This window comes from Cetorhinus maximus, chromosome 17 (genome assembly GCF_964194155.1).
Source record: "Cetorhinus maximus chromosome 17, sCetMax3.hap1.1, whole genome shotgun sequence".
In the NCBI taxonomy this organism is placed as follows: domain Eukaryota; kingdom Metazoa; phylum Chordata; class Chondrichthyes; order Lamniformes; family Cetorhinidae; genus Cetorhinus; species Cetorhinus maximus.
In genome coordinates, this window is record NC_135895.1 from 97,643,718 (window position 1) to 97,703,337 (window position 59,620).

General features: G+C 42.0%; 2 protein-coding genes across 2 annotated transcripts; both read right to left on the reverse strand.

Moving 5' to 3' along the window:
* Positions 1-15,312: 15,312 nt before the first annotated feature.
* Positions 15,313-30,040, reverse strand: LOC144692706 (fibronectin type III domain-containing protein 7-like). The gene is made up of 8 exons (XM_078561795.1): positions 29,839-30,040; positions 28,496-28,774; positions 25,639-25,899; positions 21,908-22,168; positions 20,282-20,542; positions 18,389-18,649; positions 16,825-17,085; positions 15,313-15,680 (listed from the first exon to the last, which is right to left on the reverse strand). The coding sequence occupies exons 1-8, from the start codon at positions 30,038-30,040 to the stop codon at positions 15,313-15,315; spliced, it is 2,154 nt and encodes a 717-aa protein (XP_078417921.1).
* Positions 30,041-31,933: 1,893 nt separating this feature from the next.
* Positions 31,934-37,951, reverse strand: LOC144692707 (fibronectin type III domain-containing protein 7-like). The gene is made up of 5 exons (XM_078561796.1): positions 37,903-37,951; positions 37,105-37,365; positions 35,395-35,658; positions 32,853-33,113; positions 31,934-32,305 (listed from the first exon to the last, which is right to left on the reverse strand). The coding sequence occupies exons 1-5, from the start codon at positions 37,949-37,951 to the stop codon at positions 31,998-32,000; spliced, it is 1,143 nt and encodes a 380-aa protein (XP_078417922.1). The 3' UTR covers positions 31,934-31,997.
* Positions 37,952-59,620: the final 21,669 nt, after the last annotated feature.

Genomic DNA, 59,620 nt, shown 5'->3' on the forward strand with positions numbered 1-59,620 from the left:
TTCTATTATGGACTATTTTAATCACTGAAAGGAGGTAATCAATCACAAGTAGAACTCCCAGGGAAGATAAATCTCAGTAAAGTTTATTTTTGGTAGCAGTCTAGTTGTTCTCTTTTTTTTATTATTTCTTTCAGGGCATCACTGGCAAGGCCAGTATTCTGTTGCCCAATCCTAATTGTCTCTGAACTGTTTGGCTTGCTAGGCCATTATCAGAGGGCAGTTAACAGTCAACCAGGTTGCTGTGGGGCTGGAGTCACATGTAGGCCAGACTAGGTAAGGACAGCAGAATCCCTAATGGCACCAGTGAACCAGGTGGGTTTTTAATGATCACTATTACTGAGACTAGCTTTATATCCCAGATTTATTACTGGATTTTAAATTCCATCAGCTGCTGTGGTGAGATTTGAACCCATGAACATTAGCTTGGTCCTCTGGCCTACTAACCCAGTGACATCGCCACTACATCACCATCTCCCCCTGTTCATTATCTGCATTCCACTGATCATATTTCTTAGCAGCATAGGAGTTAATAGTTCTGTGAAGTATTTGATCACCGATTTATATCCCGAAAGTGGCGAATCCTAACTTTATCAAGATATTATTCCGATCTTGGCAAAGGATTTATTCACTAGAGCGTTAATTTGCACATACACAGAAACTGAAAAGTACCTGTGGTGATATCAAAGCTGCGGCTTGGTGTACTGTCACAAGAATAGGCTTGTGCAATTACAACTATAGTATATGTCTGTCCACAAGTTAAGTCAGACATTTCACAGCTCCTATTTGTCGTTCTGCATGATTTTCTGTGGCCATTGTTTCCTTCTGCAGTTGCAATGTACAGCGCTGCTCCACTGCTCTGATTCCACGAAACCCACACAATACCCGCCGCACAGCTCAGATCAGCTTCAACATCCAACGGCGCACACGGTGCTGAGAAGTACCAAAGAAGAAAATCAGATCACATTTTATGCACCAAAAATAAAAACGTCTTTGTGTACCCAATCAGCTGCAAAATAAAATATTATTTATAAATCAGTGAGGTTTAAGGCTTGAATTGTGAAAGCAGCCATCGAAAGTGTGCTGCTGCATCTTGATGTTACTGTTATGAATGCTCCAATTTTGTTTTGTAGAGGGAATGTGTGTCTGAACAATAGCGGTCAGAAGGTCCTATCGTTGATTGTTATGCTGAGCTAGCCAACCTCAACTAATTACAATGGGAGTGTTCTTACAGGTGAAGCACCTGCCAACATTCAATGCCACGGCTCACAGATTAGAGAACGCTCACCTGGGTCAGGTGAGAAAAGGTACCAGAACCTATGAAACCATACCTGAGCAGCAGTCAACATGTTTAGGAGAGGTGCCTAAACCTTTGTGCCTCCTCTCTCCCTGTCCTCCTTTCATACCCTGTTTAAAATCCACCTCATTAACCAAGCTGTGTCGCACTTCCAAATGCCTGTATCTTTGGTTCAGCATCCATTATTTTGCTGATGTATCTGTGAAGCACTTTAGGTCTCTTTTTTACATGAAAGGCACTATATAAATGCAAGTTGCTATTGTTGTTCTTTAAAAGGTCCAAATGCATTAAGATGGATTGTCCATCTTTTATAGAGTCCTCCTGATTTTCTTTCACTGATTTCAACAGGGCAGAAATCAATGGATTCTACAATGGGCGGGTGATCTGTTCGGATAGTTTCCTGCCTCATCAGCAAAGTTGGAAATTGCTCCCGCTTTCTACACATCTGGCTCTTGGTCCATGTTACTTTCAAATGTGTGATCTTACCACTGGTCACCTTGAGTGGATAAAGTGTTCCAATGTCCAGCACTGACATCTTTCACCTTCATGAGGTCAAAATCAACAACATTGTTAAAAAGACCTTTTAAGTAATTCAGATGTGCACTCCATTCATTATACTAAACTGTTGAGAAATCTGATTATAAAACATAAAGTATCACTATATATCAAATAAAACTGGTGTGAGCACTCCTATGACCTCCTTGGCAGATGCCATATGGGATACTCCTGAACAAATACCATAGAATTTATTTTGCAAAAGAACATGACCTTCTGTCTCACCAGCCCAAAATGGCTTTACAATCCATCAGACTAATTGATATGCATCTTTATGTCATCCCAAGTAAGCATGTGTGAAACAGAAATCTTTTAAATATCTGCACTCAACAACTATGAAACAATGTTACTGCAGTAATGGTGTTGAATCTGTTATATTTTGAGTACTTTATATTGACTGTCCAATCTATTGGATTATTTTCCAACTATAACAACCTTTGGCAAATCCATGTACAAGTGGTGTATATTTTCGTTACATTTTAATAAATAATTTAAAAGTATTTTTGTTACCTGATTGGATTTCAAAAGGATCACTTTGTGCGCTGTTACATTTTCCATCCAGTGCTTTTACAGTTATATTGTATGTGTGACCACAATGCAGTTGTCTAATTTCACAATGTGTGCTTGATGCATTGCACCAGTAAACGTCGCCATCTTGATTTGTTGCTGTTGCAATATATGACACAGCACCCTCACTCTTTCCCCAGGATATTGTGGCAGAACTGATATTGCAATGCATAGCTGCTGTGACATTGTTGGGGAGACATGGTGCTACACATTGGAAAACATAAATACAGAAGTAAGGTTTTAAATGGCAAGCTAAGCACAGTAAATAAAGTACAGTCTCTAATTTCACAAATAAAATAACAAGACCTGTAATATATTAAAAATTTTATATCTTCACAGAACTTTTCTCAACTTTTCCCATTATAAATTCCTATGTCTGCGTTTATTATGAGAATTGCCTATGTAAACTTGTCACTGTAACTATACCTTCTTGCTGTAACACCTCTTTTTCCATCCCCTAGCTCTTTAGCTCCAGGTACAGAGAAACCCCTGTCTGCAACCAACTCTACCATTCTGTTTTCCAAATTACCCTGTTTTGCTATTTAATAAAATGTCAAATCAAAAGCATATAAAATAAGGACAAAATGTGTGACTTTGGGCAGGAAATGGGCAGGAAATCTGTTAATCTTTTCTGTCCCAGTTATGGGTACTAATGGTACTAGAACCCAATTTCACCTAAAAATTGCTCTCGGGCTGGAATTTTCCTGTCCCCAGTCAGACAGGAATGAACGGGGCACGGCAAACAAAATGGCTGGAGGTCCCGCCTCCCTTTCTGTCCTGCGTCATTTTCCCGAGGTCAAGAGAGGGAGGGGGCCCCGAACAGTTCCGCTCCCATTAAAAAGCTCTTTCACATCATGGCATGCTCATTAAAGAGTGTCTTTGGAAGGTTTTATGATTTTCAGTGAGGCAAACAGGGTTCAGCAGCTGTTGGCCCCCAGAAGGGAAAAAGCAGTAAAAACTGGGAAATAAGAATACTGATCTGAACTGGTCTTGTATACCTTAAAATGGAACGCCAGTAAAAACTGGGAAATAAGAATACTGATCCGAATTGTTTTTTCCTTCTGGGAGGTTTTACACCAGCTGCAAGAAGGCAGGAACCATGAGATGGAGGTAGGAAGAGTTTATAAAAGGTAAACTAAATGGTTTAGCCTTCTTCACAGTTAATTACGGGTATTGTGTCATGATTTGCTATAATCGGTTCATTAAGGTGAGTCATGACAGTGCTGTGAATAGAAGATTTAACTACCCATTAAGCAATGTGTTTTCCAAATTTTTACTTGACATTATCAACAACTTGTAGGAAACACTAGCTTTCTGTGTGATGAGGAGAGCAATGAACTGCTAGCAATGAACAGCAACCTGGTTGCTCAAGACACCTCTTTATGGACAGCAGCGTGGTGATACCTGCGTGGTTACTTACCCATCCTCTGGAGAGATATGAATAGCAGCAGTCTAACTTACAAAATGGGAGTTTTTTTCTCATAAGAGAAGTGAACATTAAACCAGGTTCTTGCTGTTAATTATCCTGGGCCTGAATTTCACGCTTGGTGTGTGTGCCAGGTTGGCAGGGGTGGAAGCGGATGTGGAGTCCGCTCCTGGCCATGGTTGCGTTGCAAACGCGTTTTCACGCTGGATGGTCAACTAAGGTCCGCCTAGCATGAAACGCACCCTCTCAATGGTTGGGAAGGGCCAGACAGGGGGTGGGAGACTGTCGGGCGCCGGGTCCAATGGCGACCAGGCGGGCACTTTAAAACCAGCAGAGGCAGCTCCCTGAAGGCTGCCAGGAGACTGGAACAATGGCCTTATCAGCGGTTAGAAACGCCAGGCGGGAGGGCAAGTCGGGTGGGCACTCGGCCCCCCACCGTTTCTTGGACAAATGCCTCGCAGTCCTCATGGAGGCGGTCAGTGTCAGGCGGGACACTCTCGTACCCAGGGATGGCAGGAAGAGGCCACTGCACCTGACCAAAAAAGCCTGGGAGGAGGTGGCAGCTGAGGTCAGTGGCCATGATGTTGTGTGGCACACAAGGGGTCAGCGTCACAAAAGGTTCAATGATCTGCTGTGCTCGGCAAGAGTGAGTACTGTGTTGGCAAGGATCAGTGTGGTGAAGTGTTAAGGGCTGTCTGTCCCCCCATGGAGCGCAGGGATGTTGGAGTCTGAGTGCAAATTGTCACTGATACCAGAGACGACCAAGGGCATAAGCCCTAGCTGCTTGGACTGAGTGACTTGTGGCTCGAGAGCCATGACTTGGATGTGCCCTGTGAGGTGTTCCTCAGCTGGGGTTGGCCAGGCTGCAATGCCGCTGCAGGTAGAGAGTGAACTAATCAATGCTCCTCTGTCCTTTCAGAAGAGAAGCCATAACACCATTGAGAGGTCAAGGACAGGTGGAGGTCCCCCAAACCTCCTCATTCTGACGAAGTACAAGATGGATGTCTTGGAGCTGGAGAGCCACCACCCACCTTGTTCAGCCGCTCATGGAGAGGCAGGGTCTCTGATGAAGGTAAGAGACCTTACTTTCGCACACAGAGGTGAGTGAAACAAAAACAAAAATACCTGGAAAAACTCAGCAGGTCTGACAGCATCTGTGGAGAGAGATACAGTTAATGTTTCGAGTCCGTATGACCCTTCAACAGAACTAAGGAAAAATAGAAGAGAGGTGAAATATAGGCTGGTTTAAGGGGGAGTGGGACAGGTAGAGCTGGATAGAGGGCCAGTGATAGTTGGAGATAACCAAAAGATGTCACAGACAAAAGGACAAAAAGGTGTTGACGGTGGTGATATTAGCTAAGAAATGTGCTAATAGGGACATTAAGGATGGAAAGCAGGATGAGCAAGGGACAGATAACTCTAGTGGGGATGGGGTGGGGGGAAGGGATCGAAGTAGGCTAAAAGGTAGAGATAAAACAATGGATGGAAATACATTTAAAAATAATGGAAATAGGTGGGAAAAGAAAAATCTATATAAATTATTGGAAAAAGGGGGATCGGAAAGGGGGTGGGAAAGGAGGAGAGAGTTCATGATCTAAAGTTGTTGAACTCAATATTCAGTCCGGAAGGCTGTAAAGTGCCTATAGGATGGAGTCCTTACAGGAAGCGGGGTGTGAGGAGCTGTAGCTGAAGTAGCTGTGGGAGTCGGTCGGCTTGTAATGAATATTGGTGGACAGTCTATCACCAGAAATTGAGACTGAGAGGTTAAGGAAGGGAAGGGAAGTGTCAGTGATGGACCATGTGAAAAAGATGGAGGGGTGGAAATTGGAAGCAAAATTAATAAATTTTTCCAGATCCAGACGAGAGCATGAAGCAGCACCGAAGTTTACAGAGGTGAGTGTGTTGGATTGTGCAACCACTCTTGTGTAGTCTCATCATTAATGAGAGCTTCAAACCTGGAGTCCCCATTGATCATTGAAAGACGAGGGCACCATGATGCAGATCTCCATTGTCTCACCAGGGTGCCTGGCATGCACAGTGACAGTGTGATGACTTAAACTAATGACATGTCCTTGTTCTCCCCAGAACCACTAGCTCGCATGCGAATGCAGGACCCCAAAAAGTCACCCTTGATGCCAGAGGGCCACTGAGCTTTAAAAGCACCTGTGTTACACCCCCTCTCTCAACCAGGCACCAACGCAGATACGAGCATCTTGGTGGGCATTAGATCGTCAGCTAGAATGCCACACAGTGGTGAGGGCACTTCACACTCGCTTGAGGAGCAGGCGGAGGCAGAGAGCGCCCAGGGCGCTGGCAGTCAGAGGACTGCTAGAGACCAGGTGATGCTGAACTGAAGGCAGGTAACAAGCCCCTGGAGTCATCCATTAGGCGGCAGATGCTGGACGTCCAGCGGGATGTGCGGGAGGATCTGGCAGAGATCCCTGAGGGTATGTGTGCCATGGTCTCTGTTGTGGAGGAGTCCATGTGCAGCACGAGCACTGCGTTGACCCTCATGGCCGAGCGCGCTGCCTCCTCCATTGAGAGAGTGGCGACTCTCATGGAGAGGCTGCTCCAGGGACAGAATGAGGAGTTCTTGGGGTTGCGCTCGGACCTGCAAACCCTCACACAGGTACTGAGCTCAGGTGGTCAGTGCCAGTGTGGGAGATGGATGAGGCACCCAGTATCCCAGCTAGGTGCCCGTCCATCAATGGTGAACAGGGAGGTCCAGAGCAACCTTATGTTGGCATGAGCTGCTTGTCATCTATGCAGGCTCCTCTCAGGGCACTCTGGATGACGGCAGCAGCTCCTCTGCCCCTCTGCCAGTGACCATGGCATCTGATGAGGCTGCAATGATCGGGGAGATGCCAGCCATGGCACTGGCCACCCCCTCCCAGGCGGGGCCAGCACAGGCTCCACTGGCCAGAGGACGACCACCAAGGTCATCAAGGCCAACAGGACAGCAGAGTCAGCAGGCTGTCAGGGGGGCAACAAGATGCAGCACTCGCGCACCATGAGCACAAGAGGGACTGTTCACGGGTGACCTTCTATTCTGTCATTTTTTGTTAATGTGTTTACTGGTGTGGCTATTAACACCATATATTGTTATGTTCATTTGATGTGAGTGCCAACATGATATAAATTTTACTTTTGGCTTAATGGCCTGAGTATACTTCACTTGTTTTGTAGGTGCAGGGTACGCCAGTATCTAATGCTGGACATGAGTGGCTCTAAACTTTATTGCACAGGCACTGAGTGGACTTTGGGTTCAAATGAAAGGGTCATTTCAGACACCCTGTTTGGAGGTAGCCCTGGCATGAGGTGGGAGCAGATCTTTGGCAGCCTAGCTGAAGGAGCGTTGGATCAAGGCATCCCTGGTGTCCCTACCTTCCTGAAAGATACAGAGGTCTGCCTCCACGCCCTCAGCGTTCTCCTCACCGCGCTCCTCTTCTGACTCACCACTGGATTCATCCTCTGTGGCCTGTGCAGGTGTGTTAAGTTCCTCTTCCTCCAGTGGGTCCCCCTTGCCAGCGCCAAATTGTGGAGAACGCAGCATGCAGCCAATATCAGTGATACCCACACTGAGGGGGTATTGTAGTGCACCCCCTGAACAATCCAGGCATTGGAAGCGCATCTTCAGAAGACCTATGGTCCTCTCTATCACTGCCCTTGTGGAGGAATGACTCCTATTATAACGCTGCTGTGCCTCTGTTCTTGGGCGGCAGAGAGGTGTCAGAAGCCACCTTTTCAACGGATAGCCCTTGTCACCCAGCAGCCATCCATCCAGTCGGGCTGGAGCATTGAAGAGCCTTGGCACCTGGGAGTGTCTGAGGATGTAAGCGTCATGGGAGCTGCCTGGGTACCTTGTACACGTTTGCAGAATCTGCGTTTTGTGGTCACACATTATCTGGATGTCCATCAAGTGGAATCCCTTCCTGTTGACGAAGACACCCGCCTGACCCGCTGGCGCCTTGATGGCCACATGTGTGCAGTCGATTGCACCCTGGACACGGGGGAAACCCAGCAATTGCTGCAAACCCTCTGGCTCGCTCAGCCTGGCTGGCCTCGTCCGTATGGAAATGAATAAATGTCAGTACCCACCTGAACAGAGCTTCTGTCACCAGCTTGACACAACTGTAGACAGGTGTTTGGGACACTCCACTGACCCCTGGAAAGAGCCAGAGGCATAGAAGTTGAGGACAACCGTGACTTTCAGAGCATGGGGTGTCCACCCACACAGTTGGAGGTGATCTCAGGCCCAATCATCTGACAAATGGAGGTCACAGTCTCCCTGGAGAGGCGGAGCCTCCTTCAGCATTGCACCTCGGACATATTAAGATAGCTGCATCGCTGCCTGTAAACCCTGGCAGCAAGATTGTGGCACCTTCTGTGGCCCCTTCCACCTTGGGCTACCTGCTGGCCCTGTGCCCCTAGTGCCTGCACCTCTCCTCCCACAGGTCCCTCCCCTGGAAGCTGCATTGGGACAACTGGCCTCCTCTCCCTTCTGTCCCTCTCTTCCTCCTCAGAGGAGGTGCCTCCAGTGGAGACCACAATCCTAATTACCAGGGTTACAGAAGGCTGTCTGATACCTGGAAGGGTCCACATGGTCAAAATCATCCAGGGGCCTTGGAGACACCAAAGAGTCCTGAAATGAAGCCTAGAAATGCTAAGAATGAAGCCCCCAAACAGAGATGAATCTGTCAAGTTCAAATAAGCAACCAGCTACAAACTAACTTCTAAACTCCTCAGTACTCACAATGGCAATGCTGCTGACCCTTTTTATCCCACCCTTGGATGTGGCTTTGTTAAAAGTGGGCTGCCCACCTGCCCATTTTGCCCATTTAACAAGCCCGAAATCACGCGTGAAACATTAAATCGAGTGCAATTGGCTTTTTAATGGCCTTAAGTGGCACTTTAATTGTTGGTAGGCACAGCTCGGACACCCGCGTGCACCCGCCCATCTGAAGATTTCTCACATGCGAGATGATGTCGGGACACTCGCCCAACGTCATCTCGCACTATTTCACATCTGTTTGGGTCAGGCACGCGCCCACCCGTGAGATGTAAAATTCTGGCCCTAAATTCTGCCAACCGGTAAGCTGTCAAGTAAAAAATCAACATTGTAAATGTGGAAAAGTCTTGAAATGAATTTTTTAGAAGTACATGAAATAAATGCTGAATTGCATTTTACAGTATCATAAGTGTAGCCATGTAAAATAAGTAACAATTTCTAATTTTTTAAGTACTTTTGATTGTTTTGATGTTTTCAATTTAGATAGCTCCTGAGATTAACAGTTCTGAAGTCAAATTGTTGATTTGGAGGATTTAGAGGCTCTTGGGTGTATTCTAGCTTTTATAATAGGATGTGAGTTCATTTGTTTATAAAGTGAATAAGGGATGGGTGGAGGGTAGGTGGGGCTGGTTGGGGATGAATGGAGGGTGAGGTGGAGGGTGGGTGAGGGGTATGGGGATATATACAGTCCATCTAAATCTTAAAATACTTTTAAATACATTTTGAAGCCTTCGTTCACTGCTAATTCCATCAGAAGATCTGGGCTGATGTATTTGGGAATGGACGGGAGAGGAGGCGGGCCTTTTAACCTGCCTGTTCCAGAGTCGGCCCGCTTCCACTCCTTATGCGGGTCTCCCGGAAAGCAACAGACCCACCTCCAGGCCAATTAAGGCCTCAACCCTGGGAAATCCCACTTTCTGGCAGGCTGGCAACTCCGGCAGGATTGGCTTGGTTTGGCTCTGCCAACTGATTCCCACCTCCATTGGGAAAATATGGCCCTTAGTCTTTACTTCGTAGGGATGAAAGTCAACTTCAATGGGTGCAAAAACGGGTGGAAATGAATTGGCTGTTCATTTAATGGGGTATGGTCGTGTGTTTATGTTACTGGTGTGGTAACCCAGAGGCCTGGACTAATAATCCAGAAAAAGTGAATTGAAAGACCATTGTGGCAGTTTGAGAGTTTGAATTCAGTTTTAAAAACCAATCTAGAAATAAAAGAACTCTGGTGTGTGAGAGTGTAGTTATCTGAAATGTAATATACCTTTAAGACAAGTATTGTAATGTAAGGTCACATGATCTTATTGTCCAATAGCAAAGTAGCGCAGGCTACCTCTCTGTGAGAGAGTCTTGAGTTAGTCACTGATGAGTGAAGACAGAGTTGTATGTTGTGAGCACACAAGTGTAGTTGTAGCGTTAAGTTTGTAAATAAACAGCATGTGTTTATTCTAACGATGATCTCCTAATGTTCTCTGTCGCTGTACCAACTCGGTCAGCCCAAAGCAAGTGTGCAACCCAATCCTTTAGCCCCAACAAACCAAGGGCACTGGGTCTAACAGACTGGCAATGAGAGTAAAAGCACGAAAAATCAGGGGGAAAAGCAAGGTAAAAAGCAGGAAAAAAATGAAGGAATCCAGAAGAATCGAAACAGGGCTGTACCTCGCATGGTAGTCAAAATTTCACCTCTCTTCTATTTTTACTTAGATCTGTTAAAGGGTCATTCGGACTCGAAACGTTAACTGTGTTCCTCTCCGCTGATGCTGCCAGACCTGCTGAGTTTTTCCAGGTATTTTTGTTTTTGTTTTGGATTTCCAGCATCCGCAGTTTTTTGCTTTTATCTTAGTCAAAATTTCCTTCTGAGCATTGAAGTGATCCCCTCAGAGCGTGCCGCAATTTGGAAGAGTGGAGCCTTTTGATCCAACCTCAGATGACTGGTCTCACTACGTTGAACGCCTCATGTTCATCTTCCAGACAAACGACATTGAGGGAGAGGAGAAGAGGCGCGCGATCCTTCTGTCCACATGCGGGAGTAAGACATACGGACTAATTCGGAATCTGTCGGCGTCCAGTGCCCCAGACTCGAACAGTTTTGATGATTTAGTGAACCTTGTAAAAAATCATTACCAGCCCAAGCCATTGGTGACGATGCAACAGTTTAAATTTAACTCAAGAATCAGAGCTGTGGGGGAGACAGTTGCTTTTTATGTAGCGAGTCTGAAGCAATTAACTGAATACTGCAAGTTCGGTACTTCAGTCAATGATATGGTTCGAGATCGGTTGGTGTGCTGTATAAACAAAAACGCGATTCAGAAGTGGTTGTTGGCTGAATCAAATTTCGATTTTCAGAAGGCGTTAGAAATTGCTCTTGCAATGGAAGGTACAGCACAAAATGGCGCCATCCTCCATGTTGGGTGGGGAGCCTCAACCATAAAGAGCGCGAAAGTGCAGAGCTTTGTTCTGAAGCAGGAAGCAGCCACCGCTAGCAGACAAACTAAAAAGGAAAACTTTTCAGCATAAACATGGCATAATAGTGACAGAGGTGAAAGCAGACAGCCCTGTAATGAAAAACAGTTTAAAAAGATTGAATGTGTTTTTCTGCCATTGAAATGGACACTTCATGAGAAATTGTAAAGAGTGAATCAGGCAGACTTTCAGACAAAAGCAGAAACGCAATGAGATAAACAGTGTTGAAAAGCCTGAAGTAATAGATGCTGATCTATATAATTTGAAGGTAGGAGAAACAGACCCTATCTGTGTAACCACAACAGTGAATGAGAGGCTTCTCAGAAAGGAAGTGGATACCTGAGCAGACACCACGGTGATTGGTGAGCACACATTCAAATACCTGAATCATGGAGAATGTAAGTTGAATTTAGAAATAACTGATGAAAAATTAAAAACTTACATAGGAGAAGACATACAGGTCAAGATCATATGTAAAGTCACAGTAAACGATGAAGGTCAAACAGTGAGATTACCTTGATGGTAGTAGCAAGCGAGGGACCTAGTCTCCTTGGATGAAACTGGCTGAAAGGAATTAAATTGGAATGGACTGAAATCTTCCAATTGAGAACTAATAGGTTAGCACAGCTACTGCAAAAAAATGCATCAGTTTTCAAGGAAGAGCATGGAAAAATTGAAGGGCTACAAGCAAAAATTCATGTAGATCCAGAGGCAACACCAAGATTCATGAAGGCCAGACCAGTACCTTACGCAATGCGGGATAAGGTAGACGCCGAACTGGACAGATTAGAAAAGCTTGGGAATGATACAATCAGTACAATTTTCAGAGTGGGCAGCTCCAATTGTACCTGTTCTCAAACCTGACCGAAGTATTAGAATATGTGGGGACTATAAATTAACAGTTAAAGTGGCAAAATTGGAAAGACACCCCATACCTAAAATAGAAGATTTATATGTGAAACTGGCATGTGGGAAGGTCTACATGGAGTTAGATATGAGTCATTCCTACCAGCAATTGGAATTAGAGAAGGCATCCCTGAGGTTTGTCACCATAACTATACATAAGAGATTGTACCAATACACCTGTTTACCATTTGGCGTATCTTCAGCTTGCGCCATATTCCAAAGAACCATGGAAAGTTTACTACAGGGATTGCCCAAGTTGTAGTTTATTTGGATGAAGTTCTCGTCACTGGACTCACTGAAAAGGAACATTTGGTGAACTTGGAAGAAGTTCTGAAACGTTTATCACAGGTTGGAGTGAGACTGAAAAAGGAAAAGTGCATATTCCAGGCAAAAGAGGTAATTTACCTAGGTCACAAGGCAGGTTCACAAGGCCTACATCCAACTGAAGAAAAAGTGAAAGCCATTAAAGAAGCCCCAGAACCAAGGAATACATCCGAACTGAAATCATTCATGGGGATGATCAATTACTATGGCCGTTTTTTGCCTAATTTGTCGACAGTACTGGCACCACTGTATAACTTGCTCAAGAAAAACCAGAGATGGTCATGGCAAACAGCACAAGAAGAAGCTTTCACAAAAGTGAAAAAGTTGCTACAATCTTCTACATTGCTAGTACATTTTGACCCAAAGAAAGAGTTGATATTAACGTGTGACACATCACCTTATGGAGTGGGAGCAGTGCTTTGCCAGCAAATGGATGATAGATCAGAATGACCTGTAGGATATGTGTCGAGAACACTTGGTACTGCAAGAGAAAAAGTACTCACAAATTGAAACTGAAGGCCTGACAATTATTTACAGTGTTAAAAAGTTTCATCAATATGTACATAGTCATCATTTTACTATTATAACGGGCCACAAACCATTATTAGGACTATTCGGTGAAGATAAGGCTATACCCCCCCTATAGCTTCAGCAAGAGTACAAAGATGGGCGTTGATCTTGGCAGCGTCTGAGTATACTTTTATTCACAGACCCGGAAGCCAAATTGCAAATGCAGATGCAAGTACATGGATGTTCCAATTCCTCAGGAAAACATCTCGTTATTAAACTTCCTGGACTCATCACTGATATTTGCTAAACAAATTAAAGATTGGATGAATCGAGACCCAGTCTTATCCAAAGTGAGGAATCAAGCTCTTTATGGTTGGTTACAAACACAAGAGTCTGATGAAATGAAACCGTATTTCCAGAGAAGATACGAGATAACCAGCCAGGAAGGTATTTTATTGTGGGGAGCTCGAATGATTGTTCCTCCAAAATGATGAAAGACATTGTTATCTGAGCTTCACAGTACACATCCTGGAATTTCCAAAATGAAGGCAATAGCACGTAGCTGTATGTGGTGGCCGGGAATGGATGGAGAAATAGAAAACCTAATGAGAGGTTGTATGCAGTGTCAACAAGTGCAAAAATTACCTGCAACAGCCCCATTACACCGCTGGGAGTGGCCAGGAAGACCAAGGGTACGAGTACACATCGACTAAGTGGGACCTTTTATGGGAACAATGTTTCTCCTTATCATAGAATCTCATTCAAAATGGATGGATGTATATGAAGCGAGGTCACCCACATCTTCAGCGACAATAGACAAGCTACGGCAAAGCTTCACTATAAATGGATTACCTGAAGTGCGAGTATCAGATAATGAAACGGTATTCACAAATGCTAAATTTAACCGATTTACAACCCTCAATGGTATTGTTTATGTGAAAACATCTCCATACCACCCTTCTTCAAACATACTCACCGAGAGAGGAGTTCAGACATTCAAATCTGGTATGAAGAAATTATCTGGAAATTTGATTACGACTAACTTAGTACGATTTCTTTTCCATTATAGAATCACCCCTCATTCGACAACAGGTGTCACACCTGCTGAATTGTTGATGAAGCGCCTTCTCCATTCAAAACTGAGCCTAATTATGCCAATAATTTGGGGGTGTGGTAGAGAGAAAGCAGGAAAGTCAGAAAATGGGACATGATTGTCACAGTCAGGACAGAACATTTAATGTAGGAGAGAAGGTATTTGTGGAAAATTTTAGAGAAGGACCAGCACGGTTGTTCAGTGAAATAAGTGCTGTAATGGGACCTCTTTCCTACTATGTGAAAGTCGAAGGTCGAATAATAAGAAGACATGTGGATCACATACAAAGTGGAGAAGCCAAATATCCGGAAGTGATTCCACTGGTGTTCGAGACTGAATCAACATTTCCTGTTGAAAACTGAATCAAGTACAAATGTATTTGAAGGGCCGACTGTACCTGAAAGAGTCAAAGAAACAAATTTACAGGTACCTGTGGTAGAACCTGAAGCTCACACAACTTCAGTAAGGGAGACTCCAAAGCAAACTTCAGAAGCTGTAGAGCTGAGACGTTCTACATGCATAAGGAAACCCCCAGAGAGACTGACTTTGTAAATAATTGATCTGTGTAAATAACTTGATATACTGAAAAATTGTAAAATGTATTTTTCAGTAAAAGTGGAGGGATGTAGTAATGAGATGCAATATACCTTTAAGACAAGTAAGGTCACATGATCCTAATATCCAATAGCAGAGTAGCACGGGCTACCTCTATGTGAGTTAGTCACTGATGAGTGAAGACAGAGTTTTATGTTGTGAGTACACAAGTGTAGCTGCAGAGTTTAGTTTGTAACTAAACAGCATGTGTTTATTCTAACAATGATCTCTGGATGTTCTCTGTCTCTGTGCCAACTCAATCAGCGCGAAACAAATGTGCAACCTGGATCGTTTAGCCCCAGCAAACCAAGGCCACTGGATCCAACAGAAAGTGACCATGAAGTTGGCAGATTGTTGTAAAATCCCCAACTGGCTTGTTAACGCCCCTTAAGGGAGGAAACTTGTTGTCGTAACCCAGTCTGGCCTGTATGTGACTCCAGTCCGACATCAATGTGGCTGACTGTTATACTATCCTCTGAATTGGTCCAGAAAGTCATTATTATCAGTTGTACCAAACCGCCACTGTTAAAGCCTATCACCATCTTCTCAGGGAAACTAGGGACAGCAATAAATGCCAGCGATGCCCATTTCCTAAGAATGAATGGAAATCAGACAGGGTGTGTACCGAGTAGCTAGTCCATGGCCACTCAATTTGCACCCGTGACTATGATGGATTTCACTCCATCCCTTGGCCATGGGAGATTGACTAGATTATTAAAAAATACATTATGAAGCTAACAGTAGAGAATACATTATAAAGTGTAAAATTCATATTCTAAATCATTCTTCTGTTTTTATCTTAAGCTGAAGAAAAACGTTGTACCAATATTACACATCTGTTGGCTATGTCGAATAGGTGCAACACGGCAGTTTACAGTGTTACTGACAATGAAAGTATTACCTGTATGAATTCTGAAACCAGAATTCGCTGTACTCTCACACATCTCATTAGCAGCTTTGACACTGAAGCTGTATTCTTGGCCACAGTGGAGCCCTTGGACTTCACAGACTGTGTCACTTGTATTGCATATAACATTATGTCCATTGTCTCCTTCTGCAATTGCAATGTATGACTGTGCCCCATCAGTGTGTCCCCAGTGAACCGATGCACTGTTTTTGTCACAGGCCACAGAGACGTCAACGTGCTGTGGAACGCATGGCGCTAGTTACATGAGGAAAAGAAAAAAATTGCAGACATTGAAAATTACAGACAATGAGGTTGATTTATATTAGTGAGAGATGTCAACTCATCAACAATGTCCACCACTGCTGATTCAAGGCGGTGATAGATTCTTAGTAACATAGAGGCAGAGCTATTGTACTTACCTGCAAGTGCTCTGTCTATTTGTGTATCGTTTAAAACACACACCCATCAACTGTAAATAGTGATGTCCACTGATTGTGAAGTTTCAAAATCTAGCTCAGCTTGTTTTCAGTGACATTTTATGGTGAGGCAAATTCTAATGCTATAATGTAAAATGATGCTTAATAAAAAGGTACCAAATTGAAATACCAGAAATTAAATATGCTACCTCATCCTCATAGATAATGCTTAGGTTTTCTTATTTAATTGTTTAGTTAATGCATACATTGTAATTTGTTCAATGTATATTATGCAAATCATTTCTTAAAATGGTAATTTTTGTCCAAAGGCTTGTTTGGGGTGTCAGTGTTACAGGCCAGTAATTATCTCTCTGGAAGGGAAATTGTATTTTATTTCGCCTCATTTTAAAAAGGTATATATAGCACATTAATTTGATGTAATGCATGGCCTAACTAATAATAATAGTAGAAAACAGTAAAATATATCACATTTGCCATGTACATTGTGCATTCTTTAATTGGGAATCTCCATTCTGTGACACAGTCACGTCTGTCACTGCATACCTTTACCATAAGATGGAGCTTCATAAACTGCAGCTCTCCATACTCACCCTTTCAACGTCACTAAAGTCACTTGCAGGGAAATTTGTTTGTTTTGATATTTCACAGGCAAAGCCATGGAAAATCCTTTGATAATGGGAACATGCCCTCCCCGACTGTTGGTTAGCATATATTGCACCTTTTAATAATTGCAAATATTTGACTGAGTAACTCCTTTATGTGATTCCATATTTTTGTTACTGAATTTATCAAACATAGGTGCATTTTGTAGAGGTTGAAAGCCTCCTATACTTCAACTCTGTTTGAACACACATGCACATTTTCATTCCCGAGATATATTGCTGCAAACAGAACATTTGCCCTTCTATTGGACTTATATAGTGAATGGAATGCATCCAATCCTTTCAGAAAGTCATCCCCACCTGTTTGAAGTTGAATGTTGTGGCTACTATTACTCCCGCAGGTCTCAGACAGTGCTTTTACTGTTACTTCATATGTCTGCCCACACCACATCTCGGGCAGGTCACAGTGCGTTTCCGTTGTGTTACACCAGGTCGTGTGTCCGTTGTCCGTTTGCGCTTTTGCAACATACAGTTCTGCCCCATCGCTCTGTTCCCAAGTCACGAATGCTGTATCACTTCCACACTGCAGAACAGCTTCCACAACCCCTGGAGCACAAGGTGCTTCAGAAACAAAAACATCACCATAATAATTCATAACAAGGCCCACTTCACAACGGCTCTGTAATTTCATCTTACATGTAAGTCTCCTTTTTAAATTACAGCCACTAATAATGCTTGATCGGGAAGACAGCTGTAAAATGTGCCAGTGAAGACATACACTGGCAAGAGGAAGGAACAATTTATTTCAAATGTGTTAGACATTAATGGGTTTTCTCCGGTTTCATTATATTCACATTTCCAATTACATTCCTTTCCTATCTGTTTTGCTCTCCTATAGCCTTCCAAGTTTAACCATGAAAATCCCAGCTTCTGTTCTTTATAATCTGCAAGTTTTGACATGGTCTATCCAATTATATTTATATATTAATATATTATACAAATAAAGTGTAGAAACTGTATGGGTAAATGATTCAAAACAGTGTTATATGGACCACATTGATTCACCAGAGAGTTGCCAGCTGCCACCTGCATGGTCCACGAAGGTTTCCTTATTGATATCATTGAAGAAACCTGCAAAAGTCATGCAGGTAACAGCCGGCGACGCTGGCTGCCTCGGGGGAATCAATGTAATCTACATAACACCGCTTTGAAGCTACGCAAGCTCATTCCTAGCTCCGTGCGTCAACAAAGCAACACTTTTATGAAAATGTTATATATAAAAATGGAGGGAAAAAAACGGCAAATATTGGAAATACCCAGCAGCTCGTCAGAAGGGTTACCACTGAAACATAAACTTTTCCCACTATGGATGCTGACTGCCTGTTCTCAGCATTCCCTGTTTCTGTTTCACTGAAATGTGCCCAATTTGCCATCTCCATGTAGAGATCCAGATGGCAGGGATATTGCTGCTGAGTCTACTTCTGTCCTCATGCTACTTCTAACACTGGCTAATGATCAAGAATGGAATCTAAGCTATGCTTTCCCCTTTCCTAGCCTATGCTGAAGTCGATGGTGATATTCTTAGTACTACGCAGGCTGAGATCAGCTAATGCAGAATAGACCAAGGCAGGACATCTTGGTCTGGATGGCCAAGTATCTTAGCAAGTAGTGTATTTACTCTCTGCATCAAAATGGAAGCAACAAAACACTTTCTCATGAAGATTACACTCATTTAATTAATAATTTAGGACTACATACTTCTCAGCAAAGGCTTTCATTTAATTTCAGTGTTTTACGTTAGATTGAAAAGTTTGAAATTGAACCATAAATATTTAATATTTAATTTTTTTCATTTAAAAATGCTTTTCTTTATTGTTAGGTAATATTTGAAAGCGTGAGACTGTTATTAGAGCCAGACTATTACCTGTCCCCATCTGCTGGCTGTAACTTCCAGAGATGTTACACATGTCGTTGAGTGCTAGGACAGTGACAGTGTAATTGTGACCACATTGCACAGACACTAATTCACAGTTGGTGCCTGTTGTCATACAAGAATCCATGTGACCATCATTTGCTTCTGCTGTTGCGATGTATGTCAGTGCACCATGACTGAGATCCCATGACACTATTGCAGTTCTTGTCTCACAGTCAACATAAGCTGTGACATTCTGGAGATCACATGGTGCTGAAATGTGAACAGGAAACATCATTTCTACTAGACACAAAGAAAACTATAGAAAATGGATATTTTATTACCTTCTTGCACCAGATGTAGCTTGTTGAAAGACAGTTTCAAAATAATGTGATTTTACTTGCGTGTATGCCATTCAGTGTCATAAGTTTCATAAAATTGGATTGGAAATAATTTGAAGTGGTTATTTGTTATATTTACCTATAAGCTGGACAATGGGATTGACATTAATGCTATATATAACTAAAATAGAACAGTAAGCCCAAATGGCCCCAGGGGTAGTGCCTTACTTTGAATCTCTCTCAAGTTCTTGCTAAATTCTGCTGTCTGTCTGTCTCACCCTCTCTCTCTCTCACACTTATTCTCTTTTCTTTAACTCACACTCATTTGATGTACACAAACACACTGGGCCTGACTGATTGAGTTAAATTCTTGCTCATTGTCTTTAGAAACACTTTTTATCCCTTCAGGTTGACAGCAGATCGCATCAGTTGGCAATGAACCAGCCAACTGGCTTAGCAGATGCAGGCTTAACAAAGGGCAATGGTTTAACATTTTATAGCTTTGTTAATGCAAAGAATTTAGTTAAAATCATACGAGAATCTAATTTGTGTCATGTTGTCAATCTATAATTATACAAATTAATCCAATCAGTATGCCAAAGATATGATTCAGCTAAACAATCACAAAAATATATTCCCAATCCCAATCATGTTTCTATGTACTTTATCGAAACAGAGGAAGTAAGAATCTTGGACATTGTTCTGCCCCTTTTCCCCAAGACTCACATCTGTTGGTAACTAAACAAACTTTTCCGTTTGCATGCTGTTTTTCCTGTACTCCCTTTCACAAAATTGGTGAGGATTTGGTTGGGGGGTGGGGGGAGGATGGGGATGGTGGGGAGACCAGGGGCTGGAAAAAGAGAATCTGAACCATCTTCTGAGATGACTATTTATTTTCCCAAAAATATCCTCTTTGGATGTTCACCTTGGTCTTTCGACACCAGATCAGTGCTTATGTTGGCATTTTTACGATTTTGCTAGTTTGGGTTGTTAGTTATAGCAGTTCATTGTTAAGAGATGAGTAAATCTCACTACATCAAATTTTGGTGATATACGAGCTAAATAATGCAGGTTTCAATTTTGCATCTGATCAAGATTCAGTGCAAAGCTTTGGATTCTGACAAACTCAAATTTCAGTTCTCAATTTATACTCTGACTTAATTTACATACAGGTCTTGTCAGGTTTGTACAGAATTAAATACAATTTTACAGGACAGAAACAGGTCAGTCAACCTTACTGGTCTATGCCAGCGCTTTTAGGCTTCACCCATCCCTCTTCATCTAACCCCATCAACATATCCTATTCCTTTTCTCTCATGCACTTATCTAAATTTCTCTTAAATATATCTATACTATTTTCCTAAACTGGTTCTTGTGGAGTCCCACTGTCTGGGTAACAAAGTTTATCCTAAATTCCCTATTGGATTTATTGTTGAATATCTTACAATTCTGATTTTATAATGTACCCAAAGATTATGAAAAGTAACATATATTAGACAAAAAAGCTGTTTTTATTTATATATCATTTGTTTAGTAATGCAAGTTGAATGTAAAGTAATTTTACCTGTTTCAATCTCAAAATGTGAACTCTGGGTACTGTTGCATGTTTCATCCATGGCTAATACACTGATATTGTAATACTGGCCACATGCCAGATCTGTAATGGTGCAATTGAGATCAGTGGTGCTACATGACGCTGTGTGCCCATTCCTTCCCTCTGCAGTTGCAACATATGATATTGCGCCATTACTGTGCTCCCAAAATAGGAATACTGTATTATCGTGACAGTCTACAGACGTATCCCCTATCTGCGGAACACATGGCTCTAGAGTGGAAAGAAAACACAATTTATGTAATTCATATTTTTCTAGTGACTCAGAGGTTTCTCCTTCTTTTGTTTTGTTCCTCTACCATGCATTTGTAGAGAGTTCAGTTGAAGCACTTCAGCCATCCTGTAACATTACTTGGAAACTGGCTACAAGGTGATGGAAGAGAATTCTCTGGAGGTGTCTCAACCTCCTATTTTCCCTGTCGAGGAATGGCTAAAATTGGGAATTTATGGGAGATCAAAAGTGTAAACCTGTGCCTATCACTTTGCTCCACATACAGCTGTGGTATTTACATTAAGCTCGAGAGAGGGTTTGGGGGTTGAGCTATTGGCCCCAGTGGAACCCAAGCAGTGTAGAAAAAATAAAATTGGGCCTATTGACTTTAAGGAGAATTTGACCAATTTATTCCACTTAGTCAACCCATCTCCCAGTAAAGAGGTGGGGATGCAACTTCATCACAGGTTGCCAGTCAAGTTCTTTTATTATTGTTGCCAGAATATACTATCTGCTTGCTCTTTCACTCCCTATTGAGGAAGCTCCTTCTCCACTGCTTAGTGTGTACCTTAATGGATCAACTCATTTACTAAAATGAAGACTTAAAGTTTGTCAATGCACCTAGACTTTGGGTCACCAGCCCACCAAAAGCTATTTTTATTTACAGAGTGATCTTAATTATTACAATGTATATTTCTGTGAAAGGAAATGGTTATCCAAATAGCAAATTGGCTGATCTGAAGGGGAACAACGTGCATGAAAAAGTGTTTCAAAAAATACTTTTCTTTACCAACACAATATAGTAGTGTGAAAAGGAAAAGAATAAAGCTGCAAATGGTGGGAATGTGGAATGAAAAGAACTGCGGGAAATACTCAAGGTGTAAGGTAGCATCTGAAAAGATACAATAAAAAATAAGTTGGAAGATAACTCAAAGGCCATCTCAGTCAGGTTGTGAGAAGGCATTAGAAAGACAAAAGGAGAGTTACAAGGTTTTTCGTTTTGGAGTGCTGACATTTAGCATATTTGGCCCGTGACATTTATCCTTTGTTCTAATTACTCTTCAAGTTCTAAGAAAAGGGACTCTATTTAAATATTAACTTTCCTCTCCTTTTTTCAGATGCTGATGAAGCTATTCTGTTTCCCCAGCTTTTCCTACGTTTATTCAGTATTGCCTGTTTTATTGAAATGTATGATATCATTCGGTCAAAAATGACACGTCTGTTTCAGCTCTTCTCTTTCCATAAATAAACAAAAAAACACCTGAAGATCTTTTCATAAAAAGTGTTGGTTTGGTCTCTGTTGATTTTCTACATCAACTTTATTTATTTGCCTCAAACACATTTGGAATGAACAAGAAGTTAAATACCTGTATTAAGCTGCAGGCTAGAGGATTGTGAGCTAACACAGTTGTCATTTGCTGCTTTCACTGTTATTGAATATGTGCGGCCACAAAGTAGCTGTGTGAATTCACACTCAGTGTCTCTGGTGTTGCAGGAGGCTGTGTGCCCATCACTCGTTTCTGCTACTGTGAGGTAGGATGTTGCTCCACCACTTTGCGCCCATGATACTGACAGACTGTTAAAGTGGCACTTTGGATAGGCAGAGATAACCTGTGGGGCACATGGTGCTAGCAATTCAAGGGAAAAAGAGAACATAAGTTTTGATGGCTAAATCCTAAAGTTATATTGGTATCTCTTAATAAGTTTGAATATGTCAACAGTAAAGATAAAAAATTTTTTAAAAATGAGCATTGTTTGCACAAGTAATAAATAGTGCTGTAATATATCATTGCCTTGGACCTGAATTTTTGCACTGATGGACGAGCTCTTAGTGAAAATGGAGGCAGAGGCACAAATCCAGAAGTCCCGCCCACCCAAAACACAGCCCCCACAATTGGGGGAGGTGAATGGGGCAGGTTCTAAATTGCATATCTGTGATTCACGGATATAACTGCACATGTCAAAGTGCAGCTGCCTCAGTCAAATCTGATTTCGGCTTGTGCATGTCCAAAACGTGACTTGTGCACTTTATACCTGGTAGGAGAAGGTCTAAAGCTGCCAGAGTTCTTTGGGGAGGTAGGGTATCCTTTTGCATATGGTCCCAGGACATCTTTGGATGAGGTCAGGTGCTCTTTTGGGTTGTTAAAAGTAGACATGAATGCACATCAAAAGTGCACAAACTTTTTGGAACTGTCAAGCTCATTGGAACTGTCAAGAGAAAACTCAAGGGAATTGTCAAGGGAACTGTCAAGGGAACCATCAAGTGGTCAAGAGATTTAAATCTCCTGCTCTTTAAAGATTTGAAAAATCTATCTGCAGTGCTTAAAAAAGTGCTTGCTATTTCACTCTGTTGAAATTAGCCAGAATGCCATCATTACAGGATTATTATTGCATGACTGATTTCACAACATGTCTGTATCACAGTCGTGTGCCTGTCAGTTCACAGTTTGACAGCTCCAAGTGATTACAAACTCTTTGAAGTGGGACTGGGAATCCCATTTTTATAAGGGATTAAGGGAAGTTAAATGCAGTGAATGGGTTTTTTTTATCAATCAGAGTTTTTTTGAAATAGTGAATTAATCAATAGACACTTAAGAATTTTATTTAATCTCAGCGTCGGTCCTGAGGTCTACCCATGATGGAAACTGGGTGAGTTGGCATAGTAGGTGTAAGGGTAGTGGGTATAGGTTGGCATGAGGTGGAACTAAGTTGGCATAGGGGCTATAAGGGGCCAGTGGAGGGTTGGGGGGCATAGGTTGCCATAAAGGATATGAGGGGCCATGGTGGGTGGATGGGGGCCATAGGTTGGAATGGAGCGTATGAGGGACCATGGGCATGTGTGGGGGAAGATCTGAGGGGTGAGGGCTGCAGGGCACTTCTGTTTTATTATTTTTTTCATATCTTTGCAGCACCAAAGCGGGCCTTTAGCCCAGCCTGCCTTTGCACCCAGCAGACTCCGAACTCTTTACTGTGAACACTTGCCCAATGACTCCCCCTTTCACCAACACATTCCCCCCCCACCCCGCCTCCTGCACCACCACCACCCCCCACCCCCCACCCACTCCCTGGACTGAAAATCTCAATTTCTGGGGCACTTTTTCCCTGGTCAGGTTTGCGGAGCCAGGAAATGCCTTGACTCAGCGCTCCGAGCCCGGGAGTGAAACTCAGGCCCAGGTTTCTTTCTCTCTACCATGCTACATATATTAAAAATCAGATTTGCTCGAAGAAAATGTCACAACTTGTTTTGATACAACCACCCCAGAGTATGGACAGAGTGTTGGGTCATGTGTCTGAGGGATGGCCTGAGAGTTTTAGTTAAGCCTTTAACCACTGTAATAAATATACAGTGTGATTGTTTTTATTCACTTAATTACTCCATTTTTGATAAATCTGTTTGCAAGTTTACAGCCTAAGCCAGAGTCTGGTGAAGTGTTTAAAAAGGGGATTTCCGTTTAAATCTTAGGGTCACGCATTATCTAGACATGGGACTGGTAACCATGCACTTCATGTCATAAATGGTAGGACCTGGTCTGAGCTGCTGGCCTGAGAAAAATATTGGGATATGAAATGTAACTGTTGAGTGAGGCAAAGGAGGAGATAGCAGGGGCACTGGCAATATTTTCAATACCTCTCTGGCCACAGGAGAGGTGCCAGAGGATTGGAGGACAGCCAATGTGGTACCGTTATTCAAGAAGGGAAGAAGGGATAAACCAGGGAACTACAGGCCAGTCAGTCTAACCTCCGTGGTGGGGAAACTATTGGAAGCAATTCTGAGGGACAGAATTAATCTAAACTTGGAGAGGCAGGGATTAATCAAAGTCAGTCAGCATGGTTTTGTTAAGAGGAGGTAATGTCTGACCAATCTGATTGAGCTTTTCGAAGAGGTGACCAGGTGTGTAGATGAGGACAATGCATTTGAAATAGTCGACTTGGACATCAGCAAGGCTTTTGATAAGGTCCCACATGGGAGACCGATAACGAAGGTAAGAGCCCATGGGATCCAAGGCAATTTGGCAAATTGGATCCAGAATTGGCTGAGTGGCAGGAAGCAGAGGGTGATGGTCGAGGGGTGTTTTTGTGACTGGATGCTTATGTCCAGTGGGGTTCCACAGGGATCGGTGTTGGGTCCCTTGCTGTTTGTGGTATATATAAACGATTTAGACTTGAATGTAGGAGGGTTGATCAGTAAGTTTGCGGATGACACGAAAATTGTTTGGGTGGTAAATAGTGAGGATGATAACCTTAGATTGCAGGAGGATATAGACGGGCTGATCAGTGGCAAATGGAATTTAATCTGGATAAGTGTGAGGTGATGCACTTGGGCAGGACAAACAAGGCAGAGGAATACACGATGAATGGTAGGACCCTGGGAAGTACTAAGGATCAGAGGGACCTTGGTGTGCGTGTCCACCAGCCCCTTAAGGTAGCGGGACAGGTAGATAAGGTGGTTAAGAAGGCATATGGGATTCTTGCCTTTATTAGCCGAGGCATAGAATATAAGAGCAGGGAGGTTATGCTGGAACTCTATAAAACGCTGGTTAGGCCACAGCTTACAGTGCAGTTCTGGAATCCACATTATAGGAAGGATATTTACCAGGATGTTGCCTGGGCTGGAGAGTTTTAGTTATGAGGAGAGATTGAATAGACTGGGGTTATTTTCCCTGGAGCAGAGGAGATTGAGGGTGGGGCATGATTGAGGTGTATAAAATTATGAGGAGCATAGATAGGGTAGACAGGGAGGAACTTTTCCCCTTGGTGGAGGGATCAACAACCACGGGGCATTGATTTAAGGTAAGGGGCAGGAGGTTTAGAGGGGATGTGAAGAAGAATCTTTTCACCCAGAGGGTGGTGGGAATCTGGAACTCACTGTCTGAAAGGGTGGTAGAGGCAGAAATCTTCATAACATTTAAGAAGTATTTGGATGAGCACTTGCGATGCCATGGCATACAAGATTATGGACCTAGTGCTGGAAAATGGGATTAGAATAGTTAGGTGCTTGTTTGACTGGCGCAGACTCGATGGGCTGAAGGGCCTTTTTCTGTAGACCTCTATGACTCTATGACTAACTAATCTCACAACAGAGTGTACAGTGCAATACCTCTTTCGAGATTGACAACAGAACTTTGGTTGCTGCGACACTTTTCATTGACAGCGGTCACTGTTATTGAGTACTCCTGACCACACAGTAAATCTTTGATCTCACAGTTAGCTTGTTGTGTGTGACATGAGCGTATCAGCCCATTGCTTCCTACAGCTGTTGCTATGTATGACACTACCCCAGTGCTGGAATCCCATGACACTGAAGCAGCATTTGTAGTACAGTCCAGGTAAGCATTCACTGTCTGTGGAACGCAGGGAGCTGCAAGGACAGAGAGAAAGATGGAAGGAAAAAGACACAATTAAAACATGCAAATTACAATTTGCAACGTATTTAAATATATAAGTTTGGTATAAGTTCAGCTCTGCAAATTTGATGTTAATTTACTTATTTACAATCAGACAATCCATAACTACTTTCAATCAGAGGAGAGTAAGAAATAAGAGGAGTAGACCATAGGGCCCCTCGAGCCTTGTCCACCATTCAACACAATCATTGCTGATCTTCTGTCTCAACTACACTTTCCTGCCCATTGCCCACGACTTGATTTGCTTCACTTTGGATCTGCTCAAAATCCTTCTCTACTGTATCATTGTATTCAACACAGTATGGTTTTGTAGAATTGCATTCTTGCTGCTGTGTGCGGACCAGACTGGCAGGTCTGTCAAAGAAGCACATTACACAGACAAACACCTCCCAACTGATGGAGAACGTTTGGAGTGAGAAAGTTGGGAAAAAATGCAAAATACAAAAGAAGAGCTGGGGAGTAATTGGCATCAGAGTTTCTTTTCAAATTTGGAACCAACAGCGATGAGAGAGGGCGGGGCTGCAGATCCCACAAGGGCTTACTGGGTAAATGCACTGTGGCAATGAGCTACTCAGACCACAATGTTCTGATTCACAATGTTTACAAAAACAAGTCCAGTCTCTGCCTTGACTATCATTTCCATGCCTTGATCATTCTTTGTGTGAAAACTGAACAGGCTGGGCTTTTTTTCCCTCCACAAAAGGGAAGGTTGAGGTATGACCCAATAGAGGTCTTTAAAATTATGAAAGGGTTCAATCTGTAAGATGTTTGGAGATGTTTCCATGTGGAGGAATCCAAAATTAGGAGTCATAAATATAAGATTGTCGCTGATAATTCCAATGAGGAATTCAAGAGGTTGAAGAGAGTTGACATTGTGGAATTTGCTACCAGATGGCACAGTTGAAGAAGATGGCATAAATGTACTTGAGGGAAGCTAGACTCATGATCTCATGATTGGGAAAGGAGTAGAGAGATATGTTGATAGGATGAGATGAAGAGGATGGAAGGAGAATCATTTGGAACATAAACCCTGACACAGACCAGTTGGACTGTTTCTGTGCTGTACATGCTATGTAATTCTACACAGGTACATCCTGACATCCGTTCTCAACTTATCTTTTACCAGTTTCTAATTAAGTATTTTAACCACATATTATGTTAAACTAGCGTTCCAATTTACCTTTTATACTTTTCCCAGTAACTCACAGATCTACCTACTCTTCTATCAAACTTATTTTGGTTCTTTTCAAATTGAAGCATTTTGAGTTGGTGCAGACATGATGGCCCAAATGGCCTCCTTCTGTGCCATTAAGATTCTGTGATTCTGTGAGTTCTAGTATTTTCTTACAATTCAGCTTGCTGACAATAGGTGTTAGCCTCATGGTCCTTCTTAGTTCCATCTCCAGAATTTGGATGCTTCTCTTGTGACTGTTGGAGTATTTGAACTGGGGTCTGACCAGACCACTATACAATTTCAGTGTGATGGACTTGCACACTACTGATTTGTAAAAAATGCTCAGCATTCTCTTAGCTTCATTGACCCACCGATGGCTTGCTAAACTCAGCCAGCACAACAGCATAGCAGTTGCAGATCTGCAACTGGTCTCAAGGAAAGGGAAAAAGAATCATCCAGGGACCCCACTCCTAATAGCACTCTAATAACCTGTGCTGTGCAGTAAGATGCTAAATGAAAAGAGGATTATGGCCAACTGTAATTCTCTGTAATGGTTTTAAGAGCCTGCTGACATACACTGCCAAGGGGTTCTGGTAGTCTGATGGAGTCATTAGCTAAAGAGATTCAATCCCTTGTCAGGAGAAAAATACTTGGGGAGGGGATCAATGACCAAAAGAGCGGTGTTGGCAGAAGAATTTACTACAATTACCAGAGTCTCACAGCTTGTGTTCAACCAGAGCACTGATTATATACAAAAAACTACTGCGGATGCTGGAAATCCAAAACAAAAACAGAATTACCTGGAAAAACTCAGCAGGTCTGGCAGCATTTATTTATGCTGCCAGACCTGCTGAGTTTTTCCAGGTAATTCTGTTTTTGCACTGATTATATGTTTGGCAAGGTAAGTTTTGTATTATCAAAGCCAACTATTATAGAACATTATTAGTACCTGTCTTAGTCCAAAAATGTGAGCCCATGGAATCTCTGCATTTATCACTGGCCGCTTTTATAATTATTTTATACATCTGGCCACATTGCAGGTTTGTGATTTGCCAGCTTGTTCCTGTGGTACTGAATGAAGTGTAATATCCATTACTTCCTTCTGCAGAAACGTGGTGTGATCCTGCTATGTGGCTGGCTGTCCAGGTGACTACGACAGCATTATTCTCACAGCTCAAATGACCAGTAACGTTCTGCGGATGGCATTCTGATTTAATTCAACATGTGGGGGAAAAATGGTGCAAATAAATTCAACGAGTAATTACAATACAAAATGTGATGACTTTCCAAGCAGTAAAAACATATATTTTTCCACCACAATACATTTGAAGATTGCCTAAAGTAAATCAGCGGTACACTTTGGTCAAGCACTTTACCTAAATTCACAGCTGGGTTTATAATCTGTATGTGGCCCACATTTTGGCTACTCTCACAGGTTTCACCGAGCGCTCGCACAGTTACGGAGTACTCCTGATCACACAGTAAATCTTTGATCTCGCAGTTAGCTTGCCGTGTGTTACACAAGCGGGTCAGTCCATTGCTTCCGTTGACTGTTGCTAAGTATGCCGCCGCCCCAGCACTTGAATCCCATGACACTGAAGCAGTGGCTGTGGCACAGTCCAAGGTGCCATTCACATTCTGTGGAATGCAGGGAGCTATAAGAAGAGACAATAAAATTAAATATCCATTTTAATTCCAAATAAGCTAAAAATCTTGAATCAGGTTTCCAATAAAAACAACATGCATTTATATAGCATTTTTAACATAGTAAAATGCCCCAATATGCTTCACAGGAGCATTATCAAATAAAATTTAATACCAAGCCACATAAGGAGATATTAGAACAGGAAAAAAACATATTTTTAATGTTTTAAGGAGCATCTTAAAGGGGGAGAGAGTGATAGCCAGGTGCAGAGATTTGGGGAATGAATTCATAAACTTAGGACCTAGTCATCTGAAGGTACAGTTGCCAATGGTGGGTGAAAGAAATCAAGGATGCACAAATTGGCAGAATTGGAGGGACGCAGAATGCTTGGTGACTTTTAGGGCTGGAGAAAGTTGGGAAAATTGTGTGTGTGGTGGTTGGGATGGGGAGGGGTGTAGGGTGGGGTAGGCAATGGAGGGATTTGAACATAGAAATGTGAATTTTAAATATCAGTTGTGACATACTCCCTCTCCTTTAACCCAAGCCAGTAATGACAGCCTGGTGATGCAGAGCTCTTGATTCATCCCATGAATGGCACCCCTTCTCCTCTCTTCACTCTACAATATAAAGCAGAGCTAACCTCTCCTATGCATGAAGTGGTCCCTAGAGCTTGCACTGTCTTGCATATAATCACCTACACGTACAAGGTACCAATTAAAAGAATCAACACTGAAACAAAAGAGCTTTCAGGTCTCTGACATAATCTGGAGTGGCAAACCATTGAGTGACCACAGTTATTCATTGTCATCGTAAATTTCTTGGCCTTTAGAGTACAAACCACTAGGCTTCTCTATGGATGCTTTCAGAGCTAATGTAGGATAACTTCTTGTTAGAATGCTTCTCTATTGTCATAGTCAGAATAATCTGGGCAAAGAAGATCACAATAAAAAAGAATGGTTTTGGGACGCTGTGTGGATTAGCAAATCTGTGGAATTTCAGGTAAGGTATCAGTGAAATCCATGGAATGACTAAATAAAGAATTTTGATTTTCTAATAAGAGTGCAAATAGCTTACCAGAATTAAATTGAATTTCTGCTGTTTTGGAATGGTTGCATATGTCATTTTTGGCTACCACTGAGAAATTATAGATGAGGCCACATTTTATCTCTGAGATTTCACAGTTGTTATCGGTTGCATCACATGAAAAGTTGGATCTGTCGCTTCCCTCCAGTGTTGCCGTATAGGCGAGTGCACCTTGGCTCTTGTGCCATGTCATCAAGGCAGAATTGCTGTTGCAGTTAACATGAGCACTGATGTTCTGGGGGATGCATGGACCTAGCAAATCACAACATCGCATATTTTATACATTAAAGTTTCATTGCAGAGGATATATACACTGTAAATAATTTAAGTTCTATCAGAGTTGGCAATCAGGTTAGTCTACATTAAATGCTGTCATGTATCCAAGGTGCAATGGAGAGCCATTATAAATGAATGATTAACGTTGACGTAGATTAGCATTTTAAATAGATTTCATAGATTAGTTCCCTCAGAACTGAGAATGTGACCTCAAAACTTCCCAAAGTACAAAAACACAGAAACTGTTGCATTCTCTGATGGAACTGCCTCAGGGTTAAACTTTTAAGTGTGGTGGAGGGTATTCAACATGCAACTCTTGCTTATTTCAAAGCTTGCGTTGGGGGAACCTTGTCAGAGTTCTTGCATCATTTGTCAAAAGTCAGCTTTGATTCAAAAGGCATAGGCTTCCTGGTTGAAAGGATGACCTCTACATAAGACTTGCGGAGATGCTGTGGTTTTAAAAGTACCTTTCACCTAGGATGGTTTACAGGATATCATGCTGAATTGGACAAAAACAATTGATAAGTAGGAATTGCCCTTGTAGCAAGCGCCCTCTGTGAATTATACTCTATGTTATCTTTGAATAATTTACTTTGTGATTATACTACATACACATGTAACTTTGTACAATAAAAAGCTTTTCTATTATGAAAGGAAACACTTTTTGATGGAGCTTGGATAAAAGTCCAGCCTATACGTATTAAATGATGGTTTTATGTTTAATTTGTGGTCGTTAAAGATTCCATGCTAAATGGCTAGATAATGTTAAACATTTCCCAATGGATTTTCCTCTATGGCACACCACCATCACCCCTGGCATTAGTTAATGCAAACAATGAATAGTTTTGATAATATTCCAGATCTCAACCAGTGAGTTAGAGGAGGAATTTTAACTCCCAAAATGGGTGGGTTTGAGTCAAGTGGGAAGTAAAATATTTTAAACCCAAATCTAACCTGCCTCAGGTTTTAATGGAGATGAGACAGAGGGCAGGTGACCAACCCACTTCCAGGAGGTGAATCGTATGCTTAAGCATTTCAATGAGGCCGCATGCCCTAGATTCCTTTCTCTGAGGATTTTAATGTTGGCCGGTTGGGTTTCCTGGGCCTTAGTAAACCTGGCAGACAGAGGGAGAAGGGGATTGAATAATGGAACAGGGGCTTTCCCAACGCTGCTTCTGGGTCAGAAGGAGCATGAGTGGCTCCCCCGACCCCTCGGACAAACCTGTTAAACATCCCAGTGATCCCATCCTCTTCCCCTATAACCCAATGTCCTCCTGATGTTTTGCATGGCCCTCGATCTTCTTCCCTTCTCCCCGATATCTCTGGGGACGCCCCACCACACAAACCCCACCCCCCAACCACCTCACTCGGGCCCAATCTCTCCCTCGCTCCTCGCGACTCCTTATTTGGGGCCTGCTCCTTCAGGTCTAGCCACCTCACACTTGACCAGTCACTCAGTCTGGCTGGTTGTGGCCAAAAAACAGATGGCGAAAATGATAATCAGGTTCTGCTCTTACATTCAGCAGAACCTGAGGGAAACCCATTCTCCCCAGTAAATATTGGGACCAGAATTTCTAAAAGAAAAGAAACATGGTGATGTTTTGCAATTTCAAGCAAATAAAATCAACGCTATTCATAAATCCTCCGTATAAGGGAACTTGTTTAAAGTTAGACACGTATTTAGGTCTCAGAATTCCAAGTATTCTTTTTGGAAAAGTTGCTAATAAGCTGGTCTCTGATCACAAAACAACAACAACAACAAGCTACAGTTATATAGCACTTTTATAATGTAATTAAATATCCCAAGGTGTTTCATGCATAGATGGAATTTCTAACAGAACTTATAATTTGAAAGGTTCCAGATTCCTCAGTGCTTACGTACTCTCAATCTTTATCTTATCCATTACAATACAAACATTACCTGTCTTAATATAAACAGGAGAGCTCTGGGAACTGTTACATTTGTAATTTGATGCACTGACAGTTGCAACATATACTTGGCCACACTTCAGGTCTGGCAGCCAGCAGCTTGTATCTGTTGATGTGCACAGATGCTGTGTCCCATCACTCCCATTAACAGAGACCACATGGCTGATTGCACCTTCAAACTTGCTCCATATTACAACGGCCGTGTTCGTTTCACAATCCACCCGAGTGTAAACATTCTGTGGTTGGCAGGGCGCTGGATAGAAGGACAATTATTTATTTAGAATCAGTTTATTGAAGCTTTTCTCTGGACTGTTACACTGCAATGTTAGATAATGACTTCTGAATTTAATCTTTGTATATCACAACCTCTTCTGAATGTAATGTTTCTGCTAAACATATTGATCTATTATTGTATCTACTAAACGTAATTGTATATCATGATCTCTTCTAAATGCAATAATCATATAAGTAAACATTGAAAAGCTTGTATAATCATAGCCATTCCTGTCATCACAAATCAAAACCATCTCTGCTGGATAGGTTCTAAGACACCACTGAACATTGTCCTAGTCATGTGTATTGAAGGAGATGTATTGCCAGAAACGCTTGGTTTACAGCCTAGATATTCTGCTGTTCAATTATCACCACTTGTGCTGATGCTAAACTACCAGCTCTCTTGCTTTCATAACATTCAGGGAGATTAGCAGGTAGCCCCTTTAAGGCATCAAATTGCAATTGCTGAAAATAAGCTACTACTACTACTAAATGCAAATAAAGGTAATTAAGGTCACACATTCTACCTGTTTCTGTAATGTCATAGTAAGATCTGCCACTGTCACATTGATTGTCGAAAGCAATAACAAATACTATGAAACCTATCCCACATGGGAGCCCAGAGATGGCACAGCTGGTTGTAGAAGAGCTGCAGTTATATTTGTTTCCATTTGTTCCCACTACTTCTGTCTCATATGACAGGGCTCCTAATGCCATTTTCCATGAAATTGTTAAAACGTCAGAGGGACAATCAGTGGAGGCTTTCACATCCTGTGGAATGCAAGGGGCTGCAAAAATATAAAATCATCGGGTCCATTACTGTGCTGGTAAAAAAAAAACAGAATACAATTCTAATAATCTCTCACTTCCTGCTCTATAATTTCCCTCTCCTTCCTCTTCCTCAACATTTTCCTTCTTTTCTTGAAGGTGCTGGGTCACACTGGGCATGATTCCACAGTGGCCATCTGCTCTCCACCCATGAGACCAGTCATGTGTGGTTGTGGACAGCAAGTTTTCTTTTTGATCCATTTAGTGGTGGGTTTACCGAGTCGCTCAGGATCATGAACCTTTAGCTGATATTACCCATCTTTAGCCTGAGGTTAATCCAGAGTGCTCAGACAGCCAGTTGAGAAACGGGAATTCAGCAAAAGACCCTGGATGGAACCCGAGACCTTTCTCATTGGTCGCGTTCAGTCCCGCACCATAAGGTGCAATTATCCACTTGGTTACTGCTACAAATCTAACTTAATCCCTTCTTTGTACATCCATCAGGCTAACTTACATGACATGACAGAACACTAAGACTCTCGATATGCTTTGTAATAATCCACAATAAGACTGAATATAAAGCACAATCTAAACAAATCAATTTGATTTTAAATAAACCCTTCTTATAAGGGACAATTTTCTAACTTCACACCTCTGCCAGGGGACCACATCAGGAACTTGGGTGTTCACTGTGCATGACTTTCTCACCATTCATTTAAATCATCTGAAAATCATGCTTTGTGCAAGCCCAAAATTCCAATATGTCTTTTTGGCAGAGGAAGCTACCCATAGTCAGCCCAAAATTGGAAAGAAGTATATACACAAAACCCAGAATACGATATACACAGAACATGCTGTAGACAAAACAGAGAATGAACAGAGAATATCCACTTTATTTCATGGTGAAGATTATCTGCGTAATTTGCACAATTTCACTTTGTCACTTGCAAATAACAAGGCTATTTTCTTACTAGAAGACTAAATAGTTATTTCCCACTGTAAAAGCGCACAGTCACGGTGGTTAGATGATTGTGTAATGTGGGTCACAGCTCACTTCACAGCTCTCCCTATTTTCATTTCCATTGAAGCCCATTCAGGTGTAAAAGGAGGTGCCGATGTGCTATCAGCTGTTCTAGTCAATTGCATAGTGAAGATCAAGCCCAAATGGTCACTTTTATACTCACCTTTCCCACTTATCAAAATAACATTAGTTCACTGAACCTCAACCCCATTGGCCCCAAAGGAGGGAAGTAACTGGCTGTGTTTAGCCTTTTTAAGCTGCAGGCATCGGATATATGGCTTAGAAATAAAAATCTCACATCAGTCCAATGTTGTTAGCATTGATAGTAACTGTTTCAAATACATAATGGACACTGGGTCATTCTAATCAGAGGTCAGATTGTGCTGAACTTCAAAATATAATTGATGTGAGATTAACTGGGTTTGCAGGTTTAAATCACTAATGACTACATCACTATTAATGGTAGAATTTCTAGTATTTGGAGCTAATGTTTGCCCTGCCTGTATTTACCTAGTAACCTGCATATCAAGTAATTCCTAGCAGACACAAGGGCATTTACTGTTAACTGATTTAAGGCTTTTATGAATTGTATCATCGCTACATTATCTGAGAGCCCAACGCTAAAAGAACTGAGTGCTTGTAAACAGGAAAAAGGTTTGGACAGCAAACTTAAGTTGAATCTCCTAACTTAATGAATAAGATATAGGTTGGGATGCTGATATTCAAAGTGGCAGGAGAGAATTGAAGCCAGCAAAAATTGCCAGTCTTGTTGTTTATATTTATTCCAAACATTCATTCTGAAGTGTTATTAACCTATTACAGACCTTATCAGTAATGGGAGAATTTTAACCTAACCCACCTGTTGGGAAATTGATGGGGTCGGGTACAACGCACTCATTTACTCTCCATTGAAGTCAATGGACAGCAAAATTGGGCCAGGTATGAACTCAGTATTGCATTTAATTCTGTGGGCTTCTGACCCAGTGAGTTAGGTTAAAATTACCCCCACTATGGACAGAATTTTATGTTCCACGGGTGGGCGCGTGCCCGACCCGAACGGGCGTAAAATTGTGCGAGATGACGTCGGGCGAGCCCATTACATCAGATAGAGGAGAGGAGCAGAGAGAATATCAACCCCTCATGAAAAAAAGATTGCTAGTTAATATTGTACATAGCACTGTTAACAAACTATGATATCCCAGCCAAATAGGAAATAAGTTTCTATAACAAAAACATCTGAGCTTTGTTGGAGCTGCTTTTGATTATATTGGTTCATGTACCTGTACGTATTGTAGTGGGGTCACTAATGTTGCTTTTGCATTGGTTTTTTGATATTGACACAACTCTCAGTTCATACTCCAGGCCACAGTCAAAAAATGTGAAGAGACAGGAGGTTCCCCTGGTGTTGCATTCATCATTTGTCCCATCAGATGCCTGGGCTGTTACTTTGTACAAGAAAGCACCTCTGCTGGCATCCCAGGAGGCCCACACACTGCTACTATGGCAGTCACGAGATACTTGAAAGTTCTGAGGAGTGCAGGGTTCTACAAGTATTCAAAAAGAAAATATCATTCAATAAGATATAATAAACATGTTAAATTAAATTGTGGATGCTGATGACAATTAAATTTTCCTGTGACTTATGTCAGAAAACATTGATGATCAGCTCGACACAAATGTATTTTGCTTAAACCATTAAGATCTCAAATCTTCTTGGGCAGTGCAAAATTGAGGACAGTTGCTGTTAAGAGAAGCCTGATGAAGCAGACAGTGTAAGTGGTTGATTTGGCTTTTAATTCTGTGAAGGCTCCAAATTTCCAGGGATGTATAATGTATTATATACAATTGTGAGCAGAAAAATATTCCACACTTAAGAGTTACACTTTGCCAAATTCTTGGAACACACTACGACTGGCCTGGTACTTTTTAATAATTACTCATAAATAATGTTCTGTTGTTTTTAGCACTCAAATGTAGATTTTATAATTTATTCACTTTTATAATTGCTAACTTGTAACCATTCTAATTTCTGTTGAACACTTGATTATATTTTGTTTTATTCCTCGTGCTTATCTAGCTTCCTTGCTTAACCATTTAGGTTTAATTATATTGTTGATGGTATTACTTTACTCTTCCCCGCTTTCATCAATTTACTACCTGGTTAACATCTAGATTATAACAGATTCTATTTTATGCTTTGTGATTCTCGGTTCAGTTTTATTTCTATATGGACCTTTACAATCTATCTCTCGTTGCTTTGAAGTACCTCTTTTGAAATTCAGTACATTAATTTTGTCATCTAGTTCATGATAAACTTAATGATATTGGGAATGCTGACACCCAATGGCTTCAACTGCCTCCCAGGATATAAATGTTCTACCATCTCACACTTACCATTAGACCAGGTATATGCTCCTCCTTTTTTACTTTTAAGACTGAGGGAGATAGTTTCAAAGGGTGTGAAGCAAAGAGGGGTAAGTGAAGCTGAGGGACAGAAAAAGCCAAGATGGAATTCATTGGCAGTAAGGCTCGAGGGGCTGAATGGTCTACTCCTGTTCTTTTTTTTAAAACATGTATCCTCTTTAAGATGAAGAGCCAAGAAGCAAACCTGCTCTAACTTCAGGAATGTGGCTGTAGCTTTTGGAGCTCCCTTCCACCATTACACTGAATTTCGGTGGTACCATTGGAAATTTCCATTATCCGCACGGTGGGCAGAGTGACTAATCTCTGAGGTTAGAGGTGTGACTAATCTCTGCTCACACTTTCGGTCTGTCGCACACAATTGAGCAGATTTACGGGACTTCACAGAGATGAAAATCAGGCCCATAATGAAAACAAATGAAAAGTTTATTAGGAGCAATAAACTTTCAATTTAAACATAGCGCAGGGTCAACTGTAAAATCTAAATAAAATGTGGGCTTTTACAACTTAGTGCCTTTCACAGCAATGTAAGAATTCAACATATAATTTTCTGGCTAATGTTCACGTACTAGTTTCAAAAGTAGCAGCTAAACTTTCACTGCTGTTGCACTTGTCAGCCTGTGCTACAACTGTTACAGAGTAGTGTTCGCTGCATTGCAATTCAGGTATTTGGCAAGTTACTGTTGATGCAGTGCAGTACTGAATCACACCACCAGAGCTTCTAGCGACTGCTCTATAGATCGTGGCACCAGGGCTGCTGTTCCATGACACTTCCACTGAATCTGCAGCGCAGTTGTAGAGTACCTTCACATTTTGTACTGGTTTTATCCCTGTGGAGAGGAAATTTACAGAGTATTAATTTCATCCGAAATGGACAACTCAGTGACAGGAAATGAAGCTAACCAATCTAAAATATTGACCTTCTGATTAAGAAATCCAAGTCTCAGTTTATCAGTCTATTAATCTGCATTCAAATATAGCTGGCGCTTTTTCAGTGTCAATCGGCTGTCTGGTGAGGTACCTGTATAAGGATACCAGCTGACGGCAAGGTCAGGCTGAGCTCTGTACTCAACTCACCATTGTAAAGATTCTGGGTCACACGTGACCCGTGAAGGGGGCGAAACAAGACGATGGGAGGGAAAGCAGAGCTTTCAGATTCAAACACATCTCTTAGACATCAACATATGATTGAAACCAGTTTGGATTCTTCTATTCTTACTTGATTCTGGTAGTTGGGGGACTCTCCAGAAGGCAAGGATTAGGAAACTCTATCCTGGGGATCCTAAAGGGACCATAAACTCTAAAAAATGGTGAAATATATGAATGAAAAATAAAATGCCAATTTAGTAAGTCCTCTATTTGCCAACCTTTATTCTTCAATTGTTTCACTTGAATAGTCTGTACAAACTGCTTCATATGCCTTACTTACCCTCAGTTGTATAATATATCAAAGTGCTTTCCCCACGCAGGTTAAAATCATTCAATGACCTTAAGGTGATGGTATAATCAGCACATATTGCAAGATGGTTTACTACTATGAAATTAGAAAATGTTCTTGTAGTTGTTAGATCAGGCCTTTCCATGGAATTCGCATGCACAGTTATCTCATATTTGAAAGCTTTAGCCAATAGATTCCAATCTAATCGGATTGCACTTTGATTGAGAGCTGTGACTTTGATATCAGATGGAGGCTGTACCACTGTAATGGAACATAAAAGAAAACGTAAGTTTAACTCTCAAGGTATGTTAATGTATAGCAGCTTCTATCTGAGATGGTGGTAACTGGACTAGTAACTCAGAGGCCCAGGCTAATAATTCTCTGGGGACCTGGGCTCAAATCCACAAAGGCAGCTGGTGGCATTTTAATTCAATTCTAAAAATCAGGAATTGAAAGCTAGTCTCAGTAATGGTGACCGTGAAACTATCATTTTCAGACGAAGCAGCGATTCACTTGCACTTCTTTCAATTTAGTCTACTGCATTTGCCGCTCACCATGCGGTCACCGCTACATCTTCACTCAGTCCACAAGCTTGACCCCAACTTTCCTGTCGCTTGCTGTTTCAATTTACCATCTTGCTGTCATGCTCACATTTTTGTCCTTGGCCTGCTACAGCGTGCCAGCAAAGCCCAACGCAAACTAGAGGAACAGCACCTCATCTTCCAATTAGGCACTTTACAACCTTCTTGACTTAACATTGTGTTTAACAATTTCAGACCATGAACTCTGTCCTCCATTTTGATATATTTTTTCCCCAAACCCTCCCCCCACAAGGGCCAGTCTGTAACTTGTTCTCATGTTCTGCTTTCAGAGAGTGTTGACCCTTCTTCTGCTGGTAACACATTCTGCTAACTGACCCTTATGCCACAATTAACACCTGCTTTAGTCTTTAACAATATCATTTCCACTCCCTTTGTCTTATGTCCAAGACATCTTTTGTCAAATTTCTCCTGAGCTCCTACCTACCCCTGACCTATTTTGCCTTATCTGCTCCACTCCCTCTCTTCAACAGTATAAAGCCCAACACATTTCTACCTCTCTTCAGCTCTGAAGAGTCATATGGACTTGAGGCATTAACTCTGTTTCTCTCTCCACAGATGCTGCCAGACCTGCTGAGTTTTTCCAGCATTTTTTTGTTTTTATTTCAGATTTGCAGCCTCTGCGGGTCTTTTGCTTTTGTGAATTTAGCATTGATTGTTGTAAAACAAATCTGGGTCACTAGAAATCTGCTGTCCTTACCTGGTCTGGTCTACATGTGACTCCAGACTCACAGCAATGTAGTTGACTCTTAACTGCTCTCAAGGGTACTTAAGAATGGGCAATAAATGCTGGCTTTGCAGCAACGTCCACATTGCATGAACAAATAAAAACAAAATACAATTGCTAGTAAAATGAAGCCCAAAACAACAAAGAAAGACTTTCATTTATATAGCTTCTCTCACAACTTCAGGATGCCTTAATCCCACTACAGCCAATTAAATACTTTGAAGTGTAATGTGAGAAGCATTACAGACAATTTACACAGGGAAAGATCCACAAACAGCAATGTGATACTGACAAGATAGCCTCTTAGTGATGTTGGTTGAGGGGGTAAATATTGGCCTGGGAACTGAGGAGAACGCTCCTCCTCTTCTTCAAATTAGTAGCTTGTGATCTTTTACAATCATCAGATGGGGCAGATGGGGCTTTGTTTTAATGTTTCATTCGAAAGACTGCAGTTCTGACAATGCAGCAGTCCCTCAGCACTGTACAGGAGTGTCAGTCGATCATACATTCAAATCCTAATATCATTAAGGAGCAATTGTATTTTACTAAAAATGAGAAATGAATCACTATTGCTGTCAACCATGACAACTACTCCCAAGAATACAGAAAATGCAGAATTGTAAATGATAATTTAAATAGGTACAACATGTCACAATATTTGTATATTACTAGCAGATCTCTTGTGGCATTACTCATGGGTTGGTAGCAAGGAGGCAGGTTAGAGTAGAGCTTCACTACCACCTAGTGGTTGCAGCCTATAATTCCAGCGTCACACTTACCTGGGGAATCCAGTTACAATTGATGACATAGGCATTTTCCAGCAAAGTAAAATAACAAACAGCAACGGGCAAACAGCAGGAAATTCAAATTTCTTTGCAAAAGACCTCATTTTCATATAAAATTCTCTCATCTCTGACTCCCAGCCCCTTGCTGTTTTTTTTCTTTCTCTCTTCCTCAGCCCTGACATCTGGGGCAGAATTTTCTCACCTTAGTTCCTGCTGAAACCGCAGGATTATTAATGGCTCAGGAACCTGTTGAACTCTTCAAGGGGGTTTTGCTGACGCTGTCTAACTGAACCACAGCAGCGATGGGTGGCATCCTGCCTCCGGGTTCCCCGGCCAATAGGATGTTGCGGGGGGTGGGGGAGGGGGTGATGCATCCATTCTGTCAAAGGAAGGATTTCTAATTAAAGGGACCATGCCTTGGGTTACAAGGACTCACAGCACTTGGAACTTTGAGACTGCAGCAAGCAGAGGAATGGCGAGGGTATCTGAGAAGGCTGTTCCCAGGTCTCTCACTCTTACCTAGCGATCCTGTTGTGGGATTTGGGGATCTGCGGTGAGGTGATCTTTCCCAAGGATAGGAGGAAGAGGACTTCCTCTCCAACCAAGCAGGTGCGGATGGAAGTGACCGAGGAATTCAGGAGCAGAAGTGTGGTCTCTCCAACCTGGAGACAGTGCACCCAGAGGATCCAGTGCCTCAAGAGAGCAGAAAGCTGAGTGGCATAGCAATTTCATGTGCCAAATCCTACATTCTGAATTGCCCAGCATTCTCCTACACAACACTCCTCAGATCAACACCTTGCAGCTGCACTCAATGCTCTCTGTGCAGGCACCACACATCCCTATCTGAACAGCCAACACTCAGACTTGTCCTCACTGGCTGCCCTCTCCCACTCATGCTTTAGTGACCCTTCAGAGAAGTTGTCCTTCCCTGCTACCCACACAAGCCATCACGGACACTCGGATCTCTGCTTTAGCTCCTTCCAAGAGAAGAGGGCACACAACCTCGCGAAGAGACAGAGACCTAGGGGGCAGCCCTCCAGAGAACGACAACTGGATGGCCACCGACAATGCTCCACTGGGAAGGAGGAGGCTGCAGACGTTAGGAACAGCCTGCTTATAAATTTAGACAGCTGATCCTCTGCCTGTAGATCCTGTGTTGGGGGTATTTTTGTTTTAATTTATTCACTCATGGGATGTGAGTGTCGCTGGACAGGCCAGAATTGGTTGCCCATCCCTAACTGGCCTTGAGAAGGTGGTGATCTCACCTCCTTGGAGCTGGATCTCGGTGTCCATCCCCTCTGCCCACTGTAGACGAACGTGGCGGAGGAGAAGGCAGCTGGTGCCCGCGTTGCTTCTGTTGCTGCTCATGCTGTTGGTGTTCGTATTACTGCTGCTCTTCTTCTTCGTCAGAGCTGCCAAGGCGGCACTGCATAAGCTGTACCCATGCCCCATAGTGATAGCTGGCAGCAGGCAGGTGCAGCTGAAGGCGAGTGAAGTGCAAGACAGGCGAAGTGACTTCCAAGAAGTTGTCACTCACTTGTCCAGCACTGAAAGCACTTCCCGCTGTGAGTAGCAGCCTCTCGCCTGGTCAGTCTCACTGATGAAAGGCTTCTCAGCCTGTCAGTTTAACTGAAGAAGTACTCCCTGCTGTGCACAGGCCTCAGCGTTCCTGGTAAGATGCTGACAGCTCAGGAAATAGGCCTTCTGACTGTTAAAGCCAGAATTCTTGGTTAAAACAGAACTTAACAACTCATTTGAATATTTAAACATCTGACTTGACAGTTTCAAGGGGGCTAAAGGCAAAATACCACAGATGCTGGAAATCTGAAACAAAACCAAAAAATGCTGGAAAATCTCAGCAGCTCTGACAGCATCTGCGGAACGAAAGACAGAGTTAACGTTTCGAGTCTGTATGACTCTTCTTAAGAGCTGAAGGAGAGACATAAGGACTCGAAACGTTAACTCTGTCTTTCTGGCCACAGATGCTGTCAGGCCTGCTGAGATTTTACAGCATTTTTTGTTTTAGTTTCAAGGGGGTTCTCTGCTTGCCTTCAAACTTGCCCAAATTTAACCCAGAAAAGGGCGGGGTGATGTTGGGATTCTGAGCTGACACCATTTTTAGGGAGTTAACTCACAGCCCTCACCCCAAACTACCTCCCACTTGCCTGGAAATACTTCTGTGCAACCAGCCCAGCCCCTTATGTACCACCTCTGCCCTGCCTCATTCTCTTTCTCTCTGCTTCTTCCTCTATCTGTCTTTTGTTTTCCTCCTGGAGATTCTCTCTCGCACTCTCACTTCTAGTCTTCCTATCCTCTCTCTTCTCACAGTCTCCTGTTCTTCAACTGTGTTGATGAGAAACAAAAGCAATGCTTTGAAAAATAATGACCTATATTAAATTATATCCTCTTTACAGAACTGCAATGTGTACCGGAGCGAGCCCATAGAGGGCAAGGGGAAAGCAGGATCAGAGGGAAGAAGAACAGGAACGGAAAGGCAGAAGATAGGAAGAAACTGAAAGTAGACTGAAAACAAAGAGACAGTGTGAACAGGGAGAAAGCAAGGCAAGACTAGAATCAGAGATAGGGAAGGTGTGAAGGGATAGCTATTAGAGAAAGTGGGGTGTAACGCAAAACTGGGAGCAGAAGGATAAGAATGGAAGGCTTGCTTACAGATGATTTTCCCATTTTCAACTCCAAAACAGTGACCCTTAAATTTCTCTACTTGGCTGTGAGTGGATGCGGTTGTTAGTATGCTAGCCTAACACTTCTCCATTAAATTCCACATTGTTCTAAAGGTTAGCCTCTGTTTGACAACACTTAGCTAAATGTTAGGCTGGTATCAATGGACAAGGAATTCAAATCACTGTCATTTATCAGGTGTCTGAAAATGAGGCAATGGCAACTGAAAACCAGCAGGCTCCTTCCATAGGAACCAACAATATAGGGAAGTTGGAACTCCACAAGTCCTGCTCCAACCCTCAGTGGCCTGTCTATTTGCCTTCAGTTTGACCCTGTCCCATAGCTTAGGAACAACAACAACTTATATTTAGATAGCACTTTTAATGTAATGAAATATCCCAAGGCACTTCGCAGGAGCATTATAAAACAAAATATGACACCAAGCCACATAAGGGGATATTAGGTAAAATGACCAAAAGCTGAGCGAAAGAAATAGGTTTTAAGGAATGTCTTAAAGGAGAAAAGTGAGGTAGAGATCAAGGCAGAGGTTTAGGAGGAAATTCCAGAGCTTAGGGTCTAGGCAACTGAAGGCACGGACATCAGTGGTGGAGTGATTAAAATTGCTCAAGAGGCCAGACTCTGATATCTTAGAAGAATGTAGGATTGGACGGGATTCCAATGGAGGAATTTGAAAAAAAACGTTAAGAATTTTAAAATCAAGACATTGCTTCACTGGGTGGTAATGTAGGTCAGAGAGAATAGAGGTAATAGGAACTCGGGGCAGCAGAGTTTTCAATGACATTCAGTGCATTGGAAAGTCATGTCTAAGGGTAATGAAGGCCTGAATGCAAGTCTCAGCAGCAGGATCATTTAAATATAAGATTGGCCATTCACACGGGCGGGGAACAGAAAGGCAGGTAAAATTCCTCTCTCCAGCCAGACACTAATTCCATGCCATGAATGGTGCAGAATTTCTAGGCCGCATTCCTAGCTAGGATCAAGTATGCCCGTTCCGCATCAACATTCAAAAGTAGTTTTGAAATGAAATATTTTGATTGTACAAAAAAAAAACCAGACATAAGTAGGTCCAAATTTGACTTGTGGCATTCACGCAGGACCTGATTCTGTGAAAGGAGGTTTTACACTGGTATGTATATAACAAAAACGACTACTCACAGGTGACGATGTGCCTTGTTTTGCTAGGACCTCCAACACCACCAGAATTTGCAGCAAAGACGGTAATGCTGTAGAGAGTGGATGGATCCAAACCAGAGACAATTCCTCTGGTGTTGTCAAAAGTCAAATTAAAGTTCCCAGTGCTGGATTTCACATTCAGAAGGTACCGATCTGCTTCCCATACTTTAGTCCATTTGGCAATGATTACTGAACTTGAGTTCGATTCTAGGCTGAATAATTTTGGACTCAATGGCACTTCACAAATAAAAATCAAAAAAGAATTGTTAACAACCAAACTGCATTTATGAAAAGAAATGTAATTATTTTTCCTGAAACTGCTAGAAACTTGAAATAATTGTAAGGTATTTTGCAGCCAATGTAATATTTTCCACAAACAGAAATAACAATATGATGGAAATATTGTTCAAACATTGTTACCAAATGTTAGCCTCAGAACTTAATTTCTTTCCTCCACACTATGCATGTGGCCAACTGAGGGGGCACTAAGCAGTCAATGATAGGCCGTTGCTAATTCCACACTACATCTGGTTGCCAGTGCCTGAAATCGACTCCAGCTGCCTGAAATTGAGCATTTGTCATGTGTTGGGCATCATAGAGTCATAAAATATTTACAGCACAGAAGGAGACCATTCAGCCCATCGAGTCCATGCTGGAGTAATCCAGTCAGCCCCATTTCCCCACTCTATCCCTGTAGCCCTGCAAGTTTATTTTCCTCAGGTGCCCGTCCAATTTCCTTTTGAAGTCATTCATCATCTCCACTTCCATCACCCTCATAGGCAGAGTTTTCCAGGAATTTATGACTCACTGCGTAAAAAAATTCTCCCTCACATCCCCCCTGCACCTCTCACCCTTCTGCATGTTGCACAGTTGAGGTAAATGTACATCTTATCACATATTAGTGTATCAATGTACTACAATGTGGATTGTCTCATACTCAAAGAGTATTAAATTCCAATCAATTGTTATATTATCAACATCCTGTTGTCTGTGAAAAATACTGGGGGAGGCCCTGTAGTGGTATTGTCACTGGGCTAATAATCCAGAGACCCAGGGTAATGCTCTGGGGACCTGGGTTCAAATCCTACCACAGCACGTGGTGATATTTGAATTCAATAAAATCTGGAATTAAAATGTCTGATGATGACCATGAACCCATTGCTGATGGCTGTAAAAACCCATCTGGTTCACTAATGTCCTTTAGGGAAGGAAATCAGCCATCCTTACCTGGTCTGGCCTACATGTGATTCCAAGCCCACAGCAATGTGGTTGACTCTTAAATGCCCTCTGAACAAGGGCAATTAGGGATGGGAAATAAATGCTGGCCTAGCCAGTGATGCCCACATCTAATGAATATTAAAAAAAAACTTCCATTTTGCAGGGAGGCTAACAGTTCTGGATGATGTTACCCCTTTGAATATATTACTTTCAATAATTTACACAGCAAAACTCATCAGATACCACTTTACAATTCTCATTGCAACTCCCAGTTGCCACATATACATTACAAAGATGCAAAACTCTCTTTAGTGAGTTGGCATAATGCATTGGGAAAGGAGACAAGTGCTGGTCAGCAACTTTCTCACAGGAACAAAGGCCAAAAGTGGAGGTAAAATCATAGCAGGATGGCAGTTAGGTCTGTTGCCTCTTTGTCTACCCTCTTTATTCCAAGATGATAGTTGGCATTATAAGATGGAAATGAAAGAGGGTCATTTTAACCCAACCTGTCAAATAGAAAACCCACAAACCTGGATGAAATTCCAGTTTTACACCTCCCCCAGTATTACTCTGTTAGCTTCAGTTTCCTAACAGACAGGTTAATTTAACATTGCCCCCAAGGCATTTTTGCTAGTTTTCTGGGTTGACATGTGTGGAGCAACACTGAAGTATTTTTGAGGGCTTCAGTAAATAGGATTAGTTACTGTAGTAAGATTGCCTGCTTATAATTAACAGGCTTCATCTCATTAGATAATAAGGACTCTAACCAACCACAGGGGGAATCACGGGTAGAATTCCCCCTCCTACCTGCTACAGCACCTCCTCAAAACATTTTAAAGAACTTCACACAATAAATTAATTTAGGAACACCAACGATGCTCTCATATAGACAAACACGGTTGCAACATCTCACAAGCAGCAATGACATGCATTAGCAATTAACCTGTTCCCTTGGTAACAGTGGCTGAGCAAACAATGTTGGCAGGACAGCAGGAAGACAATCTCTCCTTTGAGTACTGCCAAGTAATCTTCAACATCCACCTGAACCATTCGAACAGACAGATGGAATCTTGGTAAAATACCTAATCCAAGTGGAGAACATCTACAAGACCGCAGAACTCTCTTAGCACTGCATTGAGGGGGTCAATCTGAAATATAAACTTATGTACCTGTTGTGGGACTTTAACCCACAGCTTTCTGACCTAGAGGCGAGAGTGAGAAACATTAATCCAAGCTGAATCATGGAAGATTGAAGGGGTTGGGGGGGAGGAAGGGTGGGGGAGGAGGAGGGGGTGGGGGAGGGCAGAAAGGAATTCCAACGCTTGTCTTTATTAAGGAAGTGAAGATTATCTTACCCGTTCTTCCTGTTTGCCATGCAATAGCGACTGGAGTAAAACGTCTAATAGCTTTGACTGTCACGTTGTAGAGCACACCTGCTCTCAACCTTTGATATGTTTTTGTGGTGATAAAGGGAGGTGTGATGACAGTGAATGGTAGTTTTCTGGTATTTTTCACAATCCTTAGATCAACAATGTAATAACCGACGTTAGAGAATGGTGTCCATGATACTTTTAACTTGGATGGTGCCACTGATGTTATCTCTGTAATGGCAAATCCTGTGAAAACAAAACAGAAATCTCTGACATCTTTTTTATGGTACAGTTTACACAGTCATTTTCACATCATACAAACGATAAACTCTATTAGCACTGAACCCATTAAATTTAGCCATAGGATAAATCAATTATTCCACCTAACATTCACAAAAGGGGCAGCTTGCATATAAATGTTACCTCAGACATATCCTTAAAATTCTGAGGATTACTTTACTGTTGCAAATTTTCCCGTTTCAGTGTTTCCTTTCTTTTTCTCGTCATGCTAGTTGAGAATTCCACTAATGGGTTCTCCACTACTGTCCACCACAAGCCTACTTCACCACTCAATCCACATGTTGAGATTTGTATGGCTCCACGTGCTATAAGATTGGCCTTATCAGCAATCTTGTAATTAGGGACCTAGCCATTTGCTCACCTTCAAGCTTGATGCAGAAATAGAGTACATCAAAGTTATCCTGCGGGACAATGAATACCCTAGTCAGATCATTGTTCTCTGTGTATCACACAAGCTCACAAATGGGCCTAAGGCCCATTTGGACCTGAAAAGTGGCCAGTCTACCTCAAATTACCTGGAAAGGCAAAGTATCCCAAGTATTTGAACAACAGGTTAAGCGGGCAGTTTCACGCTGCTACTATGCAGCGGCTATGAGAGTGGTATTTTCCACTAACAGGATACGGCCAGCAGTACAAAAAGACATTCTACCTACCACACAATTGAACAACATTGTGTATGAATTTCAGGGCTGGTGTGATACCAAGTATATAGAACATACACCCCAGTAACTGGCTGATTGAATCAAACAGCATGTTCCTTCCAATTGTTCGTAATAAGCAGAGCGCAAACTGTACTCAACCAGCCCATCCGTGCAAAACCCAAAACAAAATGTTTACTGTTAGATGTGATTCTGCACTTGCTGAACAATCCTGAGTTTGCTAATAGCTATTGGAGCAACCGATTTAAGATGATCAATTGAGCTCGTAATGTGGCTCATTTACGCTCGCTAGAAGAGACATACAGTCATATGCAGGGACTTGTTCTCTGCAAACAAAAGGAATTTGTTCAAGCCTCACACCTTTTTTGAATTACCCAGGGCTTGGGGAGCCTATAGTTCCCTGTTGCTTTCTCCATGATAGTCAGCCAGTCAGAGTTGACTTGCCAACCAACCCTATTCTCCTGTAGTACAAATTGTTGTGATCGTTTGAAATTTGGCATTCTTGTGTTTGTCCTGATGAGTGCAAGATGAAAAGCTTCAGCAATATGCCTCTCTTTTCAGCAACATTCAAGTTCTGTACTACCAAACAACTGTTTGTATACCTGAGAAGATTGTTGTTGTATATTGGGGAAGAGACCATTATGTGAGTAGTTGATGCACAATTTCATTGGAAACAACATCACTGAGCTTGATTACAGACATAGCCGAACTGTACATGCATGCCCAGCCCTCCATGGACAGAATCAATTTTATCCTAATGGGCCCACAGTGTAAAGTTGTCTACAGATTACATCAGGAAGTCTGCAAAGATATATCAACGAGGAGAATGGGAGCTTTACTCTGAATCTTGGCTGAGCTTTATTTTATTTGCAAGTGTGTAATACTGACATCAGGTGCGAAAAATGGAAAATCTACATTCCATCTTTGCTGAAATGTTTCTGACATCGATTCAATCAGTGTTTGAACTGATTTCACAGTGAGAACATTTCTGATTGGAATATTAAAAACCTTTGTAATGATTAACTCCTTATGCGCTTTTGAACTTAGTGACAGCTTCAGGACTGGCTGGACCAGCATGATCTCCTTGTTGAGAAGCTGAGATTCTTGTTTCCATGTTGATCAGCAGAATGACACTACAATTCCAGACCCTCAGCACACCGAGGGGTCTGAGCTACCCACCTCCTCCTAGTTACCAGAGTCTAAGCTCGCTGAGAAAGTTAGTCACTTTGTCACAATCACATGCCATCAAAATGCCCTATCACTTTTATAGCAAATTGGTTTACAAAATAAACTCTTTACAGCATGACGTCATGAGAGTCCATTCTACTTTTAAGCTAAGAAAATTCAATCAATGCCATCAAGTGGACAAATTCAAGATGGTGCTCTAGGTCAGGTGATCATACTATTTTCAGACAATGTGCACTTTCTTTATCCACATCTTTATCAGATCATACCATTAACTAGTTTACTATTGCAGATTCTTATTAGTAGCATGGGGTCCTCTTGTTTGATAGTCAAAGTGAAAATCTTCTGAATTTCTGTCAAGGTAAGTGAACAACACTCCATTGCTCTTAAATGAACTAATGTCTTTGATCAATTACCCAAGAGCCTGCTGACACAAATTCAGAATTTCCTTTGTGCAAGTGGTTGTTTTGTAACCAATATGGTTTGATATTGTTACCAAGAGATTAGTGCAACGATTTCTGTGCCGCTGTTCAGCTGGTTCTTGCCAGAATTGAGGATAGAAACCCATATGTTCCGAGAGGTGTTGAAACTGCTGCTGATCTCGACTTGTGGCAATCTATGCTCATTTCTCCATGTGAGATCTGCATGTTTATTTGTCTTTGGGTGATTTTGTTTCCAGCCGCTCATTCAAGAAAAAAAAATCTAAGTCAAGCCGGGTGAGCCGGAACAGTGGTGTGCGTGTTAGTGCGCGGATTGCCTTTGGGCCCCAAGTAACTTCTTGTTATATCAGTTGATATTTATTCAAATGTCTGGGGCCAGTTTGCAGTAACACGAGCACTGCTCCTAACCTTGTCCCCCCGCCATGGCCGCTTGTGCCTGACCTCCTGGCCATCTATGAGCTGCCTGACCTAGTTGGCAAGGCAGCACCATCTACCCCTGCCGCCAGTGCCAGGCAAGGGCGCTGTCACCTCCACCAATTGAGCGCTGAACTCGCCTCCTAGCTGCCATCCCTTTACACACAGACCTGCAAGGGGCCTTGGCCATTTCCCATCCTTCTATCCGTGTATTAAGCTATCCTTACTGCCTATGTATCAAATTCCCCCATTAATTTCCTCACTAAGTACCCAGAGCCGAATCTCCCGTGATTCGCTCTACGTAAGATGGAATGGTCTTGAAACTCAATTCCAAATGTTCAAAATATTTCGCCAGCAAATTTTTTCCCCCCCTCAATGCTGCCTTCAAGTTCCCTCAGCAGTTCTGATGTCAATTCAAAACCAGCGCAAATAATTGAAAGGACATCAGCCAAGATATAAGGTCGGACGGTCCATGTGTGTTTGTATAACAGAAATGGCTGCAGTAAAGAAATTCACTCTATGGCCTCAATTTAATTCAGGTTCAGGAGTAGAAATACAAAGAGGGCGAGGGAAAACTGCAAAAGCTGGAAATCTGAAATAAAGACGTTAACACATAAAACATATAGATATCCCAGCTTTGGATACTTTTATTCCAGGAGTTGACAAGCAGTGTTAAACATTGCTGCACTCAAATATCCTTTTTCCTCACAAGTGGAAGGCAATAATCTTGTTAATGCAAGGGCCCTGGAAATGTTGATGTAACGACGTACATTTTCAACTTGCCATCCAAGCAAAAAAATTGACATTATGAATCATTATAAAATTTGCTGATCTTCATTTTCACCGATTTTACGCCCAGGCAGTAAGTGGAAAATTTATACCAATACTTCTCTGCAACTGAAGTCAGTGACACTGACTTTTAGCTGATTCCTCTCATGGGCCAATATCAAGTGGGACAATATTTTCTGCAAATTTGGTTCTGTTACCCTTTACATTATAATTTGGATTATTTTATTGCATGTTATTTACCGTTTTAAAGGCAGTTAATTTAAGCAAAGTGATAAATAGGCTTCTCAGCCTATAAAACAGAATGGTGTTCTCAGTGAGAAAATTAACATTGCCTTGGAATATAACAGCAACACACAAAAAGCAATAGCTCGTAAGAAAATCATCCAGGGCTTACAATTGGTGGCGAATAAAGCATTTGTGTGATATTTTTTCCATCTTAACTATTGTACAATGTTAAAGAGAGATGGGGCCTCGCAATTCTAGATTCTTGCCACTACGTCATTGGTGCCAAGTCCATTGCAAACGATGGACATGATTCTTGTTAATTGTGCTATTTCATATTAAAATGTTTAAAAACCACTATATCAGTCAATTAAATCAACGAGGTTTACAGAGGTCTAACGTATATGACTTACTTTATCCAAAAAAAATCAAATTAGCCGTGCTCTTTGCATACCAGAAGTTTAAATAAACACACCAAGGCTCTTCCACAGCACCTTCCAAACCCACGACCACTACCACCTAGAAGGACAAGGGCAGCAGACACATGGGAACACCACCACCTGGAAGTTCCCCTCCAAGTCACTCACCATCCTGACTTGGTAATATATCTTTCACTGCCGCTGGGGCAAAATCCTGGAACTCCCTCCCTAACTGCACTATGGGTGTACCCATACCACATGGACTGCAGCAGTTCAAGAAGGCAGCTCACCACCACCTTCTCAAGGGCAACTAGGGATGGCCAATAAATGCTGGCCTAGCCAGCGAAGCCCACATACCGTGAATGAATGAAAAAAATATTCCTTTGCCAATTTAACTCAGCATTTAACTCGTTTATTTTGAATAGATTAATGTATCTGCTAAAATAAATAATCAAACAACCTGAATCGTTGTCCATAAATAGCTCCAACCATTTTAATAAGACCACTCCATACCCTCATAATTATTCTTAAAAACGACTCACACCATTTAAATTCAACAGTAGGTGGCATTAAGACCTTCGCAATATACCTGCAGGATTTTGCTTCTTACTTCGCGCGAGCTTTTTCCATGTTAATATTTGTACAATGTTAAAGAGAGATGGGGCCTCGTAATTTTAAGTTCTTGTTACTACTTCATTGGCGCCAAGTCTATGAGAATCCTTGCAAACGATGGACATGAATCTTGTCAATTGTGTTATTTCGTAATAAAATGTTTAAAAATCACCACACCAGTCAATTAAATCAATGAGGTTTACACAGAGGTTTAACGTATATGACTATTACTTATTCAAAAAAAAATAAACGAATTAGTCGTGCTCTTTGCGTACCAGAAGTTATTTTATCCAGGATTCAGGAACAGAATGACGCGAGGGGCCAAGAGCCCATTGCTTGTGTCCAGAACGCCCCCCCAAAAAATCTGCCGAATCAATTTAAATGTCAACGTTACTTGTTGTAATCTGATTTGCTGCATTATAATGCAGTATGTAAACTTTCTGCCGGCCTCTCTCTTCGTGGATTTTTACTACCTGGATGCATTGTGCTGAGTTTGGAGGTGCAGAAGGAGCCCCAAATATTCTTGGTGCCCAGCACTCCAAGAATCCTTAATCTGACTCTGATTGTATTCAGAGTGCGTTTCCTGTTTTCTTCTCCCTCTTATTGAGTTCGCATGGCCTTTAGTATTTGGTAGCGTTCCATAAAATGGAAAGATGTTAATGGTTGAAGTCATGTTCAAGATTGTACTTAAATTCTCTGTTAGCCACCGGGAAGTTTAAATAAACACACCCGCCGAAATTGGTCGATTTAACAAAAGGGTTAAAATATTAATGTACCATTTTTTAAAAATCACAAAAGCTCGGTTAAAGCGTGCATTGTGTAATTTAACGTTGCAGCTGCCTTCCTGGTATGCACTTGAGCCAAAGCCAATCTTTAATATAAAATTAGTGATTAGTAAGGGAGTTTATTTTAGTTGAATTAGATTTTATGTTTAGTTATATTAGTGTAACTTCCTCGGTTTGAGGGAGATACCTGTGCAGTTAACCTTTCAGTTAATCACACTGGGGCAATCAGTGTCACCTCTCTCCGGCTTTATTTAAAATAGGCAACTCTCAAAGCAATGTAATTCATTCTGCTGGTTTTCCCGGAGATCCAGTCAGGTAAGTATTTTTATTTGACGTGTGTGCATGTGTGTCTCAGTTAAATGCTAAACACGGACTCTTTCAACAGGTGATAAATACTCAGACGGCGGTTTAAACTACAGGCACTGCAAGGCAAGGATCCTTAGAAGGGACAGGACACAGAAAGAATTAACTGAAATACTGCATCCAGAACCGCTAAGGTGTATTCTCAATAACATAGGATTCGAAAAACAAAATTTGCAAAGATGTGCACTATACACTGTGCAATGAAATGCTGCAGTCTCATTAAATTTAAAACCAAGGACTACTGTAAAAAGGTGCCCTTAACCTTAAATCCCCACTGAAACAACTAGTTGCTGGATCTGTACTGAATGTGATAGTGAGGCTCAAAAGATTCAGGGAGACGCTCTCGTTTCTCTGCCCTGTTTCATTAAGTATTAGATATTTAAACTCACCGGACTGGCAATATGACACCTGCCGGGAAAAGAAAAAACAACCTTTAAATTAATTAATACTTGTAACAGTTTCGTAATGGTTATAACTTTTCATTGATGTCCACTAAAACACAAATGTAACCGTCCGCACATTATGTTAAATAAAACAAATTACCTGATATAGAGTAGTTAATATTAAGCATATTCTCAGCATAATTACACACTCCATTGCATAGCTTTACATGGAGCTAACAAACAAACTGGGATGACAGCTCTTTGAATACGAATGAACCCCCAAAGGACAAGGTGATTCTTTTGAAGAGTTTGGAAAGGAAATTATCACCAACACCGCTTCCACGAACCAATCAGGGAACTTTCCTGGGGCCCACCTCTTTAGAAACTCCCCATCCAAGGCTGGAGGCCATTACATGAGATAAATCACTTCTATTCAGTATCCAGCATTACCTTTGCTAATACTTCCTCAACAAGTCCTACCTACTCAGATACCTTCATTACCTGTGCAAATATAATAATCTTAGGTATGAAGAAGGGTTTTTTCAAGTCATTAACCCTGCATTCTTGGGTTACCATAATGAAGAGGTATTTGAGAAATTTGGGCTTTCCACTGGATATTAGAAATTAAAGGGGTGCCAGTGACCCAATATTCTAAGAAGGTAAATAGCTTTTGGTGGCACAATGTAGACTTATGTTGATTCCCCAGGGGGGAGGCATTGCTACAGATCTCTATCTGCATGGCCCATGCGGAATTAATCATTGAAATAGAATCAAAGAATAATTACAGCACAGAAGGAGGCCATTCAGCCAGCAGTGTCTGTGCTGGCTCTCTGCCATTCACCTAGCGCCACTCCCTGCCTTCTCCCCATAGCCCTGCATATTCTTCCTTTGCAGATAATAATCCAAACCCCTCTTTAATGCCTCAAATGAACCTGCCTCCATCACAATCCCAGGCCGTGCATTCCAGATCTTAACCACTCTGTGCGAAAAAGGCTTTCTTCATGTGACCATTGCTTCTTTTGCCAATTACCTTAAATCTGTGCCCTCTGGTTCATGATCCTCCCACCAATGGCAACAGTTCATTCCTACCTACTCTGTCCAGATCCCTCATGATTTTGAATACTTCTATGAAATCTCCTCTCAACTTCCTCTTCTCCAAGGGAAAAAACGGGCGAGATTTTCCAGCCCCACCCGCTGCCGGGATCATCCAGTTCCACTGAAAGTCAATGGGCTTTGGCTAGGCCACCACATCTCCTGTGGCAGGTCCAGACACAGGGGGACCAGAAAATCCCGGCCAACTTCTCCAATCTAGCTTCATAACTGAAGTTCCTCATCACTGGAACCATTTTCGTGAACCTTCATTGCGCTGTCTCTAATGCCTTTGCATCCTTCCTAAAGCGTGGTACCCAGAACTGAACGCAATACTCCACTTGAGGCTAAACCAGTGTTTTATACAGGTTTAACATCACTCCCTTGCTTTTATACTCTGTGTCCCTATTGATAAAACCTAGGATGCTCTATGCTTTATTAACTGCACTCTCAACTTGTCCTGCCACCTTCAATGATTTATGTACATATACACCCATTTCCCTCAGCTCCTGCATGGCTTTAGAATTGTACCCTTTATTTTATATTGTCTTTCTGCATTCTTTCTATCAAAATGAATCACATCACACTTCTCTGTATGAAATTTCATCTGCCACTTGTCTACCCATTCCATCAACTTCTGTCCTTTTGAAGTTCTACACTATCCTCCTCACAGTTCACAATGCATCCAAGTTTTGTATCATCTGCATATTTTGAATTTGCGCCCTGTACACCAAGTTCTAGATCATTAATATATATCAGAAAGAGCAGGGGTCCTAACCTTGACCCCTGGGAAACTCCACTATAAATCTTCCTCCAGTCCAGAAAACAACTATTGACCACTACAAAACAAAAACAGAATTACCTGGAAAAACTCAGCAAGTCTGGCAGCATCGGCGGAGAAGAAATCAGTCAACGTTTCGAGCCTCCATGGCCCTTCGGCATGTCTGCCGAAGGGCCATGGAGGCTCGAAACGTTGACTGATTTCTTCTCCGCCGATGCTGCCAGACTTGCTGAGTTTTTCCAGGTAATTCTGTTTTTGTTTTGTTTTGGATTTCCAGCATCCGCAGTAGCTTTTAGCTTTTTGGTATTAACCACTACTCTCTGTTTCCTATCACTCAGCCAATTATGTATCCATATTGCTACTGTCTCTTTTATTCCATGAGCTCTAACTTTGTCCACAAGTCTACTGTGCAGCACTTTATCAAATGTCTTTTGGAAGTCCATGCATTACCCTCATCAACTCTTCCTGTTACCTCATCAAAAAACTCAAGCAATTTAGTTAAACATGATTTACCCTTAACAAATCCGTGCTGATTTTTCTTAATTAACCTGCATTTTTCCAAGTGACTATTAACTTTGTCCCGAATTATCACTTCTTGAAGCTTTCCCACCACTGAGGTTAAACTGACTGGTCTTTTGGCTTATCCTAACACCCTTTTTGAACAAGAGTGTAACATTTGCAATTCTCCAGTTCTCTGGCACTACCCAGAGCCTAAGGAAGATTGGAAAATTATGGCCAATGTCTCTACAATTTCCAATTTCACTTCCTTCAGTATCCTTGGATGCACCTCATCTGGTCTTTTAAGTATGGATAGCCTATCCAATACCTCCTCCTTACCAAATTTAAATCCTTTAAGTGTCTGATCTATTTTGTCTTTCACCAGTGCAGCATCGTCTTCCTTGGTAAAGACAGATGCAAAGTATTCATTTAATACCTCAGCCATGCCCTCTGCCTCCATGTGTAAATCCCCTTTTTGTTCCTAATTGGCCCCACTCATCCTTTTACTACCATTTTACTATTTCTTTGCCTATAGAATACTTTTGGACTCCCTTTTATGTTAACTGCCAGCCTCATCTCACACTCTCTCTTTGTTTTCCTTATTTGCTTTTTCAATTCCCCCTGAGCCTTCTAAATTCAGTCAGGTTCTCAGTTGCATGTGACCTGCTGAGTTTTTCCAGGTAATTCTGTTTTTGTCTCAGTTGCATCATCCACTTGACATCTGTCATAAGCACACTTTATCTTTTCCATCTTAATCTATATCTCTTTTGTCATCCAGAGAGCTCTGGATTTGTTTGCCCTAACTTTTCCCTTCATGGGAATATACTTGACTGTGTCCACATTACCCCTTCTTTAAAGGCAGCTACTGCCATTTTCAGCTATAGTTTTGCCTGACATTTGATTCCAATTTGTCTAGATCAGATCCATTCTTACCCCATTGAAGTTGACTTTCCCCCAGTTAATTATGCTTACTCTGGATTGTTCCTTGTCCTTTTCCATAACCAACCTAAACCTTATGATTCAATAATCACTATCCCCAAAATGTTCTCTTACTTGACCCACTTAGCCCACCTCATTCCCAAGAACCAGGTCTAGCAGTGCCTCCTTTCTCATTGGACTGGAACCATACTGCTGTAGAAAATTGTCCTGAATAAATACTCTATGAACTCTTTCCCCTCTCTGCCCTTTACACTACTACTATCCCAGTCTATGTTTGGATAATTGGAGTCCCCCATTATAACTATATAATTCTTGCACCTCTCTGTAATTTCCTTGCAAATTTATTGCTGTACATCTTCCCCATTAGTTGGTGGCCAATAAACTACACCAAGCAATGTAATTGCACCTGTTTTTGTTCCTTAGCTCTAGCCAAATAGATTTTGTCCTTGACCCATATGGATCACCCTCACCTGCACTGCAGTGTTCTCCTTAATCAATACTGCCATCTCCTCCCTTTCCTTCCTTTCCTATCTTTCCTGAACTTCTAGTAGCTAGGAATATTTAATACTGCCCTTCTTTGAGACAGGTCTCTGTTATAGCTACAGCATCATATTTCCACGTGGCTATCTGTGCCTGCAACTCATCAATCTAATTTACCATGCTCCATGCATTCACATACATGCACAGTAACCCTAATTTAAACTTTATTACTTTCCCCATTACTCTGAGTCCATGTAATAACTTACTATTTCACCCTCTAGTGCTATCTGTCTCTCCCCTTATTCTGTGCATCTTGGTATTCCTCTCTAGTGTTACCACCTTGTTCCCAAACTAAGTTAGTTTGAACCCTCCCCAATAGCACTAGCAAATCACCCTGCAAGGAAATTGGTTCCAGCTCTGTTTAAGTGCAACCCATCTGGCTATATCGGTCCCATCTCCCCCAGGCTAGGTCTCGTTGTCCCAGAAATCAAAAGCCCTCCCTCACATACCATCTTTCTAGCCACACGTTCATTTGATTTGTCCTCCTATTTCCATACTCATATGCGTGTGGTACTGGGAGTATTCGGAGACTACTACTTTTGAAACCCTGCTTGCTAATTTCCTACCTTGCTCCCTAAATTCTGATTGCAGGACACATCCATTTTTCTCTATAATTGGATGCCTATAATTGAAGAGCACTTTGTTGGTTGTGTCCCGTGTTACCGCCTGTCCTTGAGAAACCGATGTAGCATGCGTAGAGCTGCTTCTACAAACATATTTCTCCCCCTAGAACTTTCTCCACTAAAATGCTGCTGAGATTAGATCCATTGATATTTTCAAAACTCAGATTGATAGATTTTTGCTCAGCCATGTTGTTAAAAGATTATAAAACCAAGGTGGGTAAATGGAGTTAAAGTGAAGATCAGAAATGACCTGACTGAATGGATGAACTGAGGTTTGATGGGCTGAATGGCCATTTTCTGTTACTATGTTCCCATGATAGATTGTTTCCACTGGGCAGGGTGACAGTAGTGAAAGAGAGCAACCTTTAAGATAACCAAAAGCCCAAAATGTAACACTGACACTAAGAGCATTTAGAATGTGGCGTTCTCTGCCACAAGTTGCTGAACCAGAATCCTGATTTTGTTTAAAGGGAACTAGTTAGTTGTTTGCAAAAGATTATCACTAGAAGATAAAGGAACAAACAAGAGGTGGCTAATTAGACTAATGGGAGCGGAGAAAATATGGGTGTGGGGGTTGATGGACCAGGTCATAGGTTTCTGTGCTGTATGTAACATTTTATGATGATAGATGCAATTGGATAACATTAGAGTTTCCTTATTGTTTAAATGGCAAGACTCTAACAAACAGCCTTTTGTTGCTCAATTTCAATGTGCCTTGTATGTGTGCACCTTTAGATAATAAAATAATAGAAAGTAGCATCCAAACACTAAGGGCAGAATTTTTTGGTCAGTGGGCGGGCCCAGGACTGGCCGGGGAATGGACCGCCGACCACAATCGGCCCCCGACTGCGATTTCACGCTGGCTGGCCAATTAACAGCCAACCAGCATGAAGCACGCGCTGAGAAGGTCAGCACTGCCAGGGTGGGGGCAGGAGGAGGGCGGGCACTGACATCAGCGCCGGCATGGCCAAGCACAGATAGAAAGCTGGCTGAAGGCAGAGAGCTGCCTCAGGGAGCTGAAGACCTGAAAAGCATTAAATAAAGTTTTTAAAATCAGGGAAAAAAATGTCCAAGCATCACAATCACCTGAACATACGCATGATAAAAATGCTGTCCATAAGTTTTTATTTTTCTTTCATTTAATAATGGAAACCCCACCCCGCCTGTGGATGAGGTTTCGTAAAAAATGCAAAGTCCGCCTGGCCGATTTGCCCATCCACCAACTGTAAGGTTGGACGAACCACGAAAAATTGGGGACTGTTGCACCGTTAATAACCTTAATTGGCCTCTTAACTGTCAGCGGGCGCGCCTCCGACTTTTGCGCGTGCCCGCCGACCGAAATATCGCGTGATTGCACTTCCGATCGGGTTGCCGCGCGCCCATCCGATCAGAGTAAAATTCTGCCCATAGTTACCATTTCAGGTCAATCACTTTCATCAGAACCGGGAAAATGTAGAAACAATATTTTTTAAGCAGGTGAAATGGGGAAGGGTGGTAAATGAACCTAGAGTAGGTCTGTGATATGGTGGAAGACAGGAGACATTAAATGACAAAAGCGTTATTTGTGCAGAGCCAAAGGGAGTGTAATGAAGCAAATAAAGAAACAAGAGATGTGTCCAGAGGCGATGTGAATGGCAGAATAAAGAATAGCTGCTGTCCAAAGCAAAAACAGGAGGGAAACAAAGCATGACAATGAACGATTCTGATTTTCTCTTGCCTTGCATCTTCTACATTTCCCATTTCCTACCTTTGATTTTTCATTTCACATTCCCCTGATGGCCCTTACGCTTTTTGATCTTCATGTCCAATCCACCTGATACTTGAATGTGTAGATGTCTTATGCTTTCTAATGCTCAGTTCAGCCGTCTGTGTCAGCTTGGCTCTGGCCGAAGGCTGCTGGAAGCGTTCAAGGGCTACACTAGGTCTTGACTGTATAATCTAGGCTGATATTCTAGTCCTGTTCTGAGGGAATGTTGCTCATAAGGGGACGAAAGGTAATCCGAGTTCTGGGAATTAAAGGTCATATTGCACTAT

Coding starts and splice junctions, on each gene's coding strand:
- LOC144692706 (XM_078561795.1), bottom strand. CDS start 30,040: ATGACATGGCACAAGAGCCAAGGTGCACTCGCCTATACGGCAACACTG. Junction 28,775..29,838: donor AGAAATTCAATTTAATTCTG/GTAAGCTATTTG, acceptor CTCTTCTTATAG/CTCCCTGCATTCCACAGAAT. Junction 17,086..18,388: donor CAGCCAGCAGATGGGGACAG/GTAATAGTCTGG, acceptor TTGTTTCTGAAG/CACCTTGTGCTCCAGGGGTT.
- LOC144692707 (XM_078561796.1), bottom strand. CDS start 37,951: ATGAAGCAGTTTGTACAGACTATTCAAGTGAAACAATTGAAGAATAAA. Junction 35,659..37,104: donor AGCTGCTACTTTTGAAACTA/GTACGTGAACAT, acceptor GAATACTTGTAG/AACCCTGCACTCCTCAGAAC. Junction 32,306..32,852: donor CTATGACATTACAGAAACAG/GTAGAATGTGTG, acceptor CCTTCTATCCAG/CGCCCTGCCAACCACAGAAT.